General features: G+C 43.1%; 3 protein-coding genes across 5 annotated transcripts; 2 read left to right on the top strand and 1 right to left on the bottom strand.

The window, feature by feature from the left end:
* Nucleotides 1-849: 849 nt before the first annotated feature.
* Nucleotides 850-19018, top strand: tbc1d2b (TBC1 domain family, member 2B). The gene is made up of 13 exons (XM_061721809.1): nt 850-1246; nt 3796-3946; nt 7551-7710; nt 8786-8934; nt 9466-9719; nt 11323-11754; nt 11951-12061; nt 12223-12419; nt 12827-13324; nt 13411-13528; nt 14416-14601; nt 16446-16567; nt 17070-19018. The coding sequence occupies exons 1-13, from the start codon at nt 911-913 to the stop codon at nt 17263-17265; spliced, it is 2910 nt and encodes a 969-aa protein (XP_061577793.1). The 5' UTR covers nt 850-910; the 3' UTR covers nt 17266-19018.
* A 245-nt stretch (nt 19019-19263) lies between these two features.
* Nucleotides 19264-37315, top strand: dapk2b (death-associated protein kinase 2b). 3 transcript variants are annotated; one of them, XM_061721808.1, is made up of 12 exons: nt 19289-19384; nt 19886-20039; nt 28639-28860; nt 29582-29720; nt 32283-32412; nt 32521-32569; nt 32662-32688; nt 32778-32930; nt 33316-33361; nt 35529-35618; nt 35716-35796; nt 36365-37315. In XM_061721808.1, the coding sequence occupies exons 1-12, from the start codon at nt 19360-19362 to the stop codon at nt 36440-36442; spliced, it is 1194 nt and encodes a 397-aa protein (XP_061577792.1). In that variant the 5' UTR covers nt 19289-19359; the 3' UTR covers nt 36443-37315. The 3 variants fall into 3 exon arrangements, with proteins under 3 accessions (XP_061577791.1, XP_061577792.1, XP_061577789.1); XM_061721807.1 differs by lacking the exon at nt 36365-37315 and having other exon boundaries at nt 19264-19384; nt 19889-20039; nt 34034-35618; nt 35716-35774; XM_061721805.1 differs by lacking the exon at nt 36365-37315 and having other exon boundaries at nt 34034-35618; nt 35716-35774.
* An 8309-nt stretch (nt 37316-45624) lies between these two features.
* Nucleotides 45625-54668, bottom strand: LOC133444214 (circadian-associated transcriptional repressor). The gene is made up of 6 exons (XM_061721804.1): nt 54513-54668; nt 51969-52431; nt 51578-51653; nt 50229-50307; nt 48738-48864; nt 45625-47240 (listed from the first exon to the last, which is right to left on the bottom strand). Exons 2-6 carry the CDS (start codon nt 52389-52391, stop codon nt 46860-46862), a joined length of 1086 nt encoding a protein of 361 aa, XP_061577788.1. The 5' UTR covers nt 52392-52431; nt 54513-54668; the 3' UTR covers nt 45625-46859.
* Between the last annotated feature and the right edge of the window lie 6280 nt (nt 54669-60948).

The raw sequence follows: 60948 nt of genomic DNA, 5'->3' as shown, positions 1-60948 counted from the left end.
TTGACATTTTGTGCTACTTGTGGTTAATTTATTTTTTATGTTATTATTTTATTTATTTTATTATTTATTAAAGTACTTTAATTTACTTTAAGATTATCTTAATTAAAGCTATTTTCTATTTTTTATTCATTCTAATTTATTTTATTATTTTATTGATTTAATTTGCCTGAAGATGATTATTTTGTACTTTTGTCTGTTTGGATGGTTGTGTTAAAAAAATAAATTAGACGTTACTCAACAGTTACTCAGTACTTGAGTAGTTTTTTCACCAAAATCAACAAAAAGGGGTTGTTATTTTAAAATACAAGTAAAAACATTTGCATGTATTTTCAAAATCAGGCTAAACAAAAACCATAACAAAATAGGAGCAAGGTCTGAGGCATGAATCACAAAAGCAAAAAACAAGATATGTCGTCACAAATCTTTTTAGCCATTTTGCTGGAATCAATTTTTTTGAGGGACAAAAAGAACAATTTAAAATCATTTAAAAACCAATCAAAGGAGGGTTTACCATTTCTCCACTTACAGCAGTGAATATGACATTTACCCATGAGAATAATTATATTAATCATATCAGATATAACAGCCTTCAAATTGTCTACATATAAAAAAATATGAGAAATATCAAAAACTGGTATTACTGGTATCTATTTCTGAAAGGTGGCAACCCTAATCTGGTCTGGCCCATGGACTTTATGGGTTTCAACATAACTCGTGATGAGCCGTTTAATTTTGTCGAACACCACCACCTAGCGGCGGTCCTCGGTACTACACCCCCCACAGGCCACAACAGTTGACGGGGAACTACATCTCCCAGCAGCGCTCCGTGCAAGACGCAGGCAGTCATGCGGATGGAAACAGGAGTGGGCATCCGCTGCTGCGCTGCACGAAGAAGAAAGTTCGAGGAAAGATGCACGAAGAGGAGGATGAAGCAAACTCCTCCACGGCCTCCCGGCTCATGGCCTTCAAGTCCGTGGATGTGGCCGAGATAGAGGGCTCGAAGGAGCAGGCCTCCAAACTGTGCGGGTACCTGAACAAGCTGTCCGGCAAGGGCCCGCTGAGGGGCTACAAGCCGCGCTGGTTCGTGCACGATCCTCGCAAATGTTACTTGTATTACTTCAAGACTCCCCAGGACGTGCTGCCGCTGGGACACATCGAGATCGGGGATGCGAGCTTCGTGTACGACGCGGAGGGCGAGGAGGGCCAGTTCGAGGTCCGCACGGCCGACAAGGAGTTCTTCTTGAAGGTAGAAACTTCTGAGACCCCGCTTTGCTGTCATCTGTCACTTCCTTCAGAAAAAGCTGCAGACACACCCTTTCTATCACATTTTGGTCCTCAGTTTTCATATGTGCTTTAAAAAACAAGTAGATATCTGTTAAGCTCAGCCTTTTTTCCCCCCCCCCTCTCTCTTTTGGACTTTAGGGAGACCATATGTTAGGAATCAATGTGGCATGCAGCTCATGTTTGTCTTGATCAGCATGTCCTCCAGCTGATCGCAGCTGAACCGGCCTGATGTTTATGTTTAGGCTCTGATTTACTCCCTCATGAGCTCATGGGTCACAGCATCTCATGTGATGCCAGAGGTGGACAGAGTACTCGACCCCAGTACTTGAGTAAGAGTACAAATACTACTGGTCAAAATTTACTCCGTTACAAGTAAAAGTAGCTCAGTCAAAATATTACTCGAGTAAGAGTAGAAAAGTACTTGCTTTTAAAGGTACTTAAGTATCCAAAAGTAAATGCTTTTAAATTTACTTTAAGTAAAAGTAAGAGTAAAAGTAAGAGTACATTTCTTATTTTCCACATCAGTAAATTTCTATATTTTTTCTAAATTAATTTAAGGATCTTTTAACTCTTGTTTCTGAGAATTAACTCTTTGAAACCAGCTGCACTGATGTGCTGCTTTTAGAACCACAATGTTATATAAAACCTGCAGAAACACCAAAAACAAATCAAATGAATGGGATCATAAGAGGACAGCAGATGATGCAGAGTTTATTAACAATCATGAACTGAAACCAAATGAACCTGCACCATCCAACTAAGTCTGGATCCCCCTCAAAGACCACTGCTTTACAAAAAACTACATCTCTGATTTCAATAACTCAATGTTGAAGTCACTTAACTTTACAGGAAGGACATGTACCAGTACAATATAGCAATATAGAGCATAACAAACTGTCTCCCCATGTCTGTCTTGTCCGTCTGTGTGCCTGTCTCCCAATATCCGTCTCCAAATGTCTGTCTTGTCTGCTCATGTCTGTCTTGCCTCCTCCTTTGACAAAAACAGCTTGTGTCCAATAGGATTTTAGGGAAGAAGAAAAAAGAGCAGACCTGAAAGTAACTAGAAATTTACTCGAGTAAAAGTAAAAATATTTGTCTTGGAGATGTATTCAAGTAAGAGTAATAAGTACCAAAGAAATCTAATACTCATGTAAAGTACAAATCCTCTGGATATGTACTTAAGTACAGTACTCAAGTAAATTTACTCCGTTACTGTCCACCACTGCATCTCGGTCCTCTCTGTCTCCCTGTGACTGTGACTGAAGCCTCAATTATGGTTCTGCGTTAAATCGACGCAGAGCCTACGCCGCGGCGACGCGCACCGTACGGTGCGTGTCTCTGCGTTGATGTAACGCGGAACCATAAATCAGCCTTAATACAGGTGGCCTGGCAGAGACGTCTGTGCAGAGGTGTCAAAAGTATTCACTTTCATTACTCAGGTAGAAGTATAGATACTAGAGTTTAAAAATACTCCTGTAGAAGTTGAAGTATCAACTCAAGTTTTTTTACTCAAGTAAAAGTTTAAAAGTACTGGTTGCAAAACTACTTAAAGTATAAAAGTAAAAGTAATGTAAGGGGGAAAAAGCCATTAAGGACAAAAGCCATTGAAAATGAATGCATCTTAGTATAATGCAAATATAATAAAGAACCATATATGTGTACTATTGAGCATTAACATGTGTTTCAGAGAGCAGGAGATATGATGACTAGTTGCCTATAAGTATTATAATGGTGCAAAAAGTCAAACTTCAGAGGCATGTTATCATTTATCCTAACCTTTATTGGAATGTACATCCAAGTTTAGTTGCAGGAATCTGAGGGCAATGGATGTAAGAACAAAACTGGACAAGAACATCTGAAACAACCACAACCAAATTCACTCTATCCGGATGGAGCAATTTAACTGGATAGTTTTTTTTAAAGGCCGAAATGAAATAGAGTAACAAGGCTGTTTTTAAAATGTAAGTAGTAAAGTACAGATAATTGCATGAAAATGTAAGGAGTAAAAGTAAAAAGTCGTCTGAAAAATAATTACTCCAGTGAAGTATAGATAACCAAAATTTCTACTTAAATAAGGTAACGAAGTATTTGTACTTTGTTACTTGACACCTCTGCGTCTGTGTAACAAGAGGCTGGAACTGAGACTGAAACCAGCGTCTGTGCGCCTTCACATGACTGACTGTAATAGTTACCTGTTATTTCTAGAGCTTGCACCGAAACCTTTGAGGTTTTTTTTTTTTTTTAACCAGTCCAGGTGGATAACCTTGGGGAGTCTAGTGGTTACAGAGGTGGGCTTGGGTCTGGAGCCCCAAAGATGGAAACCAAAATATACCACCTTGTGTGCCTGAGCAAGGCCCTTAACCCTAATTGCACCAGAGTAAAGGCAGCCCACTGCTACTAGTCATGGGTTAAAAGCAGAGAACACATTTCAGTGTGTTTCCATGTATACTGACGAGTAAAGTGGTTGTTATTATTGTTATTATTATTGTGCATGCATGTGTGTGTTTCTAGGCCCCCAGCAGGCAGGTGATGCATTACTGGCTCCAGCAGCTGCAGCAGAAACGTTGGGAGTACAGCAGCACAAGAAGCACCGGCCAGAGAGACAGCTGGAGCTCCCCGACGATGGTTTATCCTCCCACCGGCCTCGTGGGCCAAGATAACGGTAAGCAGGAGCACACAAACGCGTGCTGAAAGTGAGCTGTTGCTGCCACCGAGGATGGCAGAATTGGATGTTTACACGAGTTATCTTGTTGCTCAGTTCCCATTTTCCTCCAGGAAGGAGCAAGATGAAGGGTTTCATTTTCAGGCTGAGAATGACAATAAATTCCCGGAGGATTGGACTTTTTAGTTGGTTCATATACAGGAAGATGCAAAGTTGGGTGTGGATAAAGGTGGGAATGCTGGTAGCTCAGATTTAATCGGCTGTGTGACGTCATGGCGTCCTGCACAGCTGAGACGCTGGTTGAAGGAGGTTAAAAATAAATGCAGTTATTAAACATTTAAAGACATGTTTTTATTCGCACATATATTTGCTTCAGATGCCACATCAAACCTATCCACCCTGGAGATTTTTGAGAAACATTCCTGCTTATGTCCCAGTTATTTTCTACCACATTGTAGATATTTATTTTTTGAATGTGGTGGAAAAACAAACTGTTAAATCTGAGATAGTATTTATTAATATATTATACTGAAGGATGATATGGACCAGCTGTACTGAACTAACAATGAACAAATCTTGCCCTTTCAGATTTCAAATTAAACAGCATTTTCAAAGAATCTTGAATTTTCTTGAATCTGAACTATTCACATTAAATATCTAGCACTGTCAAATATTCAAGGTTATCCCGAAGATAAAAAGGTTGAGGATGTTCCTGTTAGTAGATACGAGCGCCTTAAAACCAGAGAGGCGCGTCCTTTAGTTTAGATTTTCCGCGTCTTCACATCTGCATCCTGTAAAGAGACGCTCGTCTTGCTTTTTTTTCCTGTCACGGCACGCACACACGCGGTTTATGTGTTTTTTCCTCTGCAGAAGGTTCATGGTGCATATTTGTCTTCCAAAGGTTTTACCGCCACCTGACTGCACCTTTATGGGGGTATTTAGTCTAAACTAGTGAGCATCACGCGTGACAAATCCTCTCACTGGCCACCCCCCGTTGGTTCCGCTTGAACCTTTTTCTGTTGTGTTTTTGTAACCAGATGTTCGTGGATCTGGTGGAAACACAACATTATTGAGTATTTAAAACGTTGATGCTGATGTTGAGAAAAAAAATGATCAGATTGTACACATCTCATAAATAAAGCACCAATCAATGAAAGGACAAGACGGTTACTGTTTTACTGGAAATGTATTTCTTGCATGTATACTGGCTCTCCCTGTCTTTTATTCACGTATAAACATATTTATTAATAGTCTTGCATGAAAAAAAGATCCCCAACCAGCTCTGAATACACTGAAAAGGCAAAAGTCGTCATCAGGCACTTCAGAGAAGGCCAGGGTTTTAAATCAGACATTCCTTGATGCTTTTATCTTACTATAATTTGTGAACTACTTTGATAAACAAAATGATCAACTTAAAAAATTACTGTAAAGTCATGATTTCTAATACCTTTTAAGGGGGGCAGCAAAAATCTGTGCTCACTCTTTGAGAAAATCCCTCTAAAAGACACAGAAAATCAGTCATTTCTGTTCATACTGTTGTCTTACTCTAACACACACGAATGGCAGACTGTTGCTTTTTGATTTATCCACTTCTTGCTCATTATCTCTTTCTGTGATTAAGACAATACACATGTTTGTGTGGAGTTACCGTCAGTTGATAAGCTCACAAGTATATCCAGTGGTTTGCAGATCTGAGGTCAGTGAATGGGGCCGAAGCCCAGACTGCTCTGGTGGGCGGGGTAGCTGGAAGTAGTCTCCACATCTTTATCTCTCACCATCTTAGACATTTCTGCTGCATCAGTCTGGTGGAGGAAGTTGAATTTAATTGTTTTATCATTGTGTTAGATTCATGTTGGGACAAAAAAAATGTGGATCAAAGCAGTTTTGAGTTAGAAGTGATTGGACCTACATCAAACTCTTTAACAAGACAAGTAGTTCCCCTTCCACTGACTCAGAGTGAGTGTATAGAATCCCTACAGTCAAACCAGCGTCATTTTAACTTTGTAAGCGTACAGGAATGTTATAAAAAGGACTGTTTTGCACAAGCATCTCCATATGTTTGCTGCCATCTTGTCATAACTGCGTACAAGTCGACTACTGATGTCGCACAAAAGACCGTCGGGAGAGCAGAGCTCATGGACTCTTCCTCAAAAACCTGCTAATTTTGTCTTATATACATAATAATAATATGTTTATCCAGCTCTATGAACTGTCCTCCTTTGCATCTATTGACAGTATTTTGTGCAACGCTTGGTAGTCGACGTGTACGGATCTTTGAGCTTGGTTATTCATATGAACTGATACCATTATGTGAGCTGCTTCTGTTTTAAATACTGATTTTTAGTGAAGCCAGTGATGAGGGCAATAGTTGAGTCTTATTCTTATTGTGTGTATTTCTTTCACGATGGCGTGAATGATGACATTCTTGTTTTTAGGCGGGCTCTCCCTTTCTTCAAGGCTGCCTCTGTTTCGGCATGGTTTCCCGGGTGATGGTGTCTGGTACCGCTGCACGCTCCCCAAACAGATCTGCAACATTTCATCCGAGCTGCATGGCCCTTAGAGTTTTTATATTTTATATTCAAAATAAAATTCCAATGTAGCCAAAGACACAATCTTCAGTTAGACTGATAGACGTACAGTAAGAAGCTTTGTGAATGAGCTCTTTAAGTGGGCTATTCATAGTCGTCTAAAACTCCCAGTGACACGCGTCTTCTCCATCGCTGCATTAGTCAGACTCATGCCGACCTCATGGTCTGCTTGGATGAACGCGGTAGAATATAACAAGCCCAGATATCCTGGATTTCTTCATTCGTCTAGCGTGCCGCAGCCCTCGGGGCATAACGCTGGGTGAGGCGCTTTGCACAGAAACAACAGAGGCGGTGCAGTAAACCAAAAATAAGTAAATGGTGCAACGTCTATAAGCCAATCAAACTTAAATCTGTCATAGATTAATCAAATATGATATAAAACTTCAACACAGCTCAGTGGTTCAGTGTCTGTATGTGGTAGTGTGAAAACTCTGAGGTGTCAAACACACTCTTCCTCTCTCTTCATCAGTACTTGCTCTTCACACAGTTCTGGGTGCAGTTGTCAGGACATTTATGGTCACCTTTCACCGTGCGTGTAATCGAGGCAGAGGACCGGCTACATCACCAGCATATCTGGTGTTTTCCCAGTCTCAACGGACCTTGACCTTTTAGTAATTGAGCTGTGGAGAAATACATGAGTCGTGCGAAAGGCTTCACTCGCTGGGTTTGATGCTGCTCTGTTCTGGATGAAATATTAATGCAGGTTTGGACGGTAAAAGCACAGAACGAAACACTCCAGTTGCACCGTTGACATTTTCTGCTTGAGGATTAATCGCCACACAAGGATTTGACTTTTGTCAGAGGTTTTAGTCTGGTCGTCATTGTTGCAGTGGATTCTCATGTGTGCTCCTTTTTTATAAAATATTTCACTTGACTTTCTAAAATCTGACTCAGAAGAAAGTCTCAGAAGAGCTACAGGACAGTGGGAAAGCTGAACGTAGACGGTACTGCTTCACTTTGAAATAGCATTGAGGGTCACGACCTCCCTGATGAACCATATCTGCACTGCATTTCAGACGGCTTCATCTTCGAGAAGACGAGTGAGAGCATGGAGAAGGTCCGCAGTGACCTGGCCATGGAGACGGAGACGGATGTTGGAGGACTGGTGGGGATCCAGTCGGCCAGGGGGCCGTCGATGCCCAACTTCTCCCTGAGAAACATCGGGACAGAACTCAGGTAGCGCCTCCAGCTCCACCACAGCTTTCCAAAGCATGCTTTGCACTCGACGCGTTTGTCATCTTTGTGACTTAACCGAGGCGTGCCGGAGGACGAAAATGCCCTCAGTTCTTTCCGAGGACGACTACGGCAGAGGAAGTGGTTACCGTAGTCCCATCGTTCTCGATCCACCCAGAGTTCCCCTACCGTGTGACACATCTACTCTGAAAGATGTGACCAATTTAGATGCTAAAAATGTGACTATATGTTCCTTGTATTTGAGCATCCAGTTGTGTGTTTGTGACGAATCGTCATTATTTTGCAGACGCAGGAATCAGCAGAGCTGCTGGTTTAAGAAGTTTTTAAATAGTCATGTAAAATAAAAAAAAGTGCTGCATCACATGTTTGCTGCAATAGTTCCTTAAAAATAAGAGAAAGGGAAAAAGAAACCCAGGAGCTAATCACAAATTCGAGCTGGTATAATCCCTTCCCTTTGTTAGTAATCGCGAAAGATTAGATTTTTAAAACCGCGGAAAAACCCAGGCTCTGTGAGGACACCTCCTCCTGCTGGTAAACGTTTACTCAGGCTTTCAGACGCAGTGATGGGGAGGAGCTCACGACGCCTCACCAGCTTCACTGTGAGGGGAAATAGGTCATCACATCAGGAGTAACACTTTCTAAAGTGACATTCTCAGGAATTTGGCTGATTTCATCATCCTTGGAGGAAATCCCGTTACAAAGACGATAACAAGATAATATTAAAGCTGAAAAATGCCAACAAATGGTCTCCTTGGATCCCGACACTTAAATCAAAGGGATTATTTGATTGATCGGTATCGATTCTCAGTTCCAGGTTTGACCATTTTCAGTTAAATCTAGTTTAATCACCTTTTTAAATGATCCGTTGTTTTTTAAGGGCTGATTTGATCTGCTCTGATTTGAGGGTTTGCTTCACCGTGTTGTCCTCGACCCGTGGAGTGCTGCGTAAACACGCCAGAAACATCTGTGCGTCGCCTCGTTAACGCCCGCTAGTTCACAGCACATCTGGCTTCTCTCAGCAGGTGTTTTTCTGGAACTGGTTGCTCTTCTTTTTCAGGAACTCCATGTCTATTCTTCGGCCCAGAGCAGGTGAGAACAGGCGCAGCGTGTTTTACACCAACAACAGCAGCTCGGAGGAGTGGGAGATGGTGGACGCTCCACCCAAGGACTTCCCTGAACACAAACCCCATCCAGAGACGCACCGACGTAAGTCATTTTCATTTCATTTCATTTCATTTTTTATTCAAACAGGTTAAAACAAAAACAAAAAAATAATCAGAATACATAAAATGTATATACCGAAAAAAAAAAAAAAAAACATAAGCAAAACAAAGCAAATTAAAGAGACAAATCTATATGTAGATAAATATTTCCTGTTTGAAAGGGTGTAGGATGAAGTTTCAAAAAACTTTTCTTGTCCTACCCCTTCTAATGTTCTTTTGTGTGTTTTTTTTTTTTTACAATTTCTTCATTTCACAGAACTTATAAAAGAAAAGAAAAAGTGGTTCAGCTGAGCAAGGCACTTTGGTCACTGGCTGTCAGTTCATGTGTCCATTTCCGTTTTGTATCCATAAAGAGTATTGATTTTAAAGATTTGTTTAAACTTACTTAGTGATTTGCATGATTTCATTTCATCTTTGCAGTCCATTACCCTCTGCCTCACTCACAATGTAATCAACCGCTTACACAGCCCTCCCAACTCCCGAGGATCAAACGTGAGCTCCTCTTCTCTCTCAGATTCTTTTGGGTCAGCGTTCACCTTTGATTTCGTGCGAAACTCCTCCCGGCCTAAGAAGCCTCTGCTCAGAGACATGATGGGATCGACGAGGTTCGGGCGCGGCGGTGACGCGCGCGGCTCGGAGAACTCGGCGGCGGAGTGCAACGGCAGCAAGCCTCCAGACGTGCAGCTCCGCCTGCAGAGCCAGCAGGAGGAGCTGAGCCAGATGCAGCAGGAGCAGGTCCAACTCAGAGAAGAGCTGGCCAGCCACAAGGTGCAGTAGCCGTGGCGTCTTCTCACTGACCTCAGCGCCGTCGCTGTGAATTCACTTGATTGACCAGAAACATGAGGTTGCTGTAATTCGTAGTGCTCTTACTGGTGCAGGAAGACGGATAATGATTAGTCATGCTCGGCCGGTCATGAGGAAACTGCAGCTCTGCTGGCAACAGTGGCAGCTGCGGTCTCTTCCCGTTTCTTTCTGCTCTCTTTAGTTGTGTTTTATTATGGTCCAGTATAAATGTTTTCCACCTGATGGCCAACATGAAGGTTTCTGCCTTTCAGGCCCAGAGTGATGTTTGTACGCTTTTACCCTCCCAAGTATGATGCCATTTTCAAGACACATGAACAGTTACTTTAAGGAGACATATGAGCTTTTTTTTTTAATAGTTAACGCAATTTCATAAAATTGTACTAAAATTTCTTCCTCATATTTTTGGTAAAGTAGCTAAGACATGATCACAGCTCCCTTGGCAACCTTGTCTCCATCTAGTTTCAAGGGGTGGAGCCCCATGCTCCGATGAACTCCCCTCTCCCCTGCAGAGCTCGTGTCTCGTGTTGGCAACTTCGTGTCTCACGATTCAGAGAAAAAAACGAAAGCAACATCCTGGGAAGCTGGATGGAGGAAATAATGGACAGGTTGCATGATTTTACCCTGATCCGGGTTTGTGATGTCACAGTTCACAGCAAATCTGAACAGCTTGCAGGAGGGAAATGTTTTGTGGTTTTGTTGCGTCTGAGGTTTTCATTTCTAAATAAGAAGAAAATGAGAGATAAGGATTTTATCACACTGTTTTCAGACAAACCCTCACGCTTTACACGACTGCTTTTAAACACATAAATGAAAAATAACCAAAGAGCTGAAACCGTCTGCTTTTAATTAAAAGTATTGATTTTTGTCATTATAATCAAAAAGTGGAAATAGTTCATCACATAGCTGTTTTAAAGGGACATTTGACTTTTTATCTTCTTGAATTGGGGTCATGTGACGTATATCAGGCAGATGTCAGCGCTAGGCTGGACGGGCCGACCCCCTACATCTAAAAAAAAAAAAAAAAAAAAACCAACAAAGCAAAACTTCAAGCATCTTAAATCACATGCTGGTGGAAGTGAACGCTGTATTGTTCATTTTTACAGCGTATCACTTCTGTATCGGACGCGGCCTGTTTCACAACGTCATGTTTTTCACACAGACTACGTTGCGACACAGAGCTTCTGCAGCGACGAGCTAAATAACTCTGATGCAAACGTTACTGAGCAAAGGTGACGCGCTGTCACCAGCCTTACACTTCCATAAACCGCCAAACTGGTCTCCCCCGCTAATTTCATTGTTTGTGACAGAGGTTCCTGCTTGTGAACTCCCACGTTACTCGGTGAAGCTATTAAATATCAAGGGAGTGGCCAGTTTGACAGGTTAGTGTCCTGGATGTTGTTTAAAGCTTTTTTGTAAGTCGACATCTGACCCGAGGACACAAGATGAATGAATGAAAAGTTTGATGCCTTACAGTAATTCACCAAATCCTTGTTTTCTGTTAAGCATTACAAGCCGTGGTCCTCTTCCCTGCAAGGTGGTGTGTTGACTCTCTCTCTCTATCTTGCAGGAGCTGGTGAGGCTTTTGCAGCAGACTCTGAGAACCTACCAGTGTGACAGACCCACGGTGCGCTGTGCACCTGCAGACGCACCTGCAGACGCCCCTGCAGACGCACCTGTACCTGCCGCCTCGGACCAGAGCCAAGCCAAGGAGGAGGTGGAGACGCTGCTCCGGGAGCGAGACGGACAGATCCAGTCGTTGTGCGGCCACATGGAGCGTCTCAGCCTGGAGAAGGACAGTCTCCAGCAAGAGCTGAAGGGCCTGAAAGTCAAGGTGGGGGATATTAACGACCAGCTGGGGATGATGATGGAGACCATCCAGGCCAAGGACGAGGTGATCATGAAGCTGTCGCAGCAGAGCCTGGAGCAGAGCGGGAACCCGGATGGTGCCGGTTCGTCACCGCCGCCGCTCAGAGAACAACAGGAGCTGGACATCCTGAAGGTTAGGAGACGTCTAAACCAGCTGCAGCTGTTGGAGATGACCCTGCTGATGTTATATCCAGCTCTTATTCTGAGAAGAGAAGTGACTTTGATAAGAGTGGAAAGATTTCCCAGCTTTGATTTAAATATTCATGTGTATCTATTAGTGATTCATTTGATACATTGAATGTCTTTTTTTTTTTTTTTTTTATTTCCAGGACAGCCTTCAAGGCTACAAATCCCAGAACAAGTTCCTGAACAAAGAGATCCTTGAGCTGACAATGTTGCGCAGAAACACGGAGAACAGAGAAAAGGCTCTAGAAGCGAAGGTACCAACTTGTGTTTATTTCCCAAAAACCGCCCTCTTTTTATAGAAACAGAAAGTGTATCTGGCTTCAAGGAAAGTCCAGCGTTGAGCTCAGCTGACACGCCACAAACTAACAGTGCAAACGCTGCGTAACACTCTCTTGATTTGGCTTATTCGTTGCAGTGCACGGCTCTGGAGGCCAAGCTGTGCCAGGTGGAGAGTAAATATCTGGTGCTGCTTCAGGAGGTGAAGACCCCGGTGTGCTCCTCGGCGGAGCAGAGCCCTGCACGGGAGGTCATTTCCAGGTTGTTGGAGGACGCGCTGCAGGCAGAGTGCACCGACCAACAGGAGCACCTCATCTTCAAACCCAGCACCGTCAGGTACGTGCAAAAGCAAATCAGTTTAAATCAGTTCTCACAGCAATCTTAGAAGATGCTTGAAAACATAAAGGGCTAAATACAGAAGATGCAAGACATTACTCTCCAGAAATTTCAAGCACAAGTGAAACCCTGTTTGTGTTACCAGAGAATAAAATACGTTGCTTGAGTATCTCTGACAAACGAAAACGTAAGTTGCAAGACCTGTTTTCCTTTAATTGGTGGCGAACATGCAGCTTTTCTTGTCTAGAAAAACCAGATCTGCTTGACGTCACCATCGGCCTCGGCCTTTGCTTAAAGGGGACCTATTGTGGCATCTAATCCATATTTTAAACAGGCCTTAGTTTAAAGTTCATGAAGAGTTGATGGCTGCTGATTGAAGGTTATTTCTTTATTTCTTCTCGCCACAGCGAGTATGACGTGTACGGCTTCAAGACGGTACCTGAAGAAGAGGAGGAGGAAGAGAGGCTGGTCGCTAAGGTGAGAGCCCTGGAGCTCAAGTCCCTGTCCATGACGGATCAGGAGGTTTCCGTCGGCGTCAAGTGGGAGAACTTTCTGGCCAGCACCATGAACAGAGACCTGGTCCGCTCGCCGGAGCTCAAGGCCCTGATCCGCTGCGGCGTGCCGCATAAGCACCGCTCCCAGGTGTGGCGCTCCTGCGTCTCCTTCCACGTCAAAAAGTTCCGGGACCCTCCTTCGGCTCCCGGTTACTATGAAGACTTGTTGAACGTGGCGCGAGAGAAGCCGAACCCGGCTTCCAAGCAGATCGAGTTGGACTTAATGCGCACTTTGCCCAACAACAAGCACTACTCCTCCACGAGCGCAAGCGGGATCCAGAAGCTCAGGAACGTCCTGGTGGCTTTCTCCTGGAGGAACCCGGACATCGGTTACTGCCAGGGACTAAACAGGTACTGCAGGGATCTGGTTTTTCTCATAGTTCCTCTTTCCTTTTTGGCATTTAACCAATATTTGTTGTTTTGTGTCGTTTGTTCAGGTTAGCAGCAATCGCCTTACTCTATTTAGATGAAGAGGATGCCTTTTGGAGCCTTATAGCCATCGTAGAGGTCTTCATGCCCAGAGACTATTACACCAAGACTCTGCTTGGCTCTCAGGTAAACAAGAGTTACGTGACTCTTCACGGGATGTTGGCTGTTGTCAGTGATGTCAGTGCAGCTGATCACTTCCCGGTAGGGATGGGCGGTATGGACTAAAAAATGTATCACGATAATTTCTGGCATTTATCCCAATAACGATAAAAATGACGATAAAAAAAATACCAATTCAACTCCATCTTTTTAACTATAAATCTATCTCGCTCTCAGATCCGCCATGTTTGTTACACAAAAACGTCATCAACGGGAATTTATCCTTCTTTCTTTCTTTCTTTTTCTTTCTTTCTTTCTTTCTTTCTTTCTTTCTTTCTTTCTTTCTTTCTTTCTTTCTTTCTTTCTTTCTTTCTTTCTTTCTTTCTTTCTTTCTTTCTTTCTTTCTTTCTTTCTTTCTTTCTTTCTGGCTTTCTTTCTTTCTTTCTTTCTTTCAGGCTCATTTCTTTCTTTCTTTCTTTCTTTCTTTCTTTCTTTCTTTCTGGCTTTCTTTCTTTCTTTCTTTCTTTCAGGCTCATTTCTTTCTTTCTTTCTTTCTTTCTTTCTTTCTTTCTTTCTTTCTTTCTTTCTTTCTTTCTTTCTTTCTTTCTTTCAGGCTCACTTCCTTCCTTCCTTCCTTCCTTCTGCGTCGATTTAACGCAGAACCATAAATCAGCTTTACACAAAAACGTCATCAACGGGAATTTATCGTTTTTACGGCGAGATGACAAATTCTTACCATGGGGAATTTTTTGACGGTATGTCGTGAACGGTAAAATATCACCCATTCCTACTTCCCGGCAAGTTTGTTTGCTTTCTTTATCTTTGCTGGATTTGGATGTGGTGTAAAGAAAAAAACAAAAAAAAGGAATAAAAGGTTGTAAGAATCTGAATATATCCTGGCCGGGTTGCTGCAGGTGGACCAACGTGTGTTTAAGGACCTGATGAATGAGAAGCTGCCGCGCCTCCACGCCCACTTCGAGCAGCACAAGGTCGATTTCTCCCTCATCACCTTCAACTGGTTCCTGGTGGTGTTTGTCGACAGTGTGGTCAGCGACATCCTTTTCAAGATCTGGGATGCTTTTCTGTTTGAAGGACCAAAGGTAAGAGCCACTGTAACTACTCTAGTGGAAAAAAAAGGTTTGATTAAGGCCAGAAATGTGGTTGATCTTTGAGCAGCGTTGCTGCGTGGACACACTTAAAACATGACATCTTAACATGTGTGAAGGGCTCACGACTTGCTTCACTTAGAAGTCCATAAAATGTAAAAAAAAAATATATATAATTTGTAACCATGTTAGTGGTTTAAATACCTCTTTGTAAAATAGTTGCATGTTACAATGAAGTTAGAGTGCAGATGTCCTTTAGATTTCACTGAAAATGTGTCATACAGATGTTCTGATTAGCACAGATTGATAAACATTTTTAGAAATGTGCAGATGAGTTTAGAGACGTCGTCTGCAAGATGTTAAACTTCCAAACAACGCGGCACATGCGACAACTCGCCAGCAAACAACTGAAGGTCAAACAGAGTTTTGTTGACAAGCGCTGGGTTTTTGTAGGAAACATGGTGACGTTGGACTGATCTGCAGAGCTGTAGAGGGGCCCTGCCCTGGAGATGTTGAGACAAATTAATATTAAACGTGCAGGTAAAGACTTCTATCTGCAGGATGATGCAAACGACACACGTGGTCACTGTTCACGCCAGATATTTAAGATAAGATAGGTCATTGTTCATGTATTACTGCTATATCTATTAATTGGTGATCTGCTGGAACCATAATTTCCTCCGCAAGGGGTTAATAAAGCTCCACTTTATCTAATCTAACGGTTAATGTACACTGAATGTCTTCAGTTGGAGAAACTTCAAAATGCCTGCATTAAAAAAAGAAGTACACATAAAAATGTATTTCTAACAACAGTTATTCATATAAAATATGAGGACATTAGCTGGTGAAGTATCCCCCTCAGAGGCGTGTAAACAGACGCATCTGCTGTTGAAGATTTCCAGCCTTTAACGTCAGCGTGGCTCACAGCGCCGTCACTGTGCAGACGCTCTCCAGCCAGCGCTCCAACACTGCTGAGCAGTCAGGAAAAACAGAGGAGCGTTGGGCGGCTAAAAGCTCAAACATTTGCTTCAAGAGCTGGAGGAGGCCGAAAAACAACAACAAAACATCCATCTGGTACGTAAACAGGACTGTAAAGGAAGAATAACGAGTCCCGTGACTGCCAGAGGTGTAAATAGTGTCTGTTGTTTCCATCATCAAGTGAGCAAAAATCTGCACATCCATATTTAACTTGGAAACCGTTGCTTGACCTTTGACCTTTGCAGACGTTGCCTCGTTTCTGTATTATGCAGCAGATGTTGTCTCTTTCATCTGAGACTTGCAGATCAAATGTATATCAGACCATCAACAAGGGATCATGTGACCACGTTCCAGTAAAATCTAGGAACATTAGCGTTTTTAAGTTGGTTACTATTTAAAAACTAAGCATTTAATGTGACTTTATGATGCTTCAAATAAGGAAGTGTCTTTGTGAACATCTGTTTATAGATGAAAATAGAAATGCTGCATGTCGGTCAATTCTCACGGTCTTCAAGCACATCCATGTCATGAACAACTGCAGGATGATGGTACGTGCTGAATCACAGCGAGCTGCGACGCATCGACGTCACGAGGGAGCGCCGCTCAACCGCATCAAATCCCGAAACAAGTCAATAACTGAGCTTTTGCATAAGAGCCACTTTATGTCATGGGTTGGGGAGAAGAGGCGATCGTACTAAACCAACTACTCACGCAGAGCTTTTCTCTGATTTCTGCTGTCTCTCCCTCACTGTAAAAGTAAAAGCACGCTGGATGAGTCGGTAAGCTGAAACCTTGTGGCGTTGATGGATGAAAAAGAAAGAAAAGGAAAATGATTGATTGATTTTTTTCCTCTTTCACAGATCATATTTCGATTTGCTCTCGCTCTCTTCAAGTACAAAGAGGAAGAGTTTCTGAAGCTGCAGGATTCCACAGCCATCTTCAAATATCTGAGATGCTTCACACGCACGATCCTGGATTCAAGGTGAAGAAATGCGTCGATATTTTACAGTGACGGTGTGTCTGCATCGGTCAGCGAGGGGGGGCACGGTCGTGTACTATGGTAGCTAACCTGAGCTTCCGTCAGATTAGCTGCTGTTGAAAGATAGAAATAGAGGTGAGAAGGAGCACGAGGCGTGCAGAATAGGGTCGGTTCCCATGGTAACAGCTTTAGAACATTGGCTGCAAGTTACAGCTGTTAAAACTTCCGCTCCGTGCCGTTTTTTTTAATGCACATTGAAATATAATCACCAAAACATTTGTTTGTTCTCATATTTACGTCATATCAATAGAAGGTAAAGATACAAACTTTTATTTGCTATAAAGTCCCATGATGCTTGGGGATATTACTTAGGCCTGAAAGAGTCATAGATGTGTCAGACACTTGATGAATGCCAGAAAAAGAGGGAAAAAAATCAGGGGATCTGCATAGAAACAAGTGAATAAAAGAATAAAATAAACAAAGCAATGCTGATTCTATTTTCCAGGAAGCTGATGAGCATCGCCTTCGTGGACATGAACCCGTTCCCGATGAGGCAGATCCAGAACCGTCGCTCATTCCACCTGGAGAAGGTCCGGCTGGAGCTGACGGAGCTGGAGGCCATCAGACAGACCTTCCTCAAGGAGAGGGAGACCAGTCAGGACAGGCGCAGCTTCGTCAGTGACGATGAGGAGGACAACTGAGCTCCAGCCCGGTGTTCTTCCAGACTGCGCTGCTGAAAGATGAAGACGAGGAGGACGCCCCAGCAGAGCAGTGACGTGTCACCGTCGTGAGGGTTTCAGTCTCCCCACTGATCTCTGCATGAGAGCTGGAACGATCACCTCACTGAAACCACGCTTAAGGATCAAACCATTACATCAGTATTCCTGCCATTTTTGTCATTTTGTAAACGATGTATTTTCTCGCTGTATACTTCTGTCTCTGTCTTGGCCAACGGTTAGCTCTTCCTTAATGCCAAGCTCATCGTTTAAAGCCTGAATCAGTATTGTTGAACTCGTGGCTGTGATCTTTGTGGTAGGTGATGCATTTTTTTTTTTTTATGCCCGTTGAAGGAATTTTGTATCATTTTTACACTTCTTTTAATAAGAATTCAGATCTTGTTCAAGTTCCCTGTTTTTCCAACATACATATTTATACAAACATATATATTTTTTAACAGTTATCACTTCTATAATTTTTCCAAATACCCACTCAGCATTGCATTTTTTCTTAAACACGTCTTTGAACGCACTTGAATCATTTTATGCTGAAGAAGAAATTCTGCTGAACCGTCCGCCTTGAAAAATGTGCACCAGTTACACCAGTTTGTGCCTACCCCCCCCCAAAAAAAACAAATTGGTATGAAAGAATGGGTCAAAACATTTGTTATTTACATATTATTATTTTATTAGTCATTAGTATGTAATTTTTTGGTTAAGCTGTGTATTTTTATAACCACAGCTCTATGACGTGTCGGGTCATTAAATCACCAACATTAGCGTGGATCTGTAATGCTGTACTTGTTTTCTGGGCCCATCCTGAAGATGCTGGTGTAGTTGCATCACTTGTCCACAGGGTGGCAGTATAACCGTTATCTCGAGCTCACCGGTACCGGCTGCAGTGGAAGTGCAGTTTACATGAACATGATTCACTTGTGGGAATGGATTAACTATTTGAAATCACTGAGGGAAATATTTCAGACATTTGAATGGTCTGTTCTGTTTTATATTCAGGTACTTGCAGGATTGTCGGCACTCTATTCTAGTCCCTACCCATAATGAGCCAGTTGATATCCCAAATATCAGGACTGGTTTGGTATAAGATTGTTAATGTTTGGTCAGTGAACTGTGAAAACCTGGGTGAATGGGGTTGTAGATGAGGGATGAGGGATGAGCAAGTTTCCCCTCACTTTGCTTCACGTGTGCTGTTGTGTAGCTTTTTTTTTTCTCATGTTGAGGTGTTTACAGAGATCAAAATCGACCACCTTTCGTCTGCCGCGGTAACTCATCCAGTGATGAAACAGAAAACTGTCTTTGTTCATTAGAGCAGGTCTCTCTTGATATGAAATGTGGATCAAACTTTCTCTTTTCCAGTGTTTTCACGCCCTGGCTGTCAGGATGTACTTAGTGCACTTCCTCTCTGTGGCTGGTTTATTGTTTACTTTTGTTTTTGTCCATTTAAATGTCATATTGAGTAAGCTACTTTGAAAGCGATTGTCCTTTCTGCATCCATTTCGATATCTTTCCTCTTTTCTTATGCTTCTCCCAGCAGTGTATTGCACAAATGTAGTGATGGGATCAATTCAGAAATTTACTGAGCACTTCACATTTTGTATGAAATTGTAATTGTCTTATCATGTTTATTGTTAATTTTCATTTAATAATGAAAACTTTAAAGTTTGTATGTTAAAGATTTAAGTATACACCACTTTTTTGTAAAGCCACTTCAATAAACAAAGGCTGACTGAAGGAGATGTCTCTTATTTGCTGATAAGACGCAACAAAAAAAAAAGAGAAAAAGTTAACCACGTTTTTTTTTTGTTTTTTTTTTTAATAAATATTTTCCAGTTCGTCTGAAGGTCGCTCATAGCAAACCCCAGACATGATACTATCTTCTCTGAAAGCCTCCTCGCTGCCTGCATGCTGCACTTTCATAACAGAGCCATCAGGGGGAGGGACTTCTGCTCGCACAAAAGCCTGCAGGGTCGGCTGAAGTGGCGACAGAGGAGGACAGGGCCACCCGAGGAGCAGTTCTCTGCGTCAGCTGCAGCAGCTATGACAGGACGACTCCAGCTGTAGATGACGGGGTGCGGCCAGGACAAAGGTGAGGTATCGTGTATGCTTTGACAGCAACCTCTTGTGTCAAACTCAGGAAATCCTAAAGAAAGAAAGTTTGTGGTGTTTCAGTTTACGTGTGGTTTTCTTTTCTTTTTCCCACTTGAATGTGCATTCATATGTTTTCACACCCGTACTACGCAGTTAATTTCTGCTTCATCCTTAATTCTTGCTCAGAGTTGGAGTAAAGTTCATGCTCTGATATTTACAAAGCTCATGTTGTTGCCAGGAGTGGCCTTCTCAGCCAGAGGCCCTGCCCTACTTACCCCAGAAATGCTCCCGTCTTTCTATCTGTAATCTCCTTCTAATCACAAGAACTACACCATCTATACTGCTCAACTTGACAGCTGTGGGAGGTGGGGATTTTTCAGCAGGAAGGGCAAACTACAGTAGTGATGGACTACCGTGCAACAAGCTGGAACATGTGGTAAAAATGTTCATACCTCCAGTCAGAACCCAAGAGGAACATCCCCCTTTTTTTTTGTATCAGCAGGGTTGGACGTGTGCAGAAAGGGAAAGGCAGATCGGGAGGCTTCAGGGCCACATGTGAAGGAGGCGGCTTCATCAATGAGGACACCAGGCATGGCGGTATTCAAGCAGCAGAATGTGGAGGACTTTTACGAAATCGGAGAAGAGCTGGGAAGGTGAGGAGTCCTTTAAGGCTGTTGTAACGACGAAGATGTTTAATGCCATTTCTTTGAGCGTGAGTCAAAGTGTGATTCAGTGGCTTGAAGCGGTGGTCCTCTGGTGTATAAAGGTATGCGAGCAGCTGGCCTGTTTAAGCCTGAGCTGGGGAGTGTCACCGTGTTAAAGTTGGCCGACGTTCACTGTAAGAATAACATTTCAAAGGCAAACGCACTCTCAAGGAAAAAGCTGTGTTCGGTGTAGGTTTCACCACCTCAGGGGGCACGATTTTAATATAAGTGACTTCCTTTCTTTAATTCTGAACCTAAATGGCAGATGTGCGTGTTCAGATTAAGTGTTTTCTACAGAACACGCATCAAGGAAGCGGCGTCTCTTGGGGAAATAAGTTTAGGGAAGTTTACAGAGAACGGCGTCGATTGAGGAAGCTGTCGCTGCATCTTTGTAGGTGGACCATCGGACCATCAGCAATAGAAGCTGCGACAGGGAGGCGTTTCACCTCTGACCTTTTCACTACTAATCCAAACACACACAATGTCCCACAGGTCTCTCGCTGGTCATGTACTGTGGGTCTTTGTCTCGAGATGCATGAGTTATATTCACGACCCAAAGGAGGAAGAGTTTCCTTTGCTTTACGATGAGACTCTGCACGTGTAGATATTAAAGGGTCCCCCAGCTTGTCCATGTGGGCCCACCTGGGTTAAAAGTTACACATCTGAGTGAGTTTGTATAATGACAACTGTTCCAGTAGATGTTTGGGGAGAATAAGATGATTTTTATGGTTATACATGATGTTATGACACTAAGAGGTTAATTATTCCTTAGTTACAACTTTATATAATGTTGGAAACATCTTCATTAAGACCTTAGATAAATGTCTGACAGGCAAAGTGTTCGAACATTGTTTTTAGAGCTTCATATCAGTGGTGACGTGAGAGTCTGAAACTTTCCACTTGTGGTCAGGAGCCACAGATGCAGAGGTTCAGTCACAGAAAGGGTGGTACATTTGTCACGGACTGCAGCTGCGTTCTCTTGAGGCGGTGTCACGTGAAGGTAACACTTTTGAAGGGAACTGCAGAAAATGCCCCCCTCTCCTACTCCACCCACAGTTATCGACCCACTTTTCCGCACAACGCCGGATCTGTTTGCCAGTTTCTTTGGTGGAGGGGACTGTGTGGAGGATTTGAGATGCTCGGTGCTGCGTGGAACAGCTGAGGCTTTTCCTAGAAGGAGTTAATTCGTCATTCTGCCCAGAAGCTGACGCCTCTTGATCCAACGGGGTACCACAGAGCAGTGTGTGGGGCCCACCTTTCCGATAGTGACGCACAGTTTGTGGTAAACTTATAAAAAAGCAATTAGACTGAAAAATGATGCATTTCCTGACAACTGTACCTGCCTTGCCATCCTGAGTGATGACACATGCGCTGACATACGGAAGGAAGCGTCACAGTATTAACTCACAGCAGCCGATAGTCCTCGCCAAGATCGGTGAGACAGTGGTTTGCTGTTACGCAAGTGAACAACGAGGCAAGAATGACAAACAGACAAATCAGCTCACAGTGTTGTACCAAGATCAAATGACGATGATGATGGTTTAAAAATATTTTAAAAAGGCCATTTCCACACAAATGCGTGTCGGAGCTGGAACAACAAGGCTTTAAAACTTTCTCTGTGTTTTGAAATCTGCATCAGCGTCATTGTGGGTGTGACAGTTGCACCACAGCGGCTCCCTGACAGGTTTCACATGGGTTTGCACATGTCGTGGGCCATGGCCATGCTGTCTCTCTAGTTTTAAGCCCAACACTCTGTTTCAGAGGGAAATAGAGACAAATTGAGTGAGAAAATCCGCCAGGAAGCGTCTCAGGAAAGCTGCCAAAACAGCTTGAAGACAGACGTTGATTTCTGAGTCTATAGAACGCCGTTGGACAGGCGAAACACTTGGTGTTTTTAGATCACGGTGCTGGAAAGTGCTGTCCAGCGGAACGCTTCATGTGATTTGCATGATTTCTATCTCACCGCCGCGTCCAGTGAGGCCTTGTCGCCTGTGGATGAGGGTGGCGTTGTTCAAAGTAATTCCACTGGAAGAAATGCTTAGGAAGAACATGATAAATATTTGCCTCAATACCAAGTATGCCAAGTTTGTCTCATCTACTGAAGACATCTCTACATGTTTAAATTAACATAAAAAACATCTGAACATCAACGACACTTCAGCTGCGATGTGCCGTTTAACTTGTTGATGTGACGGCGAAATCAAAGCTGACAGACACGTTTACGTGTCTGTCATCTGCAAACACGAAGCTGCCTCGCTACGTGCGGTAGCATGAAGAATGAGATCAAAACAGTGTTCCAAATCAGCCTGTAAATACGTTTATTCGGAGGTCAAAGGGCATTAACTTGCTTGTAGTGGCCAGTCGAGGAACTGCAACTAATCGACGAATCGTATGAGACTCGACCCAGAAGTTGGCGGTTGGTGACGTTTTTGTCAGCCCTTCTTGTCGGGGCTGTTCCAGATCTTCATGATCCATTCATGGCCATTTCTTCAGAACTCTGTTCAACAGTGACGTCATGTCACGATTCAAGTCAAACGGTAAACATCTTCCAGCGAACGCCGTGTTTAACTAGTCGTTTTGTACGTGTTTGAACCTGTTTGCATGTAACTGGAGTCAAAAGCGTCTCTATAAAGTTGACAGGAGTCTCATCTCTATCTCCGCTGATGTGCCGTGCGTTTCCTTAACTGACATTTGCATGCTGTGACAGTAGTTTTTATAAGTTAAAAGATAGTCAGCAGCAGGAAACTCATTAGAGTGAAATGTTTGTGGTTTGCAGAAGTTCGAGTGTGCATGGGGGGAAAGTGTAGTATTGTTGTGCATGTTGACACAAGTGTTGCTGATGGATGTTGCTGATGGATTTGGTGGTAAAGTGGAGGAATGACTCCGACGGGATTTACTGTACACAGTGAATCTCTGGCGCAGACAGTCAGCACTCAGCAGGCATTTTTAAGGAGGAAAACAAGAAAGTGCATCCTCCGCTCCGGGTTACATGCAGGCCGAGAGGTCTGTGGAGATGTTCATGGGAGGGAATCTGGCTCGTCTTTGTCATGCTGACCCACAGATGTGTTTCAACATTGGGCCGGCGCCGCCTGTCCGAGCACTCCTCGGCTGTGGATAATGACCTTCAGCTGTTGGAAGTGGAAACTCTGCAGAGAGATGGTTCTTTCAGGCCCACCGGCCGGCTTAACAACTAAGTCGCACGGCACGCCCGGCCCGTCGTGGAATACCACTCCCGGCCTCGCTGCTCTCTCCGCTGTCACCCTACACTATGTTTCGACAGTAAATGAACGCCTGAACGCTGGCAATTACTGTACGTGGTCACTTTCTCGCATTTGGGTGACAACCTTCCAGGGGGGGAAGATTGTCACTCAAAATGTCACCGAGAAAGTGACCACGTACAGTAATTAGAGCCCTTCGCTGTGACGTATAAAGGGAATTGAGAGCGCTGATGCTCCTGTCGCGTGACGGTTCTTCCCCTCGGGGTATGTGGCGCCTGTTTTTGCATGTGAACTTCACAGTCCACACGTTATCGTAGTCATCTGTGACGGGGTCGGCCTCTCAGGGAAGACTCAGGGGTGGAGATGCCCAGTGATAACCCCCCCAACACACTCACACACCATCTGCTTTGATTTTAGTTTTCCTGCATGTGTGCATCCCTTTGTTTCTGCAGCGTATAGCTCCACACACCCTGCCCGCCCCCCCCTCCCCTTCTCTGCTGGGACATGTTCACACACTGATTAAATTATCGTAATAACTACCTGGGGCTCCCAGTCCCAGTGGATACCTTTACTGAAGCGGGGCAGTGGCACACAATCAGTTGTTGAAAGGCATTCCTTCTTTATTAGACACAGAAGTGAAACGACTGCCGATACCTGCTGAGTCTAATGTAACTCAGCAGTAGATTCTCAGTGGGGATGATATCAAATTAAAAGTGGTGATTCTAACATTTACTTTTTTCATTTTCATTTCATTTTTATTTATTCCATATCATGGAAATAGTTCACATATGTTCCATTCCATGATGGAAAAGGGGCAAGAAGAAGAAAGCCTTATATACCAAGCCCCTTTCTCAAAAAAAATAAAACAATTCATATGAAGATGGTCTGTCCGTCTCGTTCAACAATCACTACTTATATAATACCAAAAAAAAAGAAATAATGAAAAAACAAAACAAAAAAATAAGAAAACATACACACTAACTCACCAACAATATAAAAAACAAAAACAACAAAATATATTTTACCCGTTAAATTCATATTGTCTAATTGTGTGGCCTTTATACAGTTTCTTGAACTGGTGAATATTTTTACAATCCTTTAAATCAGTTGTTAGGGAGTTCCATAATTTTACACCACGTACTGAAATACACATTTGTTTTAAAGTGGTGCGTGCAAACGGATGTTTAAAATCAAATTTCCTCCTATGGTTCTTATCTTCTGAACTAAACACAAAAAAACGTTGTATATTTTCAGGCAATATTCTGCTTTTTGCCTTGCACTTTGACTTCGATGTTGTAGCAAACAGTGTGAATCCAACATATTATATCTTCGTTCTAATCAACCTCATTTCATTTGACAATATATTTAAATTTTTGCTATAGGGATTTGGTTAAAAAGGGTATCCATGAAATGCTGAATCTTTGTCATCGCCATTTCTGGGAAATTTCAGAGCATAAAGGACAACGATCTCTGACCACTGGGATGGCACTGGATCAAGAACCATCACTGATTAACAGCTGATACGGTGTTACCACGGGGACAGGGAATTACTTCATCAATTTATGCCACAAAAAAAGTCCGATGTTAACCTTATCTAAAGGCTGAGTCAGTGTCTCCAAGCTCAGAGGCAGCTGTGGATTACCACACAGTGAAAATGTAAGTTGTGGTCAGATGAATCAATTTTGTGGATTTTTATGGAGGAAGCACCCGTTCTTATGTGGAAGAAACGGGGTGCTATCTCTGCTCCAAATTAAAGACAAGGAGGACCATTATCAGTAAAATGTACCAAAGTCAGGCTCGGTCACGACACTGATATAACCCTGGCCTACACAATGATGTCATCAATAAAAAAGTCACGGTCTCTCATGGTTGGATCGGTTTGTTGCAGCGAGGACCCCATGTCCTTGCACACCTTAAGTTGTGTTAGAAGAGAGAACGGGACACTGTGTGGCCCCAGGGCCAATAGATCTTTTGACTATTGTGAGAAGCAATGACGGCACTGTGAAGTGGTCAAAGCTTTACTGTCCCAACTGTTTTTTGGAAAATCATTCAGGCCTGATGTGTAAAAATGGATATCTATTTTATTTTTGTGCACCATATGTTGTGCTCCTGTCTCATTTCGTCTCCACCATCCTTGCTCAATTAGCCCTCTCCTAAAGCATCAGAGAGATGGCATGCGAAGAGAGAGAGAGAGAGAGAGAGAGAGAGCCAGATGGCAAGTGTAGCTGTTCCAAGCCCACTTAGAGACGGCCGGACAGCCTCTCATCGCCTCCCTGGAATCTGTGTGGTCAGTTTGGCCTGAAATGAATGAAATCTCAGTTAGTGTGGATTTTCCCTGTTCTGTAACAGGAGGTTAACGGCCTTTCTGATGTTTTTCAATTGCCCCCCCCCCACCTTCCCATGCATCACAACAGTATATGTGTGATACGTGTACACCACAAGGAAGTGTCCACTTTATGAAATTAAGAACATCTTGAGGACATATTAACTTGTCAGTGTGTCTTGTAACGTGAATTCCTTCTCAGACTCTCATCTATATATATATACCGGTAATAAAAAATATTCTGAAAAAAAACTACAGTGTGTGCTAATGAATATCAAATTATTGGTCCAGAGTGGCTTAAATTATACAAAGTTAACGAACAAGATTTGCAGTTGCTCTGTCTAACAGATAAGTATGTTTCTAGCTCGTTGGGTAAAGTTTTCCATGAAAGGTCTTCGATAAAAGACCGGGAGCGTAGCGTTTTCCAGATGGGGAAAGTTCAGACAGACAGCAGCTTGGGTGTGGAAGGTCCATGCAAATCCCTTTGTCTTTGCCGAGGCAGCGTGGGAAGCAGGTATCCTCCAGACCTGGAGGCAGCACTCCGATGATCCTCTGTGCTCTTGAGATAATGTGTCGTGAAGCTTCCTGGTCAGCTACTGTCCAGTTGAGACAGCACACAGAAATACAATAAGTGAGCATGCTTTCTGCAGCAGTCGTGGCTTGAACACCGGTTGCTAGTCCTAATAAGGATGTGCTGGTGCTGGTGTTGTGCTACTGTATGTTTAACAGTGACATGCTGTTGGAGCGCAGTGTTGGAAGATAGTTGTGTTTTTTAAGTAAGGAGGTAATTTATGTGCAAATCTACGCACAACTTTATAAAGAGTTCATGAAGAAGGCTCAGTGGGTGAGGAGTAGTCCAGACACATGGACTTCATCTAAATAGTGCTGCCCCGCCAGTGAAGCTTGGTGATGCATCATTTAATTTGAACGTTTCACTCTAACAGGAACTGGGACGCTTTTAAGGGTGAATCAAAAGATGGATGTAGGAAAATGTACAGTAATCCCGAGGAGCTAAAAAACCCTGTAGCATGGCAGCCTAAAACAAGAACAACTGTGGATGAAACTAACAGTCCTGCAGATATCCATCCCAGTCTTTGGAGAGACTTTTTAATGTGTGCGCTCTGCACCGATTCTTCCCAATGTGAGAAATGTGTGAAACCTCCAGAGCAAAAGGATAGGTATAATTCCAGAAATATACTGAATTCCAAGGCCTTGCATTTGATTTACTACTCATTGATTGTCCCCTATTTGTCTTACTGTGTGGAATTGTGGGGATCCACCTTTAAAACCACCTTAAATGCAATAATAAAACTTCAAAAACGAGCCATGCGTACCATCAATAAGGCTGATTACTACGCTCACACAGATCCACTTTTTCTAAATTCTCATGTTATTAAATTTTATGATTTGTTTTATTTTAAAATCATGCAAATTATGTTTAAAGCAAAATCAAAAATGCTCCCTGACCCAATACAGAGGTTCTTTTCAATTCAGGAGACTCGTTATCAATCTTAGAGGTGTCTGTAATTTCACAGTACAAATGGCTAAAAAAGGTATGAAAAGGAGATGTGTCTCCATTGTTGGAGTTAAATTCTGGAATGATGCCAACATAGATTTAAAAACATGTCATTGTTTTGTTGTATTTAAGAAAATGGTTTGTAAAGCTATTTTTGAAGCTTATAAGTGCAATTGACCATCTGTTAATGTTTCTTTGCTTTTCTATTGTTTCTTTGCCTTTTGTTGTTTCTTTGCTTTTCTACTCTCTTTTTGGTTTTCTGGAGGTTGGTAGCCAAAAATAGAAAGTTGTTAATATAGGATAGGCTTTTATAAGCAGTTTGCTTCTGCCTATGCCTTTTCAGTTATTGTTCAACACATTTTTTTGGTTTAATAGTTAATGCTGTGTACAATGTTTTTTTGGTGTTGTTTTGTGTTGCAATGACTGAATAAACTTCATTCATTCTTCATTCTTCTTCATTCATTTGAGGACAGAGTTTTAACTAAGTTCTAAGCTAAGGTCTGAGTGCTTTTGTAAATACAATATTCCAGTGTTTTATTTTCAAAAAATTAGCAAAATACTTACGAAATAAATCAGGATAGGTAAAATAAAGAAAAGAAAATCGACCAAAGCCCCCGTTAAAATAAATAACACAAAGAGTTGAATCTTCAAGGTCTCGAGTTCTTTTTGTTAGTGAAACACAGCCTATTCACGTCTCTCAGAGCCTTTATGTGTGGCCAGTGGCCGGATAATAAAGATGGGCGACCCGGAGGCTTGTTTTCCCAGTCTGTATGTAGAGGGCGGGCAGGTCAGCCCACAGCAGCAGGGAGAGGTCAGAGCTACAGGAGTGGCAGCAGGCTTAGTTAAATCTGAGAGCCAAACCGCTGCTCAGGCTCAGGTGACCAAAACACAGAGCCTTCCTACAAATAACCAACCGAGTGTTGGGGTTGGAGAACATTTCTGACTCAGTGTGTCATGGTACAATTAGTCTAAATGACTAATTTCTAATGGTGAGAGTGAGGGGAGACATTCAAGCAGTTATTTAAGTTAATTCATCGTATGTGGTTGTGCGCCTGCAGCGTCCAAGACCAGAACACAATGACCCAGTTCTAGATGGGTTTGAAAGCTGCACCTCTGTTGTGAAATATTCAGAGTTTTTGGGATTCTTTCATTGAACTGAGCACTTGATGATAGCTGGGAATCTGGCAGGAAGCTGGATGAAGTGGGAGGACAGAGAATCTGTTCACACTACCGGGCTCTCCAATTGTTCTCTGTCTCGCCGGGAAACAGGAAGTGAAGAACTATACCGCAATATTTCAACCATTTTTGACACACGGGTTCCTCCCGGCTGTCCGATCATTTCCTGTTATTAAGTGTAGAAGTGTTACAAAGTGGGACCTGATATCTCTTATGTGACATCAACATGAAAATATGGACGATCTGAAATATCTGACAAGTTTAAAATCACATAAATCAAATAATCTTTTATTTTTTTTAATTTTGTGTCTGCAGTGGCCAGTTTGCAGTTGTCAAACGTTGCAAAGAAAAGAGCTCGGGAACAGAATTTGCAGCCAAGTTCATCAAGAAGCGCCTGAGTCGGTCCAGCAGACGAGGAGTCAAAAGGGAGGAGATTGAGAGGGAGGTGACCATCCTGCAGCAGCTGCAGCACGCCAACATCGTGTCGCTTCACGATGTGTATGAGAACCGAACCGATGTGGTGCTCGTCCTCGAACTGTGAGTCACTTCAGAGTGTTTTCAAATGTTTACAGTAATGCAGTCTGATAAGCTGTACAGGTGATGGTTCTGAAAACGGCCAGTAATGTATGTTTCTATCTTGTAAAGTGGGTAAAGCCAGTGTAGCCTGATGGGAAACGTTAACTGCTGTGTTGAGACGGCAGAACCCAGTGGCCCTGAACGCCAGCATACATGCTCACGTCTGCCAGTTTCTGTGTACATGCACTGTTTGTTGAAGCCTTATGTTTGCTCAGAACCTTTTTCCTGGGAGCGATCGGATCATGTGTTTCAGATTGAAAAACCCTTCTCACAAAGTAAATAATGCTTGTGCCTCAGAGGGCCCCCGTTTGGGCCCGGTTAGGGCCTGGGAAACAAGAGGGCTCTAATTGGGACGAATGAAAACTCTATCCAATTAAATTAATGGTCAACCGACTGCGAGATGAATTTCTTTCATTCAGACTGTTGCTTTTGATACAAACGGAGCATTTGGCCCATCGGGCGGATTCAGAGATTATTCCTCTCTTTACTCAGTTTCTAGAAACCAACGGGGATTTAGAGCCGACTAAAGCTGTTACCACAACATATCTAAGGCACCCGGGACTTTCGTACCCACCTCCTGAGAACACACTTCAGATAAAGCCGTGCAGAGACCTTGCTCTAGTTTATCTGAGCCCACAGTGACCGAGCAAGTGTGTGTGTGTGTGTGTGTGTGTGTTTGCAGGGTCTCGGGAGGAGAGCTGTTTGATTTCTTGGCTCGGAAAGAGTCTCTCAGTGAGGAGGAGGCCACTCAGTTTATCAAACAGATCCTAGATGGTGTCCAGTACCTCCACTCCAAGAGGATAGCACATTTTGATCTAAAGGTACAAAATGCTCCATCCGTGCACGTTACCTAAACTAACTGTATTTTTTTTAACTCCCACAGTCTCTGTTAGGTACTTGTATGGACAGAAAGGATGTGATGTGAGAGATGACATCAAAGCAGGTGTTTAATGTGGGGTGGAGTCTCATATCCTCCCTGTTTTTTGTGGCAACCATCCAGACTCTCAGATACAGACACTACAAGGTTATCTCCGGTGTTTCGGAGGGCGGCGTCGCCCACGCAGCACTCTAAAAGCAGCTGCCCTGTTGTTTCTGCAGCCCATCTTTGTTCTGGATGGCGTATGTTTGGCAGCAAAGATCAGACTGAGCGAGGGGCTCAGTTTAGCGCTCCCCGAGGCGTTTTCTTTCTGTTTACAATGACACATCTTTTTACTAATCGGTGCTTGATATTTTCTTTAAAAAGTCAGGTCAGTGGGAAAATGCAATAGTTGTAGCTACTATGGTCCCAACTTTCTTAAGTCTCCAAAAATAGAGTAACAAAAATACCAAATAAAAAAGTAACAGACATGGCTAGCAATGATACTCTGGTTCAGCTGTCACATTTAAATAATACTCAAATAGTACGAATGAAGAACCTCCCGCAGCATCACTCCACCGCCGCCCGCCTGGACCATACGAGGCAGGATTGATTCCTGCTTTTTCATGCCATTTACATCAAATTTCCACTCTACCATCCAAATTTCACAGCAGAAATTAAGCAAAGCCAAGTTCATACATCACGTTTTAATCAAAATACCCGTCCTCAAGTGGAGCTGTCTTACACGGAGGGGAACTTTGTTTCACCCCACTCGTTCAGTCGCCCCTATTTCTGAAGCAATAGTTAAACCAACCTACTGTACATCTTATTACTAGTTGGGAATGTGCGTAAACTTTGGTTAAAGGGCAAAACAACAGAACAGTTTTGAATTAGATTGAAATCTGCATTTAGGACAGAGTAGCCATTGATGCTAGCCCAGAGAGGGAGTAGCAATGACGTCAGAATAAACTGCTATGTTAAGCCTCTGACAAGACTCAGACATTCAGTTCAATTCAGTTCAGCTTTATTTATATGGCGCCAAATCCTGACAAATGTCATCTCGAGGCACGTCAACAATTCAATTCAACTCGTTCCAAAATAGTTTAATAAACTGAACTGATAAAATAACAATAATAGTAAGTGAGTAGCTGAGGAAACCCACCTTTCTTCGACACCGTTCCCTGTCCTGAGCAAGCACCAGCTGACCGTGAAAAGGATATGAATATGTAATAGTGTGAATACGGTCCCCGACTGACTAACCAAAGTCATTTTAAACTTTGTGAAGTATACAGAAGGTTTATTTAAAGAAAAAAACAACTGTCTGTGTTTGCCGGACATCACCTTCAAGCCTCCTGACTCCCAAATATTGGATATACTACGCTATATCTGGGTTTGTGGAGTCAATAGATGCAAAATAATTTTGAGAGTTCACAGCCACAGCGTCTGCTTGATGGTCTGAACTTCAGCATGTTTGACCTTAATGATGCATTTAGCTGCTGCCATGTATACACTTGCATGAATGGGCGGCTGAACAGGTGCACTTAAAGGAATTAGCCAGTGAGTGTATGCCACTAATGCAGGTGATGTAAGGTAACAACCATTGCCCCGCTCTAAAATATTGCAATTTTATGTGACCACACTCGGCTATTGTCCTGTAATCCCCAGGTTGAGAACGACTTATTTAACAAACAATCTGCAACAAACACCTGCAGCTTACTGAGAACATTTATTTTTAAACTGACATGTTCAGGCAGCTGTGTGAAAACTGTTAAGTGTGTCCTAATTTGGAAATAGTTCTGAGCTGCAGTGAAGAAGAAAAAGGAAGTACTTTTCAACTGCAAGAGCGTGACACCTTGTTTTCGTGTTGCGCCGAGGTGTGATTGCGTTTATCTGTGCACTGGACCAGACATGAAGCACTCTGACAATAATGTATTGCTTATCTGATGTGCAGCTTTGTTCTTGTGATTTTAATTCATCCTCCAGTTCTTTTCAGCATTGTGTTGATGATGATGAGGATGAGCTTATCTTTACTAGCAAAAAAGCAACAAAGCGAACCTAAAATCACAAATCTTTTTCTTTCACTTTGTGCATCAAACAAACTAATAAGGATTTAATTTTGAGTTAAAACTCTCCTCTCATGAGGTACAGGGAACACCACATTTTTCTTCTAAGTGGCAGTAAGCCGCTGGCAATGCCATATTTAGGTTGCCAAGTCTCTTACTTTTTATTTAATTTTGTGCACTAACCAGAATAACTGTTTTTCTTTAACGCATACAAACGGCAGCTTTGTCCAGGTAACTTTTTTATCTGACTTTATTGATCTAATTATACACCTACGTGCTCTCTCAACTGCACTTACTCTGCAATTTACCATGTTTACTGTGTGGCTTGATTGTTCTCCCTCAGTTGCACATCACTTTGGATAAAAGCGTCTGCTAGACGTAATTGTTCATCTGTTATCTGGTGTTGGTGGTAATCTGCGGATGAATGTATCCCGCCGCCCTTCTCTGGTCTCTCTGCTCCGCAGCCTGAGAACATAATGCTGCTGGACAGGAACATGCGTCTGCCTCGCATCAAACTCATCGACTTTGGACTGGCGCACCAGATAGAAGCTGGAGCAGACTTCAAAAACATTTTTGGGACACCTGAATTTGTCGGTAAGTTTTTTTTGTTTTTGTATTTTGCGCTGCATCTCATTCCAGAGGCTTGTTGGCTTGTCGTTTGGCTCCGTGCTGCTCTTGAAGTTGAGTGCGCTCTATTTTCAGCTCCAGAGGTAGTCAACTATGAGCCTCTAGGATTGGAGGCAGACATGTGGTAAGAGCCTTTAATTACTTCTGACTCGCTCGACTTCTGCCCAACAGGCTGCCCTGGATAACTTTGAATTAACCTTGCGCTCTTTTCCACAGGAGCATCGGAGTCATCACTTATATACTGTAAGTTGAGCGGGCACCTGAGCGTTTTCTAAGAAGATAAATGAGCGAAGGTCTTGGGGAGTGTGTGAATGTTTATGCTGTTCTTTCAGCTTGAGCGGCGCGTCCCCTTTTCTCGGTGACACAAAGCAGGAAACGTTAGGAAATATCTCAGCAATGGACTATGACTTTGATGAAGAGTTCTTCAGCAATACCAGTGAGCTGGCCAAAAGCTTCATCCGCCAGCTCCTAGAAAAGGACACCAGGTAAAAAGATGAAAAACAGCTGAGGGTCAAAGGTCAAGCCTGGCAATTTAAGATTCACAAATCCTTATGTGCAGTTAAACGGGGCCAAATGAGAGCAAAAAGTCAATTCTCATTTAGAATTTAGGTATACTACTCTGTTTGTTTTGCATCTAATCTAATATAGTCAATACTATAAAACAAAAGTGATACTTGTTTTTATTTTTAGTGTGTCACCTTCTGTTTCCATTTAAATGCACCTCCAGGAAAACATAGCATTCCTCCGGATTGTTATGGCTTGACAGAAGTGCATAGAGGTTCATGTTTAAATGTGTGAGAGACCAACATCTCTGCGTCTGACGGGCTTGTTTAGGTGTGTTTACTCAGCTGCATTCTCTCGTGGTTTTAGAAAACGAATGACGATCCAAGATGCCCTGAATCACCCGTGGATTAAGGTATGCACTTGATTTATGCCCTGCTGTAGCATGCTGTGAATAATCTGCTTCATGTCCTACTAAAAGTAAAGTAAAAATGTGGCAGTTAAAGTCAAAGGTATCGTATGAGTCACGGGGTCACCCCTCATAGGAGGAGTAAATGCATCTTTAAATGTGCAAAGAAATTTGACTACGGCCTCAAAATCCCAGTGTTCACACCCACCAGATGTTTGTGTCTTAACAGCCCAACTGGGAATATTCAGTTTCACCCCTAACAACCCTGAACCGCTTCATTTCATCCGCCCTCATCTGTCCGACGAGGCTCCTTTATCTAAACCCGACTGCAGTGAAACAGGATCTCACTAACTGCGCTCTCCAAGGCATGGAAATGTAACAGTCTGCTACGCCGAGGAAGTCCAATCTCACACCGACGTTCTGAAATGCATGTGAAAGGTGTCCTCATCCTGTTTGGATAGAAGCATGAAACCAGGAAGCATTACGCAGTCGTCAAGAATGTCTGCTGTGTTTTCGGCGCCCTTACCGGCCGTGGCTTACGCTCTAGGGTCACACACTAATCCCCCACAGTGGCTCTTCTGCTGGGATTTTCCCTGCTGCGTGTGTGTGTTTTCAAGATGCAACAATGAGAAAGCCTCTCACTCAGTGTCCCCCCTCCCTCCACCCTTCTGTCTGAAGTCCCGCGGCCACTTGGAGGATGCTGCTGCCGCTGCTGATGAGGCTGAAGAGAAAACGGAGCAGCTGAAGACAAAACGTCTGAAGGAGTACACCGCCCTGTCCCACTGCAGCGTGCCCCCCAACAACACGTACGCGAACTTTGAGCGCTTCGCCCACGTGGTGGACGGTATCAGGTTGATGGAGACGGGGCTGTCAGAGGTGTCGGGGGCACATCACACCCTGAAGTGTGACTTAGAGGCACTGCTCTGCATCTACAATGACAAAGAGTCCTCGTACAAGCAAGAGAGCGAGACGGCGAAGAAGCAGCTCTCTCAGGCCTTTTACGAGTTTCGGAAAGTGGAGGCCACCAGGCTGCTGCTGCAGGACGACATCACGGCCGTGGATGCCAGTTTAGAGAGCATCAACAGGAAGTACAACCACAGACAGAGCCAGCTGGACGCTCTGCGGCAGGAGCTGAAATCTGAGCTGCAGTGGCTGGAGGAAGTGATGGGGACTCTGCATCCTGAGAGAAAAGACGGGAGTCTGAATGGAGACGTGAAGCAAACACTGAAGGAGCTGCTTCACCGGTTCTGTGCAACTGAACCGGAACACGAGGCCAAACGGGCTCTCAAAGAGTCTGGATGAAATTAAAGCGCTCTTCTTTTAAATGAACACACTTGATTTCTTTGCCCGTTTTTTGGTACCTTTCAGATGTGCGGCTGTGGCCTTGCATCCTACAAAAACGGCAGATATTGTATGAAGGACACGTTTTACGTGAATTAAGTTTACGCACAGGAATTTGTGAAATTTTCTTTCTTGTTGAGTTTTATAGAAATCCAACTTATAGCATCATTACGGCATCAGCCTTTATTCTGAAGCGAAGCTTTCTTTATGGATTCATGGTGATCTGTTCATTTTTAATAGGATAAAAATGGCACTAAGGATAATATTTAGTAAAATTGGAAGTATTCCTACATTTATTTATACAGTCCTCTTTGTTTAATTTGGAGGGTTATTTTCAGTTTTGTATTTTAAAAAGTATTATTATTGAAGGCTTTTATTTTTTTTTCTCTTTGATTGGTTACTTTTTTATTTCCTTTTGAGATTTTATATTGATGATCTATTTTCTTTTCTTTTATTGTGTTTAACTTGATTATAAAACATTCTTTTATATGGATTCAAATGTGCACTATTAATCAGGGTTGAATTTATTTATTGTTTCATTTATTAAGTTTCCCTCCTTGGAGAGCTAACAGTGTATGAGATCTTTTGTGAATTAAATGTGTTCTTAATCGGTCTTTTTGTTTCTGCCGCAGCCTTCACGTGCACTCACCTTTTTCCTTATCGACCCTAAAATAAATTTCATATTCATTCGTTGTGTTATTTGTAATTTCAGTTTGCCTCTTGGGGTTTAGCCAAAGTTAAACAGCACAATTTATTTGAAACGCTTGACAGGTTTGGTGTTGACTTTAGAGCTATTTCCTCTGTTGTGTCATCCTCTCTCGTGTGTCTGCAGCCTCTGAATCCCAGACAGGCCATGGTGAAGAGACTGTCGGTGGTCAACCTGGAGAACTTTAAGAGACAGTACGCCCGACGCAGGTGGAAGGTAAAACACAACATCAGAGTTGCACTTCCGTAGCAGAGCTCCTGAAAAATACAGAAACGATTTTGTGACTAATTATCTGTGTTTTTCGGTTTCAAAGCTGTCGTTCAGAATTGTGGCTCTTTGCAACCACCTAACGAGGATCATGAAGAAGAGTCAGAAGCTGCCCGAGCAAGATGGGGTATGAAAACACAATTTATAAGCTTGCAGCAATAATAACATCACAACAGTTTGGGGTATCAGGCCTACACTCTGGAAGTATTAGCCTATGGCACAGTTTGCCTGCTCAGACTCAATGGTGAACAAATCTGTGTCGCAGCACCGCTAATGCTCACTAACTACTGCTTAATCCATAGTTATTCCATCCGGAAATCTAAGCAAAAACTGTTTCTGATATTGCAAGGTAATCTCCCCTCCTCTAACGTTTCCTGAACATCCAGGAGATGGTGAATGTATTTGTATTTATAGATGCCACTTGATGTCATTGGGGGTTCCTTAGACAGTAAAAGTAGATGCTGGGCTCTGGACTAAATACGAGCAGCAAAAATTCTGTTGAATTGGACTGTAATAATAATAATAATAATAATAATAATAATAATAATGATGATGATGATGGCGTGCAGGCTGCAATAATGGACAAATTGCGTTTTTTAAGCTGCCTTTGTTATGAGACTAAATTTTTCCCATCATACTAACAATGGCACATCTGTTTCTGTAATGTTGTTGTTGTTTTTTCTTTTTTTTTTCAGAGGGATTGTGAAAGTGACCAAGAGGAGGAAATTCTTAAGAGGAGGCCAAGGACCCGAAAGAGAAGCAGCACTTCCTGAGAGCGATGTTAAACTGTCAGTTATCAGCCCGTCGGTCTTTCCGGGTGCAAAAACAAAGACAGCACCTCGCCGATGCACACTTTACGTCTGCTAAAGATCAGTCACCGTTTGTTTTTGTGTGGCGGCTCTAAAGGCGATATTCTTTTGGTCAAGGCAACTCGGTTTATTTTCCCAAAGTCATTTTGTCATCTGGTTTATGTTAGATAGTGTCTTGTCACTTCAAACCCATGTTTTTCCTGCATAAGAAGATACAACGAGATTGTTGTTGACAGGAACTCTTCAAGTGTGCGTGCACATGCGCAGCGATGCGGAAAGCTTCCTCTCGTATCTGCAGTCTTAAAAGTCCAAGTGTGAATAGAGTCGGACATATTCTTTTTTTTTTTTTTATCACAAAAGTGTTATTTTTCAGAATATTGACAGTTGAAATAGTTGCAGGAAGATAAGTGAGATGGTAGCAGATTTTTATAACCACATGTTTACATAGTTTTTTCTGCTTAACACACAGCCATGTCTGTGAAACACAGTGTTTACGGTCATCCTCTCGGGCACCGCCATAAGAATGACCATATCTGTGTAATCTATGTGATATAGGATCTTTAATTACTTAATTACCACCTTTCATCTTATCTGTACATAAACACACAATATACATCTTTCTAAACATGCATCAACCAGTTTTGCAGCTGAGGTTTTGCTTCAGTGGACAGAACCTGAAATACTGTGACGTATTTATGGTGTAAATAAACATACTGATCATACCGCCTTAAGTTCACTAACGTTTGCATCCTGGGCGCACTTTCGAGCAATTTTGTTTTTCTTGTATACTTGTATGAACTGTAAATTAAGAACTTGTTTAATAAATTAATGAATGTGGTTGTTGTTTTGTTGGGGTTTTTTTTAAAGAAAAAGAAATTACATTTTAATAAGGTGCTTTTGTAAGTTAAAATCCCTTTAAAGTACAAGATGCCTTGCAGAAAGTTGCACAAATACCAGTGAGTCTTGATGTTCATAACTTTTTCCTTTCGCCTTCTAGCTACTGTTTATTGTCACAAGAGTAATTCTGTTTAGGGTCAGCTGGGCTGAAAGAGATTTTAGGGATAATTTGACCCTGAACTAAATACGCGCTGGCAGTCGCCCGATGTAGGCCAATTTACACAGATGGTGAGAAAGGACTCATAATCAAGTGGGTCAGTCTGATCTAATCTGTAGCCTGATTGTACTTTTGTATCCTATTACACAGGCTTTGATGCAATTTTACAGTGAAATTATACAGCATCCTACTGTGTTCTTGCTCATGCAGTAAGACTGAAATCTGCAGTGCTCTGAGGTCTTTGCATGCACTCCAGCAACAGAGTTTTGTACAGCTTTAAAGCCGGCTCTGCAGTTATGCAGCGCTGGGAAAAGTGGCCAAACTTGGATGCGTTTCACAATTATATGAGCCCACACAAGACGTTGTTTGCGAACAGACTGAAATGTGTAAATGTTGAAAGACCGCAGTTTTATAATTGTTGGCCCGGGGGAGGGGGGCTTCGGTGGGGCCAGGAATCGACAAAGATTAGAAGAAATTAATTAGTGATGTAAGGTGACCCAACAGGGAGCTGAGCCGGTGTGGTAGGGAGCCAGTTTGCTAATGACGTCAGATGAACTGTGAAGTTTGCCATCACACACGAGACGATGAAAGAACAGGAGGTGATATGTTAATACTGTAAAATGGAAGAAAAACAGTGCGTAATGCAAAGGATTATCTGGTGGGCTGTTAGTCATGCCATGCTCTGTTTAACAGATGAACACTATGTTTTCTGGTGTCAGAGATACTGGAGCGGGAAGTCCTAGGCAATTACGGACAATTATGGACATTGTCCATCTCTGTGGAGCAGGATTACACCGTTAATGTCTTGGTGTTACTCACGCGCCGGCTCCCTGATGCCAGTGGAGACACAGAAGCGACTGCGTATCCTCACCTGCCACTTGTAATCAGTTTCACATGATTCTGACTTCTATATCTGAAATTCCAATAAAATATGACAGAAAATGCAAGAATTTTAGGTACAAAACAGTTTTTACATCTACCAAGAAAATAATAATTAATCACTATAACAAATAAAGGACCTCTATGGAATCATGTCCTCTTTAAAGTGTTTGAACGGGAGTTGAAGCGCTTGAAGCTCGTAGTCTGGTTTGTGCTGGAATTATATTTACTGACATGAACTGACACTTTAACGGCCAATTTAAGTTACTCAGACTCACGATGCATGAGAGGTCAAAACCTGTCACATACTACAATTTATGAAAAAGAGACATAAGCAGGAATACCTCAATATAATTGCGAGGCTACAATTAGCATCAGTGTAGTCATAATAAAGCTACACAATGTCATCATGTTACTGTGAAGGAGCATCTCTGCAGTAGGAATGGTAAACCATGAGCGTTCACCTGGTTACAAACAAAGAAAAACGTCTTTCTGGAGATTTCAAAAATACATCTATGCTGCAAGTCCATCAGTTCTTCTTTCTTTTTTGCTTTTAGCCATTGCTCCAGGTGCTTGGTGGTCTCTAAATGCATTGGAAAGGCTCAAAATGTGTTTCTGGTCAGTTCCTGGATAGTCGTTTAAAGCAATAATAATAAAAAAAATAAAATAATAATAATAATAATTATTATTGTTGTTTTTGTTATTATTATTCTAAGGAATAAGGTGACTTGGTACTCTCTACTGTCGGTGTCAATAATATTTCGCTGCAGTGAGTCAGCAGCTATGCGTACTTTGTAATGACAGCCTGTGAGTTACTGGCATGAGAGGAGATGGGAATAAATCCTTAGTGCATACCCAGGTCACCTGTCTGTATCCAGCCTGATGACCCAGACCGATGGAAGTAAATATTTCAGTGATGTCTCACTGATACATGAGCTGAGTGCTTCTTAGCTTCGTCATGGGTATACAGTGAAACAACATGTCTTCCAGTCAGTCTTTACAGTTAGAGTCCGAAGCATCTCATGTAACAGGGGTAGCAGCTGGCGCGATGGGATCAGTTCTCTGTGATCACTGGATTCCAGCAGACTTATGTCAAGGCAACTGGACTTGTGGTTCACACTCACAGACAAAAAAGAAAAAAAATGTGTGTTGTCAGCGTGTCTGCTACTTGCATACAACTTAAGTCTGTGACCTTCGTGATGAAGCCTGAAGTTTAATGTTGTCATCACAAGTCAAACATACATACACTTTTTTTTCTTAATTAAAATAATTCTGTCATAAAATTAAGAAATACAAGTACATTCTGTTTATAAAATGTCTAATATTCTGCTTCAAAGACAGTGCTGGAGCAGTAGAAGAGGATTTTGAGTCTTGCTGAGATGGTTGCAGCAAGAATCTCATGAAATTGAACTTCCTCTGCTGGTGAGGAAGTTCATTTTGGTGACACCGTTTGTTTTTCTTTTACAACACTGCCCCCTGGTGGCGATAACAAAAACACGCGGAGAACAACCAGTAGCGGGCGTGACCTACAGTTATAACGGAGAAAATGGGAATTTAAAGCAGGTGTATAAACAGACAAAGCAAAATTAAGGTTTTTAGTTACAAACAGTTTGCCTTAAGAACATAACTATGATATAGCTAGCACAAGATAGTTTCAGATTAACTTAGAATGAGTTAATTATATGTCTTACAACACCCATTCATATGACACTCATGTCATAAGAATAAGTTTCAGTGACATTTGTCTGATGTGACGGCTTTTTAGGCGGTGTCAAATGTTGATATCCGCTGACTCAGACAGCATCATGGCTTCCCAGCTGCATCTGATGCTTAGTGCTCAGAGCATGCAGAAGATCAGACAGCAAAGGTTGTGTATCTCTGGAGACAGACCTGAGGACATGAATCTTGCATGCCAGCCTCTCACTTTATCCGTGTGATCATTAGGCCTTACTTTAGCGCGATGATCACTCTCTGGAAATGAGCTCCTGGAGGCCGCTTCCATTATTCATACGTACAAGAACACAGTCTGCCGCCTATTCTTGGAAATGAGATTTAATGGAGCTAGGTGAAGGAGGTGGATGGTGTTGACGGGGGGTGTTGCTGCGTCGTGCTTTTGATATGTCACTGAGTGGTGTTTCTGTGCTGGTGATCTCATTCCACTCCGAGCTTCCTGCAGCTGCATCACTCTGAATCACACCTGCACGGTTACGCCCGAGGGAGGTGACAAGTGCGGTTCGTTAGGATGACTAACGCTTCCTTTAGTACAAACCCGATATGACTGACTAACATTTTCATCTGCGTCAATTCTTGAAACTAAAAACTCAAACAAGGGTGCACTTTTGTATTTTTTTGCCTTAGGTTTATAGTTCTATGTATTCTATAATTCATGAATACAACATACATCTTCATAGACTGATATCTTATACCAGATTCTTTCTTTTAGATGCCAGTTCAGAAATGATTGTGTAAAATCATTTGAGCCAAACTAAACTTTTTTTTGCTTGTTGTTTCTCCTAGAAACACATTTTCGGTCTCACGAGGACCAGTTGCAGCCCACCATTACAGGGAAAGGGTGCAGATGATTCGTCAATACTTTCTCAAACAAGCAGTTTCCAGGGTACTGATAGGAGACAGACCAATCCATGAAAACAGAAGAGCTTGTGTTAGCCATCAAGTTGAACTTAAATTCAATGACAAGTGAAATGCATCTGAATGTAATCATATGCTCAGAAAGTTTGTCATCACGTTGTAAAATGCTATCAATCCATCAGTTTATATCAATCATCTTCATCATCTCTGAATTACACACCAGATTATATCATTATTTATTTCATTATCTTTGCCATTTCTGCCCTGAGCGTGTGCTTTGAAGCATTTACCTGCTTTAACAGTCTCCTCGACATCAATGTTGGGTTTTGTTTTGCTTTTACATGATGCAGACCTTTTTGCACACCCAATTCAAGGCATTTTCCTGCACACAGGCCATTCAACATTTGACATTTGCTGTTTGAAAAATGAAAAACTTGTTTCTAAAGAGACATTCAATGAGCTGCTGGTAAACCCACACAGAAAGGCTCTTTCTGCTCTTTGAACATTGTTCCTTCTCCTAAAAGGGCTGTGGATAACCTATTGGAGATGGCAAAAATCAATTGCTTTATACTGAATTGCTGAAGCCCCTGCAGCACGAATGTGCGACGGGTGCACTTGATGGTCATTTGGCTCTGGAGAGCAGAATATTCCCACAGCAATATCAGGAAACTTCAGCAGCCTCCTTCTGAAGGACTGCCTGTTTCAGAAGTCTTCCACATACTTACTCACAAGCTCCTTCCCAGCATTTCAAACCAAGTGTTGATTGGCAAAGCTGAAGACGCCTCTGAGCTAGATCCGTTTATGGTTTGCTGTGGCTGTTTCATCATTTGTGTAACCTGTTCCTGTTATAATTGAGCAGGGGGTATTTTCGGTTCACGGGTGCCTTAATTAAAGGTGTTCATTTCTCTGACGGATGAGACCATTATCTCTGCGGTGCATGAATGAATCACTTGCAGGACGTAACGACATAATGAGTCGACTCTTTGCTCTGTAAGAATCAGATGTGACGGCTCATGCTAAGTTGTATACCGTCAGGAGGATGCTGATCTTCCTCATAAACAAGAACAAATTACAGGGGAAATCCATGTTTAGGGTTGTATTATCTTGATAGAGCAAGTTTTTGGTTTACAGTTAGAACTGAAGAAGACTTCTAACGACGTTGCAGCAGAAATACCACAATTACACTGCAAAAACTCAAAATCTTAACAAGAATATTTGTCCTATTTCTAGTTAAAATGTCTCATTTTTAGTAAAACAAAAATCTCATTACACTTAAAACAAGACTCATCACTGGAAAAAACAACAATTTTCACCTGTTTCAAGTAGATTTTCACTTAAAATAAGTAGAAAAATCTGCCATTGGAACAAGATTTTTTTGCTTGTAATAATGAGAAGATAAATCGTGTCCCAATGGCAGATTTTTCTACTTATTTCAAGTGAAAATTTACTTGAAACAGGTAAAAATGGTCAAATAATAAGTTATTTATCTGGTAATGACTCTTATTTTAAGTGTAATCAGATTTTTTGACTAAAAATTTTAACTAGAAATACGACAAATATTCCTGGTAAGATTTTGAGTTTTTGCAGTGTAGGCCTACCTGCTTTTTGTACCAACTGTAACTCTCTAGTATGAATTTGAACACAGTGCAGTCAGTCTTAAGCGTTTATTCAGTTAAATTAGCTGCTGATAAGTGTCTTTGCTCACACCACATCTGCTGTACATATACAGCCATGGCTAAACGGATCCTTATTGGTTGCTATTTAAGCAACCATCTTGCCAATTCACACTTAAATGAAAGCCAATTAGCAATCAAATAGTGGCTATAAAGAAAGAATCCCTATTATTATTCTTTTCAGGCTTTTCTGCACCTGCGACCCTGGACCTCCCCTCCTTGCTGTTCTCTCTCCCACTCACCTTTGAAAGCCTTTAACAAAAGCCTTTCATCCGCTCCGCTAATAATTAGTCTGTGCAGCGTCGCCCACATTCTGTAGCCCGGAAATAAGATAAAATAAAATAAATAAAAAAACTCTGACATTTACTAAAGCATGACCTCAAGGTAGCTTTAAAATGGGAAACGGTACGATTTCTTGTCCGGGTCAATTATGCGTCCTGCTAAATCTGGCGCCACGTAATTGAATAAATGAGGACCTAACTCATCATAATTTATGAGCTTTCATGGCGGTTGCTCAGTTACACGCACTTAAGCGTTGCCTTTTTTCTCTCTTTTCTTTTTTAGGCTCAGAAACTATCATAAATCTGAGCAATCCTTTTCTCAAAACCTTTCACAAATATCAATATCAGTGTCTTAATTTGAGTTTCCATTCTCTCTGTCTCTCTTTCTCTCTCCTACACTCACTCTATTTTATGTTTATACCCCCCCCCCCCCCCCTTTTTTTTTTTTTGATTTTGCTATCTCTGTCATTTTCCTGGACGTCACGTGTTGTTGTTTGGCAGGCTTTTATCTGCACAATGTGATGTGGTTAGGTTGCGAAAGGTGCCCCGAGTTGTTGATGCAGCTCTTCCTATCATTTAGAACAATGTCCGGGTTTTTTGTTGTTTTTTTCCCCGTGCCAACTGCCGCCGGACGCGGACGCGGTCGGGTCTGGTGGACACGTGAGGGCCTGAGTCTGGGCCTGGGAGAAGATGATATCTGAGGCAGCTGAGACAACACACACAAACACACCTCATCCAGCTCTGTCTCCCTGTCCACTTCACTAAACTGATACATCAATAAAAAAAAAGGGGGGGGGGGGGGGTATGTCGTGTATAATCTACATTTTGAACATCTGACTCACTGCATAGTCAAACTCTGATTGTTACTTTGTAAGGAATGCATTCACTGACATGAACTAAGTACTTCAAGTTTAGTTTGGATAAGAAGTTGTTTTTTTCATTTTAATTGGCAGTGGTTGAATGCCAGTGTGGGAAGGATTTTGTGTACTTCAGGTACTTTAGTCGAGTATTAGATACCAGTTTGTGTACTTCAGGTACCGCTACTTTACTTCGGTTATTACACACAAGTTTGTGTAAATGAGATACTTTACTTAGGGTATTAGATACGAGTTTGTGTACTTCAGGTACTTTACCTCGGTTATTACACACAAGTTTGTGTAAATGAGATACTTTACTTAGGGTATTAGATACGAGTTTGTGTACTTCAGGTACTTTACCTCGGTTATTACACACAAGTTTGTGTAAATGAGATACTTTACTTAGGGTATTAGATACCAGTTCATATACTTCAGGTACTTTATTTGAGTACTAGATACCAGTTTGTGTACTTCAGGTACTTTACTCGAGGATTAGACACCAGATCCTGTACTACAGGTACTTTATTTCGAGTATAGGTTTGCCAGTTCATGTAGTTCAGGTACATTACTCAAGTATTAGATACCAGTTCATGTACTTCAGGGACTTTACTTGAGTATTAGATACAAGTTTGTGTACTTCTGGTACTTCATTTTTAGTATTAGATACCAGTTCATGTACTTCAGGTACTTTACTCGAGGATTACATTCAATACTGCTCTGTACATTCATTGCGCTGCATTTTTAAGGATGAAACCTAACTATTCTCTGTAATTAATTTGATAAATTAAGTTTCTTGTTAATTAAATTAAACATCTCCATAATACATAAAATAAAGATGTTTGAAGATACGTTAAAAATTAATTTTTCAGAGTACTCACGAGAAGCAACACATCTGTCTTTGGTGAGTTGTTTAGTGTTTTTCTCTCTAAAGCAGTGTTTCCCAACCCTGGTCCTCGAGCCCCACTGTCCTGCATGTTTTAGATGTTTCCCTGCTCCAGCACACCGTGATACAAGTGGCTGTGTCATCAGCAGAGTTGTGCAGGCCTTGATGACAAGCTAATTAGGACCATTAATTAGAATCAGGTGTGATGATGAAGGGAAACATCTAAAACATGCAGGACAGTGGGCCTTGAGGACCAGGGTTGGGAAACACTACTTTAAGGGTTCCGTTTAATTCAAAATCCAAATACTGACACCCTTTTCTCTCCTGTTAATCATCTGATGCATGCATTGTTTTAAATGTTTTTACATTGATGCTTTAGTATTACATTTAATGTCATAATTAAAATATCAATGTATTTTAAATTTAAAGTATTTCAGTGATTCTCTTAAAAGATTTGTGTTTCCACATTTCTGTATTGAAACCCCAACATGTGGTATTTCAAAAGCTCTGGTAGGTCGTCAGGCGCGTGAAAGCAGACAGCCTTTCACGAGAAATGTGAAGTGATACCGAGCTTGTAGATGGGATTGTGCTCTTGTACAAACACACATTTCCCTTTGCACAGCAGGGGGGGGGGGGGGGTAAACGAAAGTGACACCCTGCTTCAGAATCACTAAATCCAATAACTCCCTCAAGAATCAAGCGTGTTTTCCACCGACACACCTGATAATTGGTCCTACTGAGAATTAAATCTGAGATATTCACTTTTCTTTGATGCATCAATAAACCAACTAAGGTCTCGGGTGACGGTGTCATCGACTGGATGACAAAGATAGATTGTGTTGTACGGTTTAAAACAACCATTTATAAATGGGACAACCTACTTCTAAAAGAGCAAACACCGGGGTGCACAATGAAATACCCTCAGGCATGTTTCGCATCAAACAAATATAACCACATTTATTTTTGAAAGTATAAAATTTCACACTATAAAGGCCACTTTTCAGGGTAAATTGACAACCTTTTAGTAAAATTTACACAAACAAATACCATGTCCCTCTCTGCTGGTCTAACACACTGTCCAGTTCTGCAGCAAAATAAAATAGTAATTGTTCTACTCCACCACAGAAAGTCGTTGGCAAGTCTGAATAATTGACTCGGTACGGGGGGAAATGGCAGGAGAGTGACGATTCCTGATTTGTACATCCCACAGAGGAGCAGGTTCCTGCAGAAGCTTCTCTCTGTCCTTATTGAACCAGCTTACAGGCACAGCTTGACGTTACAGGCACGGTTTGCCGTCCACTGGGAGACTCGGAGACACAAATCTGCAGTTGACATTCTTTACAATGGCACCGGTCGGGCCATGAGAGCGTCCCCGTGGAGAGAGCATCCTCTGTTTGCACTGCACACCTCGCTGTCGGAGGCCGTTTGGCTCACTGCAGATCTGGCGAGGGAGTCCAGGCTTGGAGCAAAGTGTTCACATTCCTACGCACTAACCATGACGTGGTGCTCACTGAGGTAGAACAGTTGTACCGGAACAAAAAGACTTGTCAATAAAGAATAGAAAGGAGTAACAGTCACATCAATAAACTTAAGAATGGAGTCGTGATGAAGGGGGGCGGGGGGCCACATCAAAATTTAAAAAAAAAAGAAAAAAAGAAAGAAAATCACATTTGATGCACAACAATATGTAGACCGCTGACATGTCTTAGACTTCCCCTGCAGTTCTCTCCCTTTTAGAAGTAATAACAGCTTCACAGATGCTCAGCAAGCTGCATCGTGACATCAACGAGACGGTGGCGATGGCGAGGCCCGGCCGAGTCGTCACTTGCTCTGCTTACCCGGAGCATTTGAAATCTTTCCTTCCAAATGTCACACACGCAATTCAAGAGTGCAAATAAAAAACAATGTTAGATAAACAAAAGCTTTTTAAAAAAAGAAAAAAAAAAAGAAAAAGCAGACACTTGTCATGTCAGAGAGGGCGCCTCCCCGCACAGAACGTACGCCGTGTTTGCCGACACTCGTTCCGCACTGAAGAGGAACCGGTGACGTCCCTTTTGAAGGCTCCCGTCTCTCCCGAAGGCTGGAATGAGCTGAGTGAGGAGACCGGCTCACGGCAGGGGAGGGGTGGGCAAGGCTACGGCTGGACACCTAGGCCTCCTCGTGGACTAGGACCAGCTACTGTCCATCAACCCCCCCGTCCCCTTGCGTGTGATGATGCTGTCTGTTGATTTGAGGAGCCTCTCTAGGCAGGGCGCGTTGATTTTGCCCGGCGGGGGGGGCCCTCTGGGCACCGAGTCCGTCTTAGTTTGGCTGTCCGTGCTGGAGGACACAGCGCTGTCCTGCGTTAGGTCCATGTCTCTGGGGGACAGCAGGTGCCTGGGACCAGCCTGGGCCTGCTCTGCTACGGGGGAGCAGATGGGTGACGTGTGGAGCCATTTCAGGTTACTGGCAGAGTGGGCTCCGGGGGGCGTCAGGTCCGTCACTCGCAAGGCTTTGGTGCCGGCCGAGGGGTCGCCGGTGGCTGCAGTGGTGCTCGCTGGAGACAGCTGTTGAGAGAGAGACGGACCGTTGATGTCAGCTGCTCAGGCATTGATCATTTATTCACAAGTGAAGCATGTTGTTTTGTTTCTAACAGTATTCGGCTAATGTTAATTGTGGCCTTTTCTCAGTAGGTCTGACTTCCAGCCGTCTCAATCATTTCTTTCTAAAAAAATCTTTTAATGGGATTGTAGCAAGCACTTATTTGTTATTAGTGTCTTACAACTGAGGACACTTTCAGTTTGGAAACTCGGGGAGGAACTCTAGCCATCGAGGATTTTCACCAGCGAAACATCTCAAATCTCAGAAATTTCACGGCAGTTCGAGCCGACACTGAAAATGAACACAGCAGCATTTGCAAAGTGTCACGTCTGCCTCGGACAGTTACTCTGCCACTAGAGCTTCTTTACGGCCAAGACATCTGCGTTCCCCGTGGCCTATTAAATGCGGTGTTACAAGACATGACATCTGACATCTGACCAAGTCTGTGAAATTGTCTGGTGCAGAAGTGACCGCGGTGGGAAAGTTTTAATCCGCCTTGCAAGAAACTATTCCTCACAAAAAGTGTTGTGTTTTCATGATTTCATCATACATTTATGCGCATTATAACTCGAGAAGGGTGACAAAACAGAACAAAGAAGCAATTTAACTTGCAAACTCGCATTTTCATCAGTAAACGATTTCTCGCGGCTGCTTGAAATGGGACGGTGTTTGCTATGTTTTGCAGTATGAATCCACGTGAGTGGAGCATTTTTTAAAGTTCAGATGTACTCAATGTCAAGTACAGTTAAAAACATGTACTATTTCATCCTAAGCAATGTTGTAGCAACATTAACATTAACTTGAAGGGGCATTTCACCTTCATCGTAAAGGCTTCTCACTTTATATGTCTATCTGGTTCTGAGTTTATCGTCTCTGTGAGTTTGGGAGGCGCAGTGTCAAAACAGTAGGCTGAACGAAGCTGGACTGCTCTCTGAGTGGCAGAGGTGGACAATGAATCTCCGGCGCCACCGCCACCATGGAGCGAGCCCTTCACATTATACACTAAATAACAGTTTATTGTTCCTTTAAAAATGGTGATTAAATCAGAAAGATTAACAGCAACGAGTTAACAAAATGATAAAGCAGCTTCTCTGTGGTGACAAAAGAAAAAAGGGACCATAACAACCTGGTTTGATGTGTAAGGATTAGTCATGGAGATAAATTCACACCAATAAAATATAAAGGAACGAGAACTGTGACCTCGCTTATGCCTTCTCATGCGGGACACTCTTCCAAAATTACTTCTTATCCTCCGTCATTGTTCTTAGTGAGCCCGAGACTGCAGTAACACCTCAGTAAAAATAGCTTTTAATCCTCCTTTCCTTGTCCCAGACCTGTGATTAAATAATAATGGGTATTTCAGTCGTCCTTTCACTGCGCCGTCACCATATGCTCTGGGCGCCCGCGCAGGCACATGTACCCAAGCGCTCTTACGCAACAGCTCTGCTCTTCCACAACTTTACCTTAAGCCTCTTGCTCTGAACGGCGTCCTCCGTCTGGGTGACAGCGGGCTGCTCTTGGAGCTTCACGTTGGGGAACCAGCTCTTCAGCATTTCCTCCATCTTAAGAATGATATCAATATACTTCTCCCTGTGAGACAAAAAGAAAGGAGGACGAAGAAAAACAGAAAGAGAGAGCGAGAGAAATTATTCACTTGCACCATCAGACAGAGTAATCAAGCAGTAATCTTGGCAAACTTTTGTGGAAGCAGCGTCTCTCTCCGTCAAGCGCGCACAGGAAACATGCAATCTCCGACGCACTCGCTCTTACAAAGCCGGCACTTCGTGTGTGTGTGTTTGGGGGGGGTAGGGGTTCTTGAGTACATCTCTCACATGTTTTGAACTTGCACGTGCCTCGACGTATCACCGCTCTGCTCTCGTCTAAATATAAACACAAAATCAAAAAGGGGCGGCCCGACGGTGCCATCGCGGAAACGAAGTGGATGATGCCGCTGGAGTAGGGGGGGGGGGGGGGGGGCGCGGTCGGAGGCCGGCTGACACCGCCAAGGAAAACAGATGGCATGTGGGGGATTAGCCCGTGTCATATGATCGAGACCCTCTTGCTATATCCCATTCGGGGCATGAAAAATTCATGTGAAAGATTATCTGCAACGGTGATGCTAAAAAAGTCACTTTGATCCCATCTACCATTGTGTTGCCGCCGGGGCTGCCAGCTGGCGGCGCGGAGCGCGCACGAGGACCGAGGCAGGGAGGGGCTTAGTGCACCTCCCTGAACCCGCCCCGGCGGCCACGCCCACCCTTTGTCTCCCGCGTGAAGGCAGCAGCTGGTGGGAGAAGGCCCCAATTAGTCTGTGCCACACTCAGCAGTGTCCCATCATGCAAAGCGTCGGAGCGTGCTCCACCAAGACAGGCACCTTATCACAAATACTACCCTCATACCTTTCTGTTTTTATTTACGTCAGCGGTTCTACATTAGTAAATACTAAACATCTGAGAATATTTACCTGCGTCATATATGATCATATGGAAACAAACAAAAGAAATAAAGGAAAACAGGCCATAGAAAAACCCACAGTGGCCGAGATCTACTTTTATTTATCACGCATTAGAGCCTCTTAACGCTTTAGATTTTCTTCTTTTCGTTGCACTGCTTGGCCGGTGGAGAGCTAATCAAGTGTGCTGCTCCCGCACCGGAGCCTGATACATTTTTAACGAGACGCCCAGCTAAAGTGCTGCCCAGCCGTATCTGCAGTAAATCCACCGTGAGCGTGTGTGTGGGGGAAGCAGCAACCTGCTGTGCACCATGTGTCAGAGACATAATGGAGACCACTTAGGCAGCACACAGCATTTCTATGCTGGTGGATGAGGTCAACTTGACATTCTGATCCAGACCGAAAACCGTCGTCGGAAAAGTACATTTGAGCCATGCGGGTTGTCTCGGTCGAATGAAGCGCATCGATAAAAGCGTAGCCTCTGTATTTGGGTCACACTCACCCCATGAAAGGGTTCTGCAGAACACCCATGATCCTCTGAATCCTGTCCATGGCCACGCTCTCCTGGAAACTGCTGAGTCCTGGAAAAGAGAAAAGCTGCACCGTGAGCTTTGTGAACTGTGTCGACAGCAGGGCCGAGTCTGCGCAGCAGATGGGTTGTGGGAAATGTTTGTGTGAGTGGATAGAGACTCCCTCCTCCTGTGGCCAGGAAGTGTTGGGGGTCACGTTAGACTTAGGTTTGGACCGAGATGCCAAACTAAGCAGTTTCAGAGCATGTCTGGACACTGCGCCTTTTCTTTCCAGAGGCTTTTATAATACTTATCTGACAATACACAAACAGCCAGCGCTTTCACTGGGGAGGCTGGTACAGTATGTTCCCTCTCATCTCTGCCAAGTTAACAAGGAAGACTGGGCTTGGACTTTCTTTTTTTTTTGCTCTGAGTGGGTAAAATAAAAGGCTAAGTGCTGTTGTTATATCTTAAATGCGCTTGCTGAATGAGCATTTAAGCAGAATAGGTTGGATTACAAATACACACACACACTCAAACAAAAGGGAAGGCTGGCGCTTACTCCGATGACAAGGGATGTCTTGGTCATCTCCTTCTCAAATCTCAGAGCTAGGGGTGGGCAAAAATATCGATATGGCAATATATCGCGATACTTTTCCAGCCCATTATGTCACCCAACACAATTGCCTGTCCTTAAAAAAATAAAAAATAATGGACAGAGGTTTATTTATTTATGGATTTATATCTATACTGACTGATCACTGTGCCTGTCCTTGGTTTTAGTACCATCTTTCTTGTGTTTATTATCATTTGCCACATAATTAAAGCAACCTCATACTAAATTTAATGTTAATTTCATATGATGTAAATAATATGAAAAACATATACAAATAAGTTGTAATTTTAGCTTGTATAGTTATAATAAAACATTGTTTTGACTCAGTTTGTCCCATGAATTGTCACTATAATCTGATGAACGTGCAACTCGGATTTTAAGAGCCATCAATATCATCTGATGTACATATATACAACTTGGATTTTAAGATGTGTAATGAATTTTTACATTTTTCGGTGAACTATGTAGAATATAATAATCGGGATATCGCATAATCGGGATATCGCAATGTGTATCGTATCGTGGCTCAAGTATTGTGATGCGTATCGTATCGTGAGGTCCTTCCCAATACCCACCCCTACTCAGAGCCATATATTCCATATACGTATATTATCCTCAGGGACAAATGCAGGCTCATCTCGGGCGGCCCGGCTCAAAACGGCAGCGTGTTACAGCGGGGGCAACCCACAAGACGGCACAAAAAGACATATGAAAAGAGCAACTTACTTTGTTTGTATCTCCCTGAGCGAAGACCGTGTAGGATTGATGACAGCGGATGAATGTAGCACTGCAGCTCCAAGCACTGGAAATGAGAACAGATTGATTTGTAAGCAGGTGATAAAATATGTTCGAGAACATTTTTGACATCAATCCAACAGCAAGTGCTATTCATTTCAACGTGAATGAATGTGATTCAGATAAGTGACCGGCTATGTGTGAGCAGTGAAGATGACTCAGTTTCCTCAGAAAAAGCCCCGTTGATGGTCATCGTTCTTGGAAATGTCTGTAAAAGCGTTGGGGGAGTCCATCTGGGCGATAGGCCATGCTCTAGTTTTGCTGAGAGGATCAACCGCGTCCTGAGAAAAAACAAACAAACATGAGTCTCAGCGGCGCTCACCTTGCTGCTAAAGATCCGGTCTTTCTCTGATGTGTTGGAAATAAGCTGCCGTTCTCTGCACTGCTCCTCGCTGGACCTGTGGGGTCTCTTCAGTGGTTGCTGGGTGTTTTTTCCATTCGCTCGATCTCCTTGCTGCTTTTTACACAGTCCAGTGGCGGTGGCTCTGTCCCGTTTCCCCATGTAGGCGGGAGATCCCCGCCTGGAGACCTCGGTGACCTCGCTCGCGTTGCCCTCGCCCTCCCTCAGTGCGGCGCTGTGACGGCAGCCGCCCGCAGACGGGCGCAGCTGCGCGGGGGTGCTGGAGGACGGAGAGGCCTCTGTCTGGCTCTGCTTCGCTGCGCGGTCCGACTCTTGCTCGCTCTCGTTTTCCTCATTGTCGCTCGCCAGCCAGTCGATGGAGTTGTCCGAATCTGTAGCAGACATCCTCAGCTGCGGGCTCTAACTCGCTCTGACCATCACTGACCTGACGGAGAGACGAAACAAGAGAGATGGTCAGCTGTGATCACAGGCATGCCGTTGAGCTTGAAGCCAAAATAAGCTCCTGGGGTGTCCTTGAATGAGCAGTGCAGGTTTGTCTAAATAAAACATTAAAAAACCCACTACCACTGCACTGAAGCAGAGATGAGTAAAGGCAGCGAGACCGCCAGCAGAGCTCTACAAGCAGATGGTGGCAGAGACCACAGATGTTGAGACCACAATGACATGTTTGTTTTGCAGACGCAACACCTGAACCAGTAAACACAAGGCCGGCCACCATCAAAAAGGAAACGCCAGCGGGTAAACCCGGGCCTCACGTCTTCAACTGTCCAAATTCTGTCACTGCAAACCCTCCAATCAAATCCCAACCTGTGTATTTTTCCACACCCGGGCTCTTTCAGCTGGCCTCCCAGCTGCCGCCACCACATTCATTCATAAACACTGTGAGCTTGTTTATTCAAAGGGGGCAGGGGTCTGCCGCCATGACGACCAGCGCCTCGGTGGACTGCAGACCTCCCATCGACACAAGCGACACTTGTTGGGTTATTAAGAAAAAAAAAACAAAAAAAAAAACAAGATCTGCTCTGCTCCTTTAAGGCCGAGGAAGAGCTCATGAATAAAAACTCAGATGCTCTTCACGGATGCTTAATCACTTGTGGAAGCTTCAACATGTTTCCTCGGTGATTAGTACATCAAGGAAGTGAGAACAGCGTTTTCAGCACAGGGATTATTTTGGGTGTCTGAATGGTTAACGTCTGCCATGTCCCTGGTTTCCTGTGAAATTTGAGGGCAGAAGAGGTAATTGCTCTCTAGCTCTTTGTTTCAGGGTGGCTGCCTGTTACACAGGAGGCCGATTACAGATGTACATATTTATTTACAACTTAATGCTAGTTGTTAAGATATTCAATTTAATTATCCATTTTAGCCATTTTCACTAATAATTGCAATAGATTCTGCAGACAGTTATTACCCTAATCATGCTGGTGTCACATTAGGATTACTCCCAGAAGGAACCTCTCATCTCATTTTTGGATACTGTAAGTGTGGAAGGTCCAGTAACAAGCATTTATGTTATATAACACACCTCTGTAGCCACAATGTATGTCATTACATCCTTTGATAAGCTCACCTTCTTAGTCTTATGTCTTCTATTAGAATGAAACACACTGAAAAGTAGCCAATTACCTTTCTTTTTGATTCAAAATGACATATACGTTCAATAAAGCTTAGAATAAAGAACCCCATCCGTCCCTGGACTAAATTTTACCCTGATATGATTTAGTAGTGTCATAAAATAATGTTCACATCCACACATCTTTTTTCTAGGCCTCTGAAAACACCTCAGCTCCTCACAGGCCTCCCCGTCCTCCGATGTGACAAAGATTCAAATCCTGCCTCCATTACTTTAAATAGCTTCTCCCAGAGTGGCTTTTTTTTTTGGTACTAAAGATTGTGTAATAATACAACACACGTTTCCACGATCTGAGCCTCTTTGCCTACCTGTGTAGGTGGGGCACATAAATAAGAGATGAAGCTCACCATTTTACAAATAAAAGCTTGGAATATATGAGAATGTATTTCCATCAGCAGGAGATAAAACATCTTTACTTCCCAGCACGAGCGGAGGAGAGGGAAAAAAGAAGATACAGTGCGCGATAAGATCAGTCCGCCTAAAACAGCAGCACCTGGCTGAGAGACACAATAGACTTCCTCATCGGTCTCACGGCTGGTTTATGGTTCCGCGTTACACCAACGCAGAGCCTACGGCGTATGGCTGCGCGTCGCCGCGTACCCTACGCCGTATGCTCTGCGTCGATTTAACGCGGAACCATAATTCAGGCTTCAGTCAATGTGATGGTTTTACTGGGAGAGATCACAGAGCACCTGAGCCAGAAGCGCAGACGGCCCTAATAACACAAATAACTGTCCTCTCTGTTGACCATCAAGTCAAATTCGTCTAGGGTGTATATTTGTGAAACAGCAGTGAAATCCTATGACTGTTTCATCTATTCTCCACACCAAAAAGCAGATGTGTATTATCCGTGCAGATGTTGCGGAGGCTCCTACCTTTCCCTGGATGATGGCGGCGGGTCCTACTCCTTCCTCCTTTGTTCGGGGGTAAATCCAGCAGGACTGTGGCAGGGGCAGCAGCGAGCAGCTGATGTGCTGGCCGTGAGTGAGGCGTGTGAGTGGAGAGGCAGCGGCCGCGGCCAGTGATCCGCCCGTGTCGCTTCTCCCGAGGCAACGTGTCTGGCGGGGCGGGCTCAGCGGCGCACCGCGCTCCCATTGGCTGCTCCCGCGGCCCCCGCTGGCCAATCAGCGGCCGCGACCGCTGCGGGCGCGCTGCGATTGGCCAGTCGGGTTTACATATGCAAATGACATGGAAATCGCTGCAAACACGTGGACACGCGGATCGGTTTCAGTTCTTGCAGCTGGGCGAAAAGTCAAGCCTGGGCTGGCCCTTTCAGTCCACAGGCATTTTTTTTTTCGTCATAATCATCTGGATGCTGATGCCTGACTCGAGGCATGTCGGGAAGCGACGTCAGCACTTTCGGGACAACACGCGGAGCAGGAGGGTTTGCTCAAGGACACTCCAGCAAGACTGAATTTACACAAGAACCCTGATTTCATTTGGTCTAGGAAATCATTTCCCCCCGATATAGGTTATTTACTGAGATAAAAACATACAAATGTTCGACATGAGACTCAGAATGTCCCCATAAGCAGAACTGACTGGTATAAGCAACAACATTAACACTACTTAAACAAAAGTTTTCATTATCTGGGTTGATCATTTCAGACTTGTAGAATTCATTATTAATATTAGATCATTGCTGATGATTTAAATCAACAATAAGTTCAATAAAGCAAGTTTATTCAGTGCCTCGTAAATTAAATTGGCTTTGTATTCAATCAGGCGAGTGAGTAGCCATGCTAAGTAAGTAGAAAACGCATATTACCCACCAAGAAATCTGTAAACATTCAATATATTTATGACTATATTGGTTTCATCCAACATTGTAAATAAGAATCAGTTCTGAACGTTCTTGTCTGATTAAATCAAGGTTAAAGAAATAAAATACATTTACGTCTAACATATGACGACCAAAGCCAAACTCTGAGGCAACGTTCCTGTGACCAAAACGTAACATTCCTTGGAACCGGAAGTTGTTAACAGGGAATTTATATTAATTTCAATGTAAAGAAGAGTACTTGACAGACATAACATTAAATTCACAGAGCACCGGGTTACAGTGACACCACGGCTTCCCAACCGCATGAGAGACGAGCCCTGACAATAATCATAACTGTCTCTTAATTTGCTTATTGACAGAAATCCTCTTCTCCGCAAGAACATCTCATCCCCACAACCTGTCGCACCGCATTTGCTATTAATATAATAAATAATTCACTTCTAGTTAAGTCTTTACTGAAGTGAAAAAGTTAGAAAAAAACAGTTTAACCCCTTTGGGTGACAGTGATAATAACGACTGTCATATTATATAATACCAAGAAAATGTGATGTTTTAACAGGAGATTATGTTTCTTATAACTTGCAGGCACTTTTTCAGGTGAGTCGTCTGCATTGTTTTGCTATCTGCATGTCATTTTAAGTCATTAAATGACATGTGAACCGGTTAGGTTTGGGGTGAAAGTTCATCGTTAGATATAAGGGTTTGTGTGAACAAAAAACATCTTTTTTTTAAAACGACAGCGTCACTGTGTCACGCTCAAATGTTGTTGCAGGGATGACTGACGTTTTCTTGGAAGGTTATCAAAGATAATATCGCACCGTTGAAACCTTAACTGCGTATGTCATGTCCTGGAGTGACAGAGCGACACATGTAGATGTATTATAGATGATCATAAACGATTAGAGTAACTCTGATCTCCTTTGAAAGCTTCAAACCTAAGACGGGCTTCTTTTATTTTTTATAGCAGATGCAGCTGTCATTCAAAGCATGTTCAATGTGCAGTTATGTAAAAACATTTTAGGTGCAGTGGTGGGATTCATGACCTTTGTTTTCTTGAGAGGGTGGGATTCAGAGGAGCACTGTCTGTCAAAGGCCACAGCGGCGGCTTGAGCTGGAGCCAGTGACTCACAGCAAATGGGATCACGTGCACTTGAACACCCACCCCGAAGGCACATTCAGCCTCCTCCTCTCATTTTCCTCTATTGACGAAGAAGACGAGCAGGATTTTAAATGACACATGTCACCTCCCTCCGCCTACCTGGCAGGTTGAATGTGAAACAGCTCTGTGAGATGTTTACAGTGGCCGAGGACTCTGCCGTTCAGACGGATGCAACGACAAGTATGACTTAAAAATACATTATGTAATCTGTTTTCTGTGCTTCTTTGAGGGTGTTGTACGGTGATATTAGGTATCCAGTGGCATTTTGTGGCCAAGCATTAATATGGGAGCATAGGTGAATGTTTTTGTTAATGTTGCTCTCAAAAAGAGGAACCAGGAAGACAAAGGCAGCAGCAGCCTTCAATCCAAACGGGTGGTTTACTCTGTACTGCTGAGCCTTTAATCACATCCTGCTGTGAAGAATGCTCTCTACACACACACACACGCACACACACACAACCACGCACACACGTGCACTCACACGCACAGACGCTAGAGCACCCATAAAGCTGGCCGAGATGACACAACCGCTGGCACAGAGAGCCACTCATGCAGAATTATAATTGTCCTGTACGCCATGGCAATATTTTAAACATCCCATAAACAGTCTCCTGTTGTTCTTCTCCCCAGGCTCATATCCTCTCTTGACCCCAGACTTCTTGACGACACTGAGCTTCCTACAGCGTTCCTTCAAGCTCTCGTTCTCCCTTTGTTGTCCTCGAGCTGTCCGTGTCACTGCAGAATACATCACATTCACTTCAAAGCACAGGAAGAAGACGTCTATAATTGTTGTAGGTTCAAAGGGGTGTTTCAAATTATACAAACGCAGCATTAATGTAGAGAAATCAGTGTCTATTCTCGTGAGCACGAGCTACTCAGTGTCATTTTTTTGCTCAAAGTGCGTTCCTGTTAACTGAATATTGTCCCTCATTCTTCAATAAAGCTCCTATGTGCTTTCGAGGAATGCACAAGCGTTAACAATAATCGAACGCCATTAAGACGTTCCGCAATTTTGTAATTTGTCATTTACATAAAGAACAGCGACAGCAATTTGCAGTCTCCCCACAAAGGAATCTCTTTTATCGGCGCGTCCTCCTGTCAGGATCTGAGATGAGTCACATAATGCTGCAATTTTCGGCTCGTCAGGGAGGCAGGCTGAGTCTGTACTCAACAGAGGCGAGATGTCTCCTGCTCTCATTCATGAAAAAATAAATAAATACATAAATAAAAAAGCCCAATCAGACTCACACCCACTTTTTTTTTACAGGGCACAAACTGCAGATCTGTCCCCGTTTCCCCCCTCCCTTTAAAAAAATGCAGCACGTGTGCGTGGGGGGAACAACATCGCCACACCTCACCCTATGGACTGAAATAAGCTCGGAAACCGTGGCCTTATGAGGGTTTAATACATGTGAGTGCAGTCAGTGTACAGTACCGCAAAATCTGTTTCTCATTTTCTGACTGCATGATGTGTCTAATGCAATAACTCGCCATGAAAAGAGCTCACTTGCATGCGGAGTACTCGCTGGTGGCCTGAACTGACCCTGGTTTTACCCGGTGGTGTATGGTGAGCGTGTCCTTGCAAGCAAGTCTGCTGCAATCTGATATGGGGAGTATATGTAAGAGTGTTTGGGTGCAAGTGGAAGTGGTGCATGTCTCCGTGAGTTTTCTCTTACTAGCAGTTGTCCCCTGCAATGATTTCTTCATATGACTCAGCTTGGTGAACCTTATGCCATTTGGTGACCTCCCATACATGACCTTTGGGGATGCTGGTATGTGTGTGTGTGTATATATGTGCAGTGTATCTCTAAATGGGGACACGGTTTAGGGGGCTTTTCGAGGCATTGTTCTCAAACATGTGAGCCATTACAATGTGGATCAGACCGTGAAGGCACTCGCTCTCTGCACACGATTGTTGCTTCAAAAAACTTCATCCTTGCAGCATTTCACAGCCTTGTAGTAGCAGGTTACATAATTGTATTTTTTTTTTTGGTCCTGTAACGATTGCAAAGCCTTTGACTGGCTGCTTCAAGGCACCTCCTATCATTTGAAACAAATTGAGCGTGCCTGAAAGGACGAAAGCATCTGGATGTTACCAAGCTTTGTGATTTAGATCACATACTCAAGGTTTTCAGCCGACAATCTCCTGATGCTTTTCTTTGTTAACAATACCACAGTTCTTCCCCGTGGCAAAGAAAGAGAAAAAAAAAACCTGAAATAGATGTAAACTGGCTCTTAATTTAGCTTCACAGAGTCTGGAACTTGTAACTCTTGTTAGGCTCGGGTTTTTAGAGAAAAGCGTCTTCCCCGTCTCACAATCGGACTCCTCCAGATATGTCATCCTGTTAAAGCGAATGCCAGTTCCGCAAGTTAACCCCACCCACACAGCAGAAATGTGACTGCATGCAGTGCTGGCACGCTCCTGCAGCAGTGTGTGCGTGTTTGGGTGCACGCGTGGGGGAAGTACCAGTTGTATGTGCGGCCAATCGTATTGGGAGTTGATGTTGGAGGTTATGCAGTCGAAGGAGAAGTGATACTGGGTGTATTTTTGTGACTTTAAAGGGTTGGACTTCCGGAACCTCGTCACGCACCCTCCCCTCCGCATTTGCGCCTTTTCCTCGTCCAACTTCACTCAGTCACATGTGCTCCATCCAGAAAGAAAGCTCCCCGACCATTTTCCACGCAGACAGTCCACATGCATACAGTTGAGAATGTCTGGCAGTGAATCACCGTCAAATCTCCTATGACTCCGAGTGTGTGTTTGTGTGTGTGTGTGTGTGTGTGTTTATGCTCTCTCTAATGTTTGAACGGCTGCCAAAGCAGCTCAAGTGACAGTGGGATATCTATCTGCAGGGCTGAATGCTACATGTGACCGGGGTATATTTTAACTAGGTTATGTAAGTGCTCCAGCCTGTGCTCACCACGCACAGATGAGGAGGGCTATGCACGATGCAGAGGACTGTGAGCTTACCACAAGCACCGCTTTGCAGCACAGAATCATTCCTGTAACGGGGTGGCACTGGAGCCAAAACTAACTTCACAGACAGGGGCTTCTCAGGGTCGATTTCTACTTCAAAATTACCTTTAATGAGGGTCTCTTGTGAGTCAGAATAATCTCATCTTTGCCATTAAAAAATGTGTTATATTGATTCCAGATTATGTAACGTTTGGAGTTAGCGGCAGCAGTAAAATATAATCTTGAAGTGAAGGTTGGCGTTACATAAAAGGATTTACGAGAGGTGGAAAAAACAAATCACAGACAGCTCTACTAACACCTGCCTACAAAATGAGATTCAAGTGACATGATGATTGAGTAGTCATTACATGTATGATACGAAATGTCTCGATGTGTCGGCAGTGTCTCCCTGCTGAGAGTTGATGAGGTGACTGACAATGGACTCGCAGCCAAATCTATGTTCAATGTAGAGCTACCCACGCTCCCTCTGCTACCACTTTTATGGGATTGTCACGTGGGCGGTTTAGTGCGAGATCGTATCTAGAAGTGATGTAATATGGGGCGATAATTTCTTTGCAGGCAACCATCCAACCTCACTTGGAGAGGAGTTGATGATGTTTAAATGTACTGTAGCACTGAGTTTTAACCCGAGACGTGCACACGGCCCGGCTCTTTCAAAGATCTGACCAGACTAAGATACAAGACCTGTTATTGAAGAGCTAATTTAGTCCAAAAGTACACAAGGTAATCACTTTGCATTTAGCATTCGTTTGAGATCTGTTTCACGAGGAACACACTCGGGTGATGTGGGGTCGACAATCTCCCATGATGTGGCGTTGACGTGTAAACTGGGGACGCTAGACGTCAAACCTGTGATCTTTGTTTTGGTGCGCAGCCTCTTTTCTTCTGAGCCTGATAGCCAAATTAAAATGTTGCTCTTTTACATGTCTAGAAAGCAAAAGGATTCAAATATCTGTTAACCGAAAGATCTGCGTCTCTTTCCTCAACACGTGACCCTTCACCATGTGAAGAGGCGTCTCTTGCTCTCTCTCTCTCTCTCTCTCTCTCTCTCTCTCTCCTTGTCACGTGAACCTTTCATTATCAGTCCATTCACAGTTCAGTGTGGCAAATACTACCTGCCAAAATGTGTGGTGTCCCTGAAAAATGCATAAAGTGTGCTTTGGTGTTGATGCACTGATACACCAGTCAGGTCAACATCATGTCCCGGCGGCGCCTGCTGTGATGTCATTCTCAGTGTTCACTCTCTGACCAGAGGACAAGGCTTTCACTGCATATCAACGTTGGACGGGGAAGGAACATCTGGAGGACTCAGGAGAGACATTTACCTACATTTTTATTTTTTTTACCTCCTTGATTTCCCTTTTCTTTTCACGTTTGCACTACGTCTCTCAC

The sequence above is a fragment of the Cololabis saira genome, chromosome 5 (genome assembly GCF_033807715.1).
Source record: "Cololabis saira isolate AMF1-May2022 chromosome 5, fColSai1.1, whole genome shotgun sequence".
In the NCBI taxonomy this organism is placed as follows: Eukaryota; Metazoa; Chordata; class Actinopteri; order Beloniformes; family Belonidae; genus Cololabis; species Cololabis saira.
The sequence above is the reverse complement of the archived record's forward strand: the minus strand, read 5'-3'. Positions and strand labels throughout refer to the sequence as shown.

Bases quoted from the DNA above. Each gene is read 5' to 3' on its own strand.
- dapk2b (XM_061721805.1), top strand. From the start codon at position 19,360: ATGACGGGGTGCGGCCAGGACAAAG. The intron at 19,385-19,885 runs GTGAGGTATCGT...TTTTTGTATCAG, and splicing joins GGGGTGCGGCCAGGACAAAG to CAGGGTTGGACGTGTGCAGA. The intron at 29,721-32,282 runs GTACAAAATGCT...TCTGCTCCGCAG, and splicing joins TAGCACATTTTGATCTAAAG to CCTGAGAACATAATGCTGCT.
- tbc1d2b (XM_061721809.1), top strand. From the start codon at position 911: ATGCACGAAGAGGAGGATGAAGCAAACTCCTCCACGGCCTCCCGGCTC. The intron at 12,062-12,222 runs GTACCAACTTGT...TATTCGTTGCAG, and splicing joins AAAAGGCTCTAGAAGCGAAG to TGCACGGCTCTGGAGGCCAA. The intron at 13,529-14,415 runs GTAAACAAGAGT...GGGTTGCTGCAG, and splicing joins AGACTCTGCTTGGCTCTCAG to GTGGACCAACGTGTGTTTAA.
- LOC133444214 (XM_061721804.1), bottom strand. From the start codon at position 52,391: ATGTCTGCTACAGATTCGGACAACTCCATCGACTGGCTGGCGAGCGAC. The intron at 51,654-51,968 runs GTGAGCGCCGCT...TCTCATTTCCAG, and splicing joins ACCGGATCTTTAGCAGCAAG to TGCTTGGAGCTGCAGTGCTA. The intron at 47,241-48,737 runs GTAAAGTTGTGG...CTCTCTCAACAG, and splicing joins TTCAGAGCAAGAGGCTTAAG to CTGTCTCCAGCGAGCACCAC.